Here is a 50,512-nt window from a genome sequence, read left to right as displayed (position 1 = left end):
ACAACAGAATGTTAACTACAACGATCAAAATAACTTTTAAACAAGTGCATTATAGCTCTGTTCTGTGACATGTATAGATGTGTTTTTATTTATTTCCATCCTGTTTTTTTTTTGTTTGTTTCAAGTGACTACTACAATAGGAAGCCTCATAAGAACTCAGCTAAGAAGTTTTTTTGGGTTTTATCAATGTTACAGCATAGTAAACAGTTATGTAACTGTAAGTAGAGAACATTAGTGGACATGCTCTGAGCTGCAGGGCCCTGTCAGCTTCAACTATGGTTACATAAAACACAAACCATCAGAAGTCTGGTAGACGCACACTGAGAAAACCAAGAGGCACGTAACAAGATTTGACAGCGGTTGAGGTGTCAAGATTATGGGTTTGTCCTATATTTGTCTGGAATTTGATATGAAGCTGACTGTTTGGAGAGCGTACAGGAGATCTCTGGAATATTCATATTTTCCAATGGGATTCTGTCTACTAAAATGAAGTCTAGGACCTTCAACCATGGAGCATTTGCACTTTTGTCCTTGTTCTGCATTCAGCTATGAGACATAATCACTTTGCTTAAATGTCAAATTTAAAAGGTGCCTGTGGTCGTTTTGCTCCTCTGGTTGTCTGCTGCTGTATTCCTTTTTTTTTTTACAAGCACTCATAAGAAAGAATTATTACTCAGTGCCTGTGTATGACAGTTTGTCAAAATATGATCCCACCTTTTGAATTTCATAGTGCTCCTTCTGGTCAAAATCTGTGAAATAGCTTCCTCTACAGTAGATTATTTTGGAAGAAGACATAAAGAACATCAATAAAGTTTTTCTGTGTTTTAAACCCTTCATTTTTAATAATGTTTGTTTGTTGTTCTATCATTTGCTTACCCCATCACTCTCAAATGCACCTGCAATAACACCACAAATATGTAGGAATCCTATCTCTGGAGAGTTAAAAAAAACAGCCTCTGTAAGAGAGCAGATGTGACAGAAATGTAGAGCACATTGCAGCATAGACAGCCTATAGTTACATCTCGGTCCACTGAGTCTGCCTTCAGGTAGGATTTGATTAATTTCAGATGAGGTCTCTGCAGGCCTGTTACATTGGAAACAGCTCCCTCCTAGCACTACAGGTGGGACCTCCCATAGGTGCTACAGTTTTAATTTGTCTTCTCCCAAGGCTATCTCCATAGCAGCCTTATGCCACTAGGCTTGAGGGCTTCTGATCTGCTGCACCTAATGAATATGGCAACCCCTTACAAAATGAACTGCAATGTTCTCATAGAAATTTGATTCTGCCAGCCAGCATTATAAAACCCATATCAGTCCCTTGGAGCTAAGGTTAACTTAGTGCTAAGCTAGCTAATAGTTGAAGGGTCTGACGCAATAGCACACTACAGTGGGGGTGTATATTTAATGGAGATAAGTCCTGTAGGCTGTTAGAGGATTGAAGTGTAGTGTAGGATTGTATCAGCTGCTCTGCAGCAGAGATAAGCTTCAGAGGCTTGCAGAGAAAAAATCAGAAAGTTCAACTTTTGGTCAAAGCAGAGACGTGTCAAAGTAGATCACACAGAATCCTGTCTTTTGTAGGAACACTTTCTTTCTGTTTTGGTACTAGGTTTGAAATTTGCAGCTTGGGGGAAAAACAGCTTTCTCATATATCCATGCTTCAAAATAGTGTTGCTAAATCAGGCTAATGCTAGTGGGCTAAAGCTACCTTTGAGTGCAGAAAGACTGAAAATATTTAAGGAAATGGTTGGGGTTTGGAGATTAATAATGCAAAGATACTTTTGATATGTTAGAGTTGTTATTCTTTAAAATTTTGATATTTTTTAAGATTTATTTTGTTTTTTTTTTTTGCCTGTATTGTAAATTAAGGACAGTGGATAGAGTTGAAACAGAAAGGAGAGTTGGGAATGAGGTGATGAAAGAACTTGAACCTGGGCAGCCTAGGAACTTGAGGCACAACCTAACCATGAGGTCGTCTGAGCCCCTTAAATTTGCTTAATTTAGAGGTATTGGTCAGCATAGCTTAGCATAAACGCTACTGGTAAACAAGATTACTTAGTGCCAAGATTTCCACCCATGCTAACAAATGACATCAAAAGATGGCCAACTTTAACAACACAACATAGACCCATTACTTTAAATAAAAGCTGACAAAATTTAAAAAAAGATAATATTATCATTCTGATTATTATTATTATGAGTGTCCAATATTGAATCAAACAACTAGCTTATCTTAGCTTAACATGACTATAACTGACAGCATTGACTTCCTTCTTTGTTTTTAGCCAAGTAATGACACAAGAGCTAGCAACACATTCACCCATCAACCTCAGTGCTAAGACTCCAAGAAGAATCTGTCTGGTCAAGAAATAGCCCTTAGGATACCAGTAAGGTAACACAACCTGTTTATTTTTTAAATTAAACAAACCAGCTACATATATTTTGATAAAATAGTGAGGTTTAGAGATGCAGTTATGCAGGATTTTTAATTTCCAACAAAGTTGGGCTTCGTTAGCTTCTTGTTCTTCCGTTTTGCTAAGCTAACGGGCTGCGTGTTGCAACATACCAGATAAATATGACAGTAATATTCATATTTTTAAATAACTTGCATTGAGAAAACGAAATGATATTCTAGAAGTTGTTATAAACTGAAGGGAATGCTAAAATGTTGTTCTGTCTCGGTTTTTGGCACCATCTCTCAGCAACAGTAGGCTAACAGTTGGAGGCTCTCAAGGCGTTTCATTACAGTTGATGGATGTGGGTTAAGTGGAGGCGAGGTCGGGCCTGCGACCCTGTCAGAGCCTCGCGCACATATTGGCAGTCCCTACTGAGTGTGTGCGTCATCTCCCCAGTCCTGCCATGGTTCAGGATGTACCAACCACGCCTCTGCAGCTGCCCTGATCAAGGAGAGCTGCTGCCCACCCTCTCCAGCCTGGAGACAGGAGGCTGGGCTAACAAGGTGTTCAAGTGCTCGCTGCAGTATTGATCTGAGGTCAGTCATTTCTGCCAGCAACACTTAATAAACCTGCTGGAAGGCCTGTGTGTTTAGAAATGACATAGCAGTCTTTTTTACGTTGGGCATCCAGCAAAAGTATACTCTTAGAAACTTAACTCAAGCAAACAATCACACCAGCATGTGTTAGTGTGAGTTAAATTATAAATCCAACATTGTTTCACACTGCAATAAATTACAAAGTAACATTGCAGCTAATGTAGAAATGTCTATTTATGTATTTTCAGCATGAATAATATATTATTGTTTTGTTCCTTTGGGTAACAATTATTAAAACAGTATGCAAGGGACCTGATTTTACCTTTTACAGTGAATCTTAATCAGTTGACGCTTGTTCAATGTGCAAGACATAATGTCACACCTCAGAGATGCACAGTAAATCTTAATACTTTTATACTCAATTGTAGATCTTTCTGACCTTTTGACCTTGAACCCGACCCACAGTGTTTTTGTGCCGTTTCAGAGCCTGGTGGAAAACTTGTGCCATGTTTTTCTCAGTGTAACACATCATTGTCTTACTCCATTTTCCATTCCTCACACATAGCTTGTTTTATCATGCATTGCCCTTTTCTTAATTGAAAAAGCCTTTCTTTTCTGCCTTTACTTTGCTCTCCTGTATTGCAACACGCCATGTTCCTATTTCCTAACTTTTGTGATGATGTCTTGCTAGAGCAAGGGGATTTTGACAGGCCTTTAATTGAAAGGTCTCTGTTTTGTTGCGTGTCATCTGGAAAACTTTTGAAAGGGAAAACTTTACAGCAACAATTTGCTTTATTAAAGCACTCAGTATAGTTTTTCTGTTTTAATTATTTATTATACCAAAATTTTCAACTTTAATATGATACTAGCTGAAATTGAATGATTTCAATACCTTTTTAGATTCCACGACAATATAAATAGATGACCTACGCACGCAATATTGGCTGATTTCCTTATCTTTATGTATCAAAAATTGCATGCAACCTCCTGTACACTGTCTAAATTTCATTAAAGCATATGCAGGTGGCATTGGTGTTATAACTTTGCCAATATTTTAGTGCAATTTAGAGAGCATGTAGGAGTTGGCTTGCAAATTTGGATGGATTCATTCGTCTCCTTCATAGCTGTCTCATTACATAGATGCAGTTTTAAAATCTGTCATCAGTCATTAAAATAACAGGGATTCAGTGGTGGATTTAGCAATTTTGAGGTACTAGGTGAACACATGCATGGGGCCCTCCACATCCATTGTTTTCCCCCCTTTTAAATTCATATTCATCAGAGAAGTCATATATGTAACTTGATTTTAATAACAAATGATAATTTACTCAGAAAAAATAAAGTGTTCAATTTTGGATTTTTTTTCTATTTTTGATCATATTTTTTTTAAGCTAAAACCTCTCAGAAAGTAGCCAAATATATATATCATTTACATATATATGTATAATATTTATGATAAAATGTTAGTTAAAATAACAGTTATACCATATTGCTTGTTGCAATCATTTTTCAAGTGAAAAGGTAAAAAATAATATGTCATCAAAATATTTTCAGCTCATTATTTAAAGCTTAAATGCCACTATAATGTGACTGAGTTGACCTTTTATTGAGTGCTTTTAATTAGCAGTCTAACACCTTAAAGTCCCTGTGAAGTGACAAAAAAACCTTTATTTTAGGTTTGTTGTATGACCAGCCACTGTGGTATTAACCACCAGGCAAAAATTCAGTCATGAAAAACGTCTCTAAGGGTATAAAATTAAGCTTCAAAATCATGAAAAATGTACTGTAAGATCTGCTCTGGATGGTGTGGGCATGTCTGTTGAATGAGCCGTAGCCACACCCACTCACAAGAACCCTCTCAAATAAAATATCAGAGCGCAGCTGCCTGGCTCTGTGCCAGAGCAGAGACAGAAGTTGCGGATTAAATTGACTGTTTTCTGGCACAAATCTCTCTGTTATGATACTTTTAACGACCCGTAGGTCACTGTGGCTGATAGATTTGGAAAGTTTACCTCACAATAAACAACAACATAGCATGTAGCTGACTGTTAACTTTCAATAAAGGCAGTGGCATCAGTTAACAACAGACTGTACTGAGACAAACTACTCTGTGATTTCATATCACTGTAGCGTTAGGGAGCCGGGATAATACCCCATCAAGACCGGTGATGTCATGGGCTCCTATGTTTGCCCTTGTTAAGATTTCACTTTACAGGGACTTTAATATTTAAACATCCAGAATACAGGCCAATGGAGGAGAAAGGTTTGAATGAGTTGTGTGTTTAGGGGGCCTCTTGTAGTCAAGGGCCATGTGCGGTTGCCTGAAAGTACCAGTAATTTGACAACCTTATTTCTGGGCTTCATTTATCAAAATTTTGTGCTGAGAAACTTCAACACCATAACTCTTTTCCTATCTTACTTTCATTGGGTGAAATATTTCCGGATCACTTTATATCAAGGACAGTTCAACATGACTTTGCAACATGCTTGTAGACTGTTAACAAGCTGATGCTTTTGAAAATCTCTACTTCAATTATGAGGTTTTTTTTACCTATTTAGATTACATTGTAGACATTTTAATTTTCCTCTCCATCTTCTCCAATTAGTAAACATTAGCAAATCTTCCTGCCTTTCTTTGTGTTGTGCATTTTCTGTGTGGATTTGTCTCCTAAATGATTAAGTGATTATTTGCTTCTTTTCTCAACATAGATCTGACACTAACTTGACCACAATTGCTGCAGTCTTCATGATTTAGGAGCTGTTGATTTATAACTGACACGGTAAGTAGCTGTGATGACCACATTTAGGCCTTCTTGGATTTGTTGCACATTATTCTTATTTCTTTTTGGTTTGGGCCACAAAATAATCAAATCCTACACGGGCTGACTTCACATGTGATAATGAAATCATTTGTCAGGGTGAATGGGTTCAAGAGTCAGAAGGTCAGATGCCGGGTGCTGCCGTTGTTTCCAGTAATAACTGTCAGTAGTGATGAACTCCTTCATCAATAGGTCGCTCATTACTCCATTCATATATCACAAGGAGCCATAAGAGGCAATGGAAACACATCTGTCAAGGCCGTGCTCCACACAGAGGCCACAGCAGCATCGACAGGCCTGTCACTGTCATGTACACACAGTGTTACATTTTTCCAGCACTCAAGGCTTATACGGCAAAGATGGCTTATGTTTGTAATGTTGAATGGACTTTCTGTTTAGCTCAGCATAAACACACCTTGGCTTTGCTTCTGAAAATCTGTCATATCAACACAACCCTGCGTGTCATCCCTGTTTACATCACAGTGCAATATTTCTGGCTGCTCAGCAGAAATCAAACTGTATTTATCCTCACAGCGATAGTGAATGGTGCTTGTCACAGGCAGCCCAGAAACCAAACCTTTCAAGCAAAAAAAAAAAAAAAAGCGAGTCCCTATCAGAGAGAGTGGGATCAAAAAATAGCACCAACGGCATTGTGTAATGTGTTCTGCTGTGTTTTGTACAGCGCAACAACAGAGCTCTCAAATCGATACGCCTCCCTCACATGCTGCTGAGAGAGCGCACGGGGTGCTTGGTCTTATTTCCACTTCATAGTTCACCACATGTGACTGTGTGGAGAGGTTTCAGCGAGAGCTGCAGCGGCTGAACTGTGGCAGACTGGGAGATGAATGTTTCTGTTCCCATGGGGGCCAGATGCACAGGACAGGCCACTCAGGTAATTAAAATGCCCCCTAACCCCCAGTCAATTTGATTTATGCCCAAATCACAAAAATAACCTTTACATAAATGCCCTATCATAAATTTAACTCAGATTAGCAGAAAATCATCCAACTTTCATTTTTAAAGCAAAATATTCAGATGTTAGGAAAAAACCTAACATTTATTTGAATATATATCATCCATTCTGGCTCTGAATAAATAAAATATCATGAACATACAGGATATTATCAGCGGCTAATTCATGATTTACATAGATCTATTATAAAACCATAAAAATGAATCATTTTCTAGGGATGTTTATTTGTACCTTGTGATATAGTTATACCTATATTATACATACCTTTAATAAAAATCATCTAATTACACTAAGAGTTCAACTATAGGCCCAAAAAGATGTATGTCTGCCCCTATATGTACATAACCAAATCACAGTACATTTACATGGTTATATGCACATACCTGAGCATAACTCAATAAAGCAGGTTCTTCTACTTGGAATCCAGGTTTGATCCATGACAGAAAAACACAGCCTATATGTTAAAAATGCAATAACGCAGAATTGATCTAGACCAGCCGATGAATGGCAGTGATGTGAAGCCCGTGAGTTATTTTTATATCCTGCAAGAACAAAAGCATCTCTGGAGCCTGTGTCCTTTAATTTTAACAAAATATCTATGCCAGTATCGTCCACAGGTACGGGCATTTTATTGGCCTCAGAAGCTGTCCGAGGTATAAAGTAGACACATATTGATTTAAGGCATACAGATGGCCTAAAAGAAAAAAAGAAAACGCATAGTTAGTATTGAACAGTGAAGAAGCGAGGTCTCCTCTCTTTTTTTAGTCATGATTTGTGTTCTTATGTGCAGTTCTGCATCCAGAAGAAGCTCTGCAAAATGTGGAGAGGAGCTGTGTGTTATCCGACCTGCGGCGTTGAGTCAGTAAAACACTCCATGTTGGGGCAGTGTGTATTAGGGTGTGTGTGATGTGCAAGAGGGCCCCTGATCAGTCTCCTCTCAGGCCCGGTGCGGAGGATGGAGGAGCGGTGGCAGCATCTGGGTCGCGTTGGTCATTCTCCCTGTCGCTCCGTCTGTGCGCCTCCATCTCCTCCTCCTCCTCCTCCTCCTCTCCTGGCTCCCTGTTTGAAGACTGGGCATAGTGGTTCAACCCTTGTGTCTGTCTCCCAGTCCCCGATCTCTCCGAGGTTGTGTGACCGTGGGAAGACGCGTACAGTCCGTCCTCTTCCTGCTCCTGCGTGTGCGCACTTTCAGCTCCGGCAGTGCGCGGAGACACGGCCACGCTCTCGGCTCTGTCGTCCCACTGAAACGGCTGACTGTGCGGGCTGCTTCCCTGCCTGCTCTGGTTCAAAGATAGCAGCCCCGTCTGTGTAGAGTTCCACTCTGAGACATTGCTGCTTGAGGAAATGTTAGTTGAGATGTTGGCGGTGGGGGTGACCTCCTCGGGCACTCCTGGCTTCCCCGCAGATGAGGATGCACTGGTCGGTTTCCAGATCAGGCTGTAGTAAATCGCCAAGATAATGGCTGCTAAGGATACGGACAATACATATGCAAAAACAGTGGCTAGTCTCACCCACTTCTTGTTCGTCTTAGCAGCCATCTTAGCCTTTTTGTCCCCCGTGTAAGTAGCAGGTTTGCCCCTCTCCATATTGGGCATGAAGTCCCGCTCTCTCATATTGCCCCTATTTTTTCCTCGATGCTCCACCACCCCCTCCGTCTTGAAGTCTTCTTGTTATCCACAATCCAGGAGAAGACAGGCGGCTGAGGAGGATGCTGGACCACCGTGAACCGTCCGCACCACTCGGAGGGTTTTGCAGCTAAATTGATTTCTTGTGATTCATTTGATGTGAGAAACGCAGCTCCTAATGCTCGGTACCCAGTGCAGCACTGCGTTTCATAATGGACATCAAGCATCCACAGGCTGACTGCGCGTTGCAGCATCCGACAGCGGCGGGACAGATGTCCAACCTGTGCGACATTTCCAGTGAACAGCTGCCTGTGGGCCCTTCGGCAAATCCGCAGTATACGATTTGATTTATCAAAACGATTAAGTGAGATCATACGGTACACAACTGTCTGTCTTATCCAGCAAATGAAGTGGCTGGCTCAGCTAAAAATACAGGAGAGGGGGCGGGCGGTGGCTCTTAAAGAAGCAGCAGCTGTGCAACAGCCCGAGAAGAAAGCAGAGGAGAAAAAAACGTCCACACATCAGGATGCTTGTGCTGCACATGGAGAGCAGGATGTTGTAAAGGAGGATGAGCAGTTGTCCAAGTGACGCTGCGATTTCGCAAGTGTTTACATTACACTCCGCTCAGCTCAGCCAAGTGGAAGGATGTTCCTAAGAGTGAGCAATGAGCCAGAAAAAGTGGTGATTGATAACATTTCACTCGGATTTATGGATTATGTAACGTTTACCCAATTCACAGATACACTTGCAGCACAACCCCCCTGTGTTTAAGTCAGGTATTTGCTCCGTTTTGCTAGCTTGCCAGTTTACGGCGCTAATTTCAGGACAATGGACAGCGCACGTGCTTAGTCATTGCGCATGCACGGTGGGAGGCAGTCGAGGTCAACATGTGGAGGTTAAAGGTCAGCTACATTTGACCTGTGGTGCAAGAAAATAAAAAAAAAAATTAAAACGTTTGTATTTAAGCAAAAACAAACAAAAAAGATCTGTAGTGAAACCATAAATCTGGCGTAAATCTACTAGCTTGTATCCACAATAAAATATGTTACCTTAAAATGCATGCCTTCCCATTTCTGCATCCCAGTAAACACTCTCAGATAATTAAGTTACATGTTTCAAGTGTCAAGAAATTACAGTCGCCCTGAGGTCAAAACACAACATTTCACAAAGCATTATGACATTTTTAAAACATGATGACATTTCAATAAACCACAATGACATTTAAAATCCATTATGACATTTACATTAAGAAAACACAAGTAAGTTTCACAAATGAGTGACATTTCACTCAAAAATCTCAGGAAAGATAACTGCATTTTAAAAGCAACATTATTTCATCAGACAGCTTAGTTTCACAGTCGTTTTACAAAATAGCATATTTGACAAAAAAAAAATGAGGCAGGTTGAAAAAACACTAATCCACTTTAGAAAAGCTACTGTAATTCTAACATGCAAACCTAATGGCAGTGTACAGAAAATCTCACTAAAAAAAGAAATGTACAAAACGTAGGGGCGCCACAAACACACCATCCTTACTGTGAAGCGCAGTGGTGATAGCATCATGCTGTGGGGATGCTTCTCAGCAGCCGGCTCTAGAAGTCTTGTAAAGTAGAGGGTAAAATAAATATAGAAAATCCTGAAGGATAATCTCATTCAGTTTGCAAGAAAACAGTGGCTTGGCCTTCTCTGTTTCCTGCCAGACAATGTTCTGAAGCATGCCATGAAAGCTACACAAAAATGGTTTAAAGACAACCAGGTGAATGTTCTGGAGTGGCCAAGTCAAAGCCCAGATTTTAATCCAATAGAGTTTGTGTCTGGACTTGAAAAGGGCTGCTCGTGAAGCCTGATTAAAACCTATCCACACAGACTCAGTGCTGTGATTGCAGCCATAGGCGAATCTGCTGAATGACATTACCTTGTAGAAGTCTGTTTTTACTCTGATATTAAAGAGGGTTTTTGTATTTTTTTTTGTTAAGAAAGGGAAAATTATATTGACCATGATTGATTTATAAAATGTATAAAAGGTTGAAACATCCAAGGTGGTGACATTTTGTTTACCTGCTGTCATAGGAGTAAACCACCTGCAGCTACAGGTGTATTTATCAGTGTTCAAGTGATTCCTTCATATGACAGGTTACACGTAGCCAACATACGCCTCCAGCCAAGTGTTTATTGAGAGATTACTGTTTACATCAGTGTGTTTTATGATGTTTAGATTTGAAAGAGGGTGCTGCTAAGTTGCAATGTGGGGTTTTCTACACCTTTAGAATGAGGTTGCATGTATTGCTGTTATATTTTCTTTGTAATACTTTGATATAAAACACCATCATCTTAAATAAATTGACACTGAGGTGGTTTGCCAAATGTCACTTGTCTGTTGCCCAGCTGGATGAGTGTTTGCATTAGATATTACAAGACCTTAAGGTTTATTTGAATGATATCCAAATGACAGGGAATCTTTTGTTGAAACAGCCCTCAGTGTAATAAATGACAACATTATGACTCCAGACAGGTGGCTGCAACACAGCTTGATCAAATAATGTGCCAAGGAGTACAATAACCCCAGGAGATTTACTGTTAATACTAAAACTGACTTCCATTTTTTATGTTTCCAGAAAATAACCAAATAAATTGACATTAAAATGATCAGCATGTTCTTATATCCTGTTTTTTCAACTTGTAGTCTGATTGTTTATTTTTTTTATTTTGCAACCAAAAAAATGATAGCTGTAGCAGTACACTGAAAGCAGTGAAAACCAGTCAATAAAGGGTTGGGCCTGCCAAAGTACAAGAAAAGCATTTTATCACCTGTCTGCAGCCAATCAAATACTTTAAAAGGTTTTAGCAAGATTTAATGTTTCCGCTTGTTTTGATTTTGATCCCTACCCCAATTCTGTGCTTGTAAAAGAAGTTTTCTGTCTAATCCTGAAAGCTTTATGTCTCTTCTTGTCCAGTTCCCAAGACTGTAAAGAATAGTGCCCCCCCCCCCACATGGCGCCTGTTTTGTTTCATTTCCTCTTCCCTGCCCTCCTCTGCTCTGTGAATCCAGTTGAGAACGCTTCAAGGAGACACAATTGCCAATGGGGCTGTTAATCATAATGTTGCATCCACTGTTTTTACATAAAATAACTAGATAAATCAAGACTAGTCCAAAAAATTAACATTTGGACAAAGACCACCATGGTTATAACTAAAGATCACGACAGACTCCAGGGAGTCTGAGTCCAGGAGTTCATAGAGCAGTACTTTATGTGTATTTTAACTTCATAGTTTGACCCATGGGCCATCTATTCTCATCAAGGAGGTGGGGTTATGACCTAAACTTTGCCTGGCCCATTTATGCATTTCGTGGTTGATTTCCACAAAGCAGACCATCTTAGTACAGTTCGGTATGGTAAACCCAGTCTACAGTTATTGTACTCAACCAGCTGTACAGACCATAAAGTACTTATTACAGAGCACTTTTTTACTTAATACAGTGTTGCATTTTATCCTTTCAGAGTTAGTTTCCACATTCTATAGAGCTGCTTCATCTAGAAATGTTTCCTACTCATCATACAACAAACTGTTATCCATAAAACTACCACAAAAATAAAGAAAATTAGAGTTTGGTAGATTATTCCTTTGTTGTAACAATGCGTCTTTGCAACAAATCTTATTCATCTTATATCTTATACCACCTTTCAAATGTGCCACATTTATAAGGAGTCTACTCGAGCTCAAGGCCTAGCTACGCCTTGGCGTTAGCAACAGCAAACCGCGTCACTCAACCAGCCTCTTTAATGTCAGAGCAATCGATGGATGCTGAGGGTCTGAGAGCGGACATTTCTGGTATCATCAGAGCTGAGCTGAAGCAAGCGTTTACTGGAGACTTCGATTCACTCAGGAACGAGTTGAAAGATGTTAAGTCTAAAATCGTCAACAATACAGCAGCTATCCATTCTGAAGTGGATAAAATGAAAGCCACCATCACCGACATGGAGACGGGGCTTTCAACATGGACAGATGAGGTCGCTATGTTAAAGGCAGAAGTCGCCAAACTCAAAACAGAGGTGGCTCAGGTAAAGATGAAGAATGAGGACTTGGAGGGCAGGCAGTGGAGAAATAATATCCACATACACCAGAGGATTTACTCTCACTTGATGCTGAGAAGGCTTTTGATCGGGTGGAGTTGGATTATCTATTCAATGCACTTAAAAAAGTTGGTTTTGGCCCAAAATTTCTATCTTGGGTAAAAATACTATGTTCTTTCCCAATGGCTTCAGTCCACACCAACAATAATCTTTCTACCTATTTCCACTTACGAAGAGGTACGAGACAAGGCTGTCCGATGTCCCCACTTCTTTTTGCCATAGCAATTGAACAACTGGCACCAGCCATACGACAAGATGTTGCTATTGAAAGAATTGACAAGAGAGGTCAAGAGTGTAAAGTTTCACTTTATGCAGATGATCTGCCATTATATCTGTCAGATCCTTTGTTAAGCCTCCCTAGACTATTAGACACAATAAAGAAATTTGGTAGAATATCTGGCTATAAGAATAACCTTCAAAAAAGTGAGTTAATTCCAATCAACGAGGCTGCCAAAAATATTTCCTATAATTCAACCCCTTTCAGTATTACTACAAGGAAGTTTAAGTATTTGGGAGTCTGGATAATGCAAAACTACAAGGACCTCTTCAAAGCTATCTTTTTTCCCTGAATAGGGCATTTGAAACAAGATACCAGTTGCCCCTCTCCCTAATGGGAAGGATCAATACAGTTAACATTAACGTTTTGCCTAGGTTCCTCTATTTATTTCAAAGTCTCCCTATATTTCTGACAAAATTTTTCTTTAGCTCTGTGAACAGACATATCAGATTTCTTATGGTATAAAAAAAAACCCACGCGTACAGAGATGTATACTGCAGAGACCTCGACTTCATGGTGGACTGGCACTTCCTAATCTCCTTTATTATAATTGGGTGGCAAACATAAGAACTTTGATGTACTGGGTGAGAGATTTAAACACCTTTAATTCACCTAAGTGGCTAATCATAGAGAATACATCCTGTAAGTGCACCTCTCTGCCAGCTTTATTATGTGCTGATCTGCCGTTGGTTAAGCCTCTCTCTAATTTTACTGCTAACCCCATTGTGACACAGTGAAAATATGGAGCCAGTTTCAGAGAGCATTTGTGCCTTACAATATATCTCTCTTTGCTCCAATAGTAAGGAATCATATGTTTACTCCTTCAATGTCAGACAGAGCCTTTGACATCTGGCTTGACAGAGGAATATCATCTCTACAGGATCTCTATACAAATAATACCATTGAATCTTTTGAGCAATTATAAGCAAATTTGATATTGAATTGAATTGCGGAGCTTTATCGTCCCGACCACTGACTGTGTTCCCATATATTCTCCAACACCCTTGTTAGACTCCATTTTCAAGATCAGGGCAGACTTAAATCAGATTATAGGTAGGATTTATAACCTACTTAACCAGCATAACTCAACAACTGTAATTTAACTTAAAGCCAAATGGGAAGAGGACCTGAATGAACAAATTTCAGATGAAACTTGTTTGAAATTATACAAAGAATTTACACATCATCTGTCTGTCAAAGACACATTGTTGTACAATACAAAATCGTTTACAGGCTTGACTGGTCGAAGGTTAGATTATCCAAAATTAGGCCAGACCTAGACCCTACTTGTGATAGGTGTAAACAAGCCACTGCAAGCTTATTACATATGTTTTGGGCTTTTTCTGGGTTGTACAACTTTTGGGAGTCCATTTTTAAAACTCTTTCCAAAATATTAGAGGTGTCGATATATCCGTCTCCCCTCACTGCCTTGTTTGGAGTAACGACACAGGCTGTGCATCTGAATAAGAACAGGTGTAACATGCTGGCTGTCTGCACCTTGTTGACCAGGCGCCTTATTTTGTTAAGATGGAAAGATCCTCTACCTCCTAAACATTCTCATTGGATTAAAGAGATTATGCAATACGTCAAGTTGGAGGAGATAAGATATCCTCTTCAAGGCTCCACCTTGAGATTTTATGAAACCTTAGTATTTGTTGAAAAATAGGAGTGGATGATATAATCTGATGATGTCTTTTTTCTGTGCTGATAGTGTGGAATGACTGACACTTATGTAGTATGTTGTCTAGTAGGTGGGTTTATGGGTGAGGGTTGTTCTGTATTCTGAAAATCTTTTTTTTTTTCCTATTTTATTTTTCTTCATTCTGAATCCTGTTAAACAATGTTTGACACCTTTTTATATTTTTGTATATTGCAAAAATCAACAATAAGACATCAATCATTGAATCCACCAAACAACACCAATCAAGAGTTAATAAAAGAATAAGCTGTGTGGCTTTGGCAAAGATTTGGCAAATTTTTCATGGGCGCAAACCCACATACTCAGCTCTGCTACTCATCCCACAAATACATGCTCCATACAAATGTGGCCCAATTTAAAAGGGAAATAAACAGGCTTTCCAACAGTATAGGATTTATTATCAAGAAGCATTGTTACAAAAAGAAATAATCTACCAAACACAAATTTCTTGACTATTTGTAAAAATTTATAAACAAAAAATAACATGTTTATGACAAAATAAGGGGAAATATCTGTTCAGCTAAGTACAAAACATGGTGTGCTTTGTTTATTTCTATTATTACTGCTGTCACAATGAAAGTGAATTGTGTGTAGCTCCCCCCTTTAGATACACTTGTTACCCTACCAGAAGGGTCAAGAAAGTAGGATGGTCAGTTTGGTACCTTTTCCAACTTTTGAGAGTGGAAACAAAAATAATCAGGTGCCAAACAGAGCTGAACTGATCCAAATGTGTGGCACAAATACAGCGTTATATGTCATATATATCTCAGGATAACAACACTGGTTTTCCACTGATAACAGAGTAAATTTGATTGGTTTTTTTGGAGTATTGAGAAATCAGTTTGTTGTCACAGTAAAACTACTATTTTGATCTCAAGATGATGCTAGAAATAAATCAAGATCTCAAGCAACAGCCAGAAATTGCTCATTATCGCAGAAGCTCTCATTTCTGAGCAGAAATATCCCACACAAAAGCAAAATTCTGTCAAATACTTGCTGTTTGTGGTTTTTGTCTTCAAAAATCAGCGTTTAACACATATCTTTGTAAAATTTGTCCAGAGTTCTGATCCAGGATGGCTTAAAGGCAGCACTTTCACCTTTAGTCAACTTACTCACTTTGTTTTTCTTCATCCTTATTTGCAATGCATATCAGTCGGGGTGTGTCTTTGGACAGTCAGAACATATGCACTAAAGAGCATCTTGGTCTACACCGAGGATCCAGTTTGAGAGTTAGGAGGTAGTTATGACGATGTTGCACCTGCAGAAAGGAGATATACTAGTGTTATAGCATCGAAGTGTAAGAAAAGTCACTATAAAAGGACAAGATGAATAAGAAACGACACTTTCTGGAGCCTCCAGAAGTCAAAGACTACCTGGTGAAAGGAGAAAGGTTTACTAAGTGGTCAGAGGTGAGTGAAAAATGTTAGGAAATTTGGAAAATGCACCTTAAAACACTGGTACATTGAGATCAAATCTGCACAGCTCAAACAGTGATAATTTTTCTAATTGTCTGCTAAGCAGCATGTAAGTTTCTTTTAATTGTAGCTTTAATTGCTGTTGATGACAGGCAGTCTTTGCTTTAAAGACTCAGTAAATGTTTCATTTATCTTCATCCAGGACTCCACAAAGACTCATCCTGTCACCATGAAGATGGATCCCAAAGGTTTTTATGTCTACTGGATCAACCAAAGCAAGGTAATCAATACTCCAAGTATCAATATGTCATAGATGTGGAGAGGTTTTGACTCCTCTTCAGAGGCTCATAGAAGTGAAACAGCCTTTTTTATGTGCATCAGACAAACACAAGCTGACAGCATATCAAACAGAGGTAGTTGTGTTTCAGTGACTCACATCCAGAGTGTGTGTAGAGTGCAGGAGCTGAGGCTCTGCCAAAGCTTGTGGGTTTGCTCAGAGCTTCATCGCACCTTCCGGTCCCAGCAGCTTGTGGAGATTATCGATTAGTGCTGATGTGGGCTCACAATCCTGCAGCAGCGTGCAGCTGAACTGTGATGCACTACACAGAGAAGACTATCGCTCTCATGCTTCAGCTCTTTTCATCTCGCTCATTGAGGCACCTTCTGGTTTCCACAACCTCACAAAACCAGTACATGAAATGTGTCATGGAATCAATCACAGTCGACCTCAAAGAGTTGGTTTGAGTTTTACATGAGAAGTCAGTTTCCTACATAGATGTTCAGAGATTGCATTCAAAGATTCCTCTCAAAAGCAGAGTAAATCCCGTAGTTTTTACACTTGGCCAAAGGATGACTTGTATCTGAATCCATATTTGGATGAGCGCCTACATGTTGAAATCAGCACTAGAGATGAATCTCTGCTTCTTGTTTCTAGGAGACAACGTTCCTGGATGTTGCTACTATCAGAGACACCAGAACAGGGAAATATGCAAAACTTCCAAAAGTGAGTAAAGAGTCATTGTTTATCATAATTACATTATTTCTGATCAGTTTAAGCCAAACTGGTTTGTTTTTTCACGAAACTTGGCATGCAAATCCCTCATTCAAGCCCTGAGTTTTCCCATTAGTATGACAGGCAGATTTGCAATGCAAAAAGAGGCAATGGACACATGCTCTCAGGCTGCTCCCAACTACAGAAACACACTTAGACAAACAAACAGACACACAATCACAGCACCACACACAGTCATGATTCAAGATTTCTGTGAGCGAGCTTATGTGTTTGTTTTCTTTGAGTCTGACCGATGCAGCTCCTTCCCGCTTCCTGGCCAGGCCTCCACAGAGAGTTGCAGTATGCAGCCGTCGTCATCCCTTGCTGAGGGGTTTAAAAGTCAAATCTGAAATCTGTTCCCCTTAGGGAAGGTACCGAGCTCTGCATCATCCCAGCTGGGGTGCCAATGGAGGCACGTCCCCCTATGGAGCCTCTGAGGAGTTTTAGAAAACCGACTGCTGGGCTGACATTTTGTCTGCACCCCTGAAAGAGGAGGAGAAGTGATTGATTGTAGAGTAGGCCATGCAGGAAGTGGGTACCAAGGGCAATGGTCTTCTGGCTACAGCGCTGTTTATCTGTGTGTGTGTGCATATGTTTGCATGTTTGGGTCGACCAATTTGCCTGCACCGATGAAGCTCACCGAGTACAAGATCTGCTCATTTAACTTTTTAATTTTCAAAGCAAGCAGATTCAGTTCAATTCAGAAAACTTTATTTCAGGGTAATTCAAAGCCCTTTAAGCAAGGACATTAGAAAAAGCAAAGGGCAGAAGTCTAAAAACAAAAATCACCATTGCAAATAAAAAATATCTAAATAAAAAAGACATTTTATACAACAGTAAATGTATGTCCGCATAAAGAACTGACAATATAAACTATTTAAAATATTTTTCTCAGGAATTGACAGTAACGGTATTTAAATATATGAATCATTCTGTACAATTACTGTAAAAAAGATAAAGGCCAAAACTGGTTGAAGTCCAAAGAGAAAGATTTTAACTGGAAATCAATGAATAAACAGGGTAATGAGAAATGGACCATTGCTGAGTAAACAAAGTGGTTGTAGTGCAACAAAATAGAATATAAATATATAAATGAAAATATAAACAGATGTATATGAAGTGGACTAGGTAGAAAAAGGTGTATAAGTGTAAAAGAAGACAACAGTAGTGACTATCGACTGGTCATCAGAGTGACATTGTTGACTTGTAGTATTGGGAGATTGGGTTCAAATTCTATTCAGAGCAAAAGTGTCCAGGGTGGGCCCTTGGGTGAGGTCCTTAACACCAGGAACACCTGTCCCAGATGTAAGTCACTTTGGATAAAAGCGTCTGCTCAACATTGTAAAATTAGAGTAATCCTGTGACTGTTGAGTGGTCTTTATCCTCATAAGACCCTGCGTCCACAAATGAGGACATTACATTTTGGCTTCTCTAAATTTTTGGTATTAGAATTGATGAGTTAATTGGACAAAATAATTTCCATTCAAGTTTAAGGTATTTGCTTGAAATTCTGGGACAATCTGCTGTTTGGATATTTTAGGGAGTTTGCTTGGAAGTTATCAGGTTTTTTTAATTATAGGTTTTGGAGAGTTCCCTTTTTTGCATTTTCAGGGGAAAATTGGGAAATTTATTACCAAATTTTGAATCCAAGAACTAGATTGGGAATTTGGGTTTTGGGATTGTCTTTTGAAATTTTTCATGGAAAATTTCAGGTTTTTTTTTTCTTTTGGATGCTTCAATCATTTTCATGGAATTTTGGAAAATGTTTTTTAACATTTCTGGAATTTGCCAAAAAAATTTAAAGGGGAATTTGCTTTTATATTTGAGGAATTTGTTTGAAATTTTTCATGAATTTGCATGGAATTTGGGGGGATATTTTCATTGAAATTTTAAGGAAGTGTCACTGAAAGATTTGATGACTAAAGAAATATTTTGGTATATTTTGATTGTATATGGGTTTATTTGATGGAATTTGTATTTGAAATTTCCAAGAAATTCCTTGTTCAATAATAAGGCTGATCAGCTAGTGCTTATCCCAAATAAGTAGGAGAAACTAAAAATGCTCTCTTATCAAAGGCCCAGGTCTCAGAAGGTTAGAGTAACTTTGTGGCTGTTGAGTGGTCATCAGAGGAACTCCTTTAAAAGCTTTGATATAAGCATGTTTTTTTTAAAATCCATGATAAAGACCAGAGCAGCAGGACAAGAGTTTAGTATCAGCATTGTTAAAGCACAAAACACACAAAGCCCTAACAATCCAGTGTACCTTTATCATCAGGTATGCACCCAACACAGTTCTAGGTCTTTTTTTTTATCTTAACTCAGGAATAAGTTGTAAGAAGTTTAAATGCTTTTTCCTGGTTTTGGTCTCATTCTTTTGAACAGTATCTGTAGAATATTGTGTCAAAGCAGATGATATTGATTTTCATTTCTTCACCTGTGTGTTTAAAGGAAAGGAAACTGATTTGTACAATGGGCAACCATTGCAAAAAATTCTGTAGGCATACAAAGACTGCAACTAAGTAGGTGCAATGAATAAACAGTATCATAAGAGATTTTCAAAATGAGTCATAAAGCGTCATACACAGTGGTACACAGTATTTGTTATTTATTTACTTATTAGTTGAGTTTAGTAAAGTGGTTCCCAAACTGTTTTGCTGGATCCCCCTTTGGAAGATGAAGATGTTTTAAAGCCTCTCAAACTCCTCACCATATATACATCAACATTTATCGATATATTGCTTAACACATAGCCAGGCATGCCCTTTACTACCAAATCCTTATATTTTTATAAGATAGCTCAAAATATTGTCTGCAGAAAAGTATAGAATACAAACTTCAGTTTGACAAGAAACTGGCAAATCTGACAAGCAGCTTTCGGATGAGCCAATTTAGATAATATTGCAACATGGAACTTCTATTTTTCAAGATAAAAAACTCCCAATAAATAATTATGAAAATCTTCTTTTAAGATTGATATGTCCAACAAAAAACCCACAATGACTGATTTGGGCTTGTTTTGTGCTACAAGTCTCCTCAACTCTGGAGTGCAGCTGCGAAACTGGCACTCTTAGTTCATTTTGTGCCGTTTCTTTTTTGTCTTGTTGAAGCGACTGCAGAGAAAACTCTCAGGTAGAACGTAGTGAAATGAAGCATTGTGGTTCTCTTCATTACCTACTGTTGTGCAGGTAAAGCTGAGGGCAAGATATGACTCATCATGTTTTCATGGATTGTTGGCAGGAGTTGTGACGTCCTGTGCAGATTCATTGTTCGCATTACGTGGAAACCCTCTAATAAAATTTATTATGCTTTGGTAGCAGTGGAAAACAATGTGGGTTTATTATTGTTTTTTTAACCTTCTGTCCTCCCCCATCATAATTTTGGGCCCCACAACTGTTACGTCAGAGTAAGCTAAATTTCCAGTTAGCATCTGAAGTACTAGGGGAGACCTAAAAAGACAATCATCATAGTGCAAACAATTAAAACAATACAAACTTCATTTTTAAATCACATAAAACTACGACTAATTCTCTCTAATATGGTACCATATTACAGAGGAATGAAGTAGTCATCACCAACTGGTTTGCCTTGAGCCTTGTTTAAAGTTTTGTTTTAAAGCTTGGTTAGTCTCTAATGGTTGGAATTGAGTGCCACTGCACTTGAAGTGTACACTTCATACGACACCAGCTTGTGCGTCGCAGCTGTGCCAAATTGGAGAGATGGAGAGGAACTTTTAATTCAGTCTTTGTTAGGTGGCCGTGAGAACAAACTTATACCCGCCCCTTACCTGATTGTGTTTCCATGGTTGATATCCACATAATACATGGGAAAATCCCAGTGTTTAAAGTGAGGTTTTTGGAGAGAGTGGAGGGGTTGGGTGGGGGTGAGCAGCAGTGCTGATCTGAATTATCAATCACCCATTTAAATGACTTGGACTGATGTGAAAATTTCACATAAAATACAACCTGTGTTCGAAAAAAATAATGACAGACAAAAATGTTTGTGTTAGTGTGCAAACATGATCAGAACAACATAAGCTGGATTTTCTTTTTAATTGTGTGAAAAATTTGGACGAAAAAAACGGACTCAGTGTGCAAAAGCCTTAATTATTATAAAGTGTACAATCCATCAGCCTGAGTGCTGTATTTGAAAAGTGCCTGAAAAAACCAACATGGCTTAAAGACAACTGTAAAAAATAAGGAGGGAAGACTTGTATAACTGAAAAAAAACTTAAACTCTGTAAAACCTGTCTTTGTCAAAAAAAAAAAAAACTGCAAAAATCCCACAGTTGGGGACAATTATGAGTCCATTTTTAGACTAGATTTTTGTGCCAGAAGCAGCAGTAACAACCCTGATCAAATTCTTTCTAAAAATCTTAATCATAAAAAGGTATTATTGTTAAATCCACAATAAAATCACCCAGTAAAAAGTTGTGAACCAAAGATGGGAGAACTATGCAACCAGCACTCCCAAAGGCAGCATGCATGTGAATTGTTGAAATGTGCATGCATGCTGAACACTAAAGTTAGTCTGATAAGATAAACATTTCTTAGCTAGCAAGGTTCATTTAAAGTGGTGGTGGTACAATTTTAAACACCAGACAGGTGTCTGAAAAAGAAGTGGAAGGTCAGTATATGATATTAGAAATAATGTTGCAAGTTACTCCTTGATTTTTATCAAGAATTTCAAAAATTTCTTCTAGATTGTGTAAAATGGTTTAATAGTGGAAAGTCCTGCCTTGCGACACAGTAAGATAAGTTGAGTACATGAAGAGTTTAGCAGCAGTTAAAGGTAAGTGATGCCTGATGTCTAAAATTCTTTAGACTAGTTCTGACATTTCTGGATGTGTTTTAGATATTTCTTGAAGATTTCTTCTGTTTTTTGAGATATTGCTTCAGTCTTTATAGATTATTGAAATGTAAAGGGGCGTGAATGATGTAAATAAACTGATGCCTCACTCTTAAAAGCACTTGTGACCAAAGCTAATTTTCAATTCCTGTCCCTAGATTGGCCTTTAAAATATATGTAACTGAACAGCAAGTACACAACCAATTTTCTTTGGGTACTAAAGGTGAAAAAGTCACTAAAATCAAATCTTTGACTGGCTGAGAAAAAATATAGAGTAGTAGCAATGTAAAGATTGTTTTCTGTAATATATCCCTCCATCTTTTGTAGCCCTATGACAGCTTCTTTTTCTTTTTGCAGCATCCAAAGGTTCGAAACGTGTTCAATCTCGACTTCCCAGACAGCAACCACCTTGCCAAAGTTCTAACCATCGTCTCGGGTCCAGACATGGTGAATCTCACCTACCACAACTTTTTTGCCTCTAAGGAGAAAGTGACACAGGTAATAAACCACTATGTGTTATCTGTTGTATTCCTCTAGCCATTTACAGCTTTCTCTCTCTCTGCCACTGATCCCCCTTTGATTGTTCAAACACAACCACAGGCCATTATAGCCATTATACAAAGAGCTGTCCCCCCAGTAAGGCGCCCTCTCTCTCTCTCTTAGTCCTTATTGGACTTTATGACTCCAATATCTGGATTTAATCAACTGTAATGAAATCACAACTGTGCTTTGTTCAAATGCAACATACACCACTCTCATTTCCTGAGGTGCTTTTATATTAACGCCCTCTAGTGGTGAGTTAGTGTCCATTTAAAATGTCTCATAAGGCCTTTAATGTCATTTCAAGCACAATTTGCATGTAAATGAAAGAAAAATCCCACTCTCTCTAATTCAATGCACTTCAGAATTGGGCAAATGACATTCTCTCAATTGCCTACAACGCTGCAAGAAACAACGCATGCAGACAAGTCTTCCTGGACAAAATGTAAGTGAGCATGTTTCTACAATTGTCTGTGAATGAATACAGCACATTTAACACAGCAATGGACTATCATAATGTAATCAGCCTTTGTGTTTGATCATAGATACGTGCGCATTTCTCTTCACACTAACAAGGACGGCAAGATCCCAGTGAAATAGTAGGTTACAGCTCGGCCATGTGAAGTTGTAGGATGGTTAGTTTGTGCAGCAGATTTTTCAGATTTGCTATTCAGTGTTTCTCTCTCTCTCTCTCTCTTTTTGGTTTTTTTCTCAGTATTTACAAGATGTTCCCTGCGGATAAGAAGAGGGTGGAAAGTGCCTTAGCAGCAGCACACCTCCCTAAAGGAAAGGTCAGAAAACAAAGACCTTTTTGTGGGTTGCTTGTCTACTCTAAGTCCATCTATCCTTCAAACTATTTACTGCAATATTGCAATATTTCTCCCTTCACTGTAGTGATTGTTGTCAGTCCCTGTTTTTATTTCTTTAAATTATTTGTCATCAATATTCTAGAATGGAAAATAATTTTCACACTGAAATTTCTACATTAATGGAAAAATGACAACTCTGATATAGCTGAGTACTTTATATCACATCAAATAATTCAAACAGTATTTTAAGCCTACTTTTCACAGATTTAAAGGTTTGTGTCTTGTTATGGTGGTTGCCATCACAGAGCTGCCACGACAGACACAACATTTTTACTGTTGCTGTGGAAACGCTGGATGTTACGTAAAAGACGGCTACATAAGAAAGTTTGAAACTGCTACTGGAAGCTTCCGTACTGTTGTTGTATCTCATTCCTGTTCTGTGCTTACATACTAGAATTTTTTATACCACCGGCTCTAGGTTACCTATAACTCCACTTTCCCAACCCCTGTGACCATGTGGCCCCACTAAACATTTTTAACTCAAGCAGAGACATGCCGCCCACCTCCATTTCTTACTTTTGGATTTTTTAAATTTCTGTCCAATAAAAACCACACAACATACGACATATTTACTGCTGCAAGCAATCCCAGAAAGCAAGGAGGCCACTTTTAACAGCTTTTCTCCTTTATTATGTTCAATCCATCCATTAAACTATTTGGTAGTTTCTTGTTATGTTTTTTTATTGTCTTGCTGGAAAATAAATCTCATCCCTATATATATATTTCTCTTGCAGATTGAATAAGATTGTCCTCAAAGGTTTTCCTATATTTTGTCACATTCATTTTACCCTCTACCTTTACAAGCCTTTCAGGCCCAGCTGCTGAGAAGCATTCCCACATGATGCTGCCACCACTGTGCTTCACAGTGGGGATAGTGTGTTTGTGGTGTCTGCCTATAGCATCCTTTCTGATGGCCAAAGAGCATCATTTTGGTCTTATCAGACCAAAGGACCTTCTTCCACTTGACCGTGGAGTATCCCACATGCCTTTGTGAGGACAGCCTGATCTAGGAAGATTCACACATGTGCCATATTAAGTGAACCCTGGAGGAATTTTTTTGGTATCCATCCCCTGACTTATACTTCTCAAAAACCATTTCTCTTCTTTTGTCTTCATGGTGTAATGGTAGCCAGGAATACTAATTAACCAGAGACTGGACTTTTCAGACTCAGGTGTTTTTACACTACAGTCACTTGAGGCACATTCACTGCATTCAGGTGATCCCCATTTCACTGATTGTGGGACTACTAGCACCAGTTGGCCGGACCTCTGTTGAATTAGGCCAGTTAATTTAAAGTGGATAAATATTTATGCAGTCACTTATTTTACCTCAGATATTTTTGTTAAATTGACAATACTTTGTAGAAATGTATTTTCACTTTGACATTAAAGTGGGTTTTTTTTTGTCAAAAAAAGCCAAGTTATCTTGACCATGACTGATTTATTTATTTCTTTATCAGAAACAATAAGAAATAAACATATAAATAAAGGCATTTCAGAAGCTTCACAGGATTTATTTTTAAAAAAAAATCTATGTTGCAACTTGCAAGGTTTCCATCAGAGAAATCCCATTTCTCTTTTTTAATCATCTGACAAATCTAAAGGAATAGAATATAATTCTTTAATCTAACAGCGCTGGCAAACTCAGTGACACAAAGTCCCTTTCTCATCAGTGTATTTTGCACATCTGAAACATTGATATATATTTAATTTACCACCTTGCAGGTGCCATGTCATATATTTATGATATAGAACCTTTGTGTAGCTTTCTTTGTTAAATTTCAAGTGTTTGTCTAAGACATTTTGGCTTGATCTGACAAAGCTTCAAACGCATAGTCTGTCATATTGCTCGTTATTTCTCCTAAAGACTTAATGTTGTTTAGTAAATGTCTAGTTTTTTTTTTTTTTTTTTTTTTTTTTTTACAGAGTCCTCAGGTTAGTGGCAGGTGTTGGAGGAACAGAGCGGCATGTCTTTTTTTTGTTATTGTTTTGACTGAGAGCCCCCTGGTGGCAGAATTTACACACTGTGCATTTAAATAAATCCTACTTTTTCAGCAGCAGATACTTTAAAATCTGTTAAAAAGAATAATACTCATGCTTTAACGTTTCAGTTTGACTCCATAAAGCCGGATGTCTTCACTGAAGCCGCCTTTAAAACCTTCATGACAAATCTCTGCCCTCGGCCAGAGATTTATGAGATCTTCACTTCATAGTGAGTTGGCTTTCTACTGCTTTAAAAATCATATACAGATAGGGCTGATAATCCTCTCTTTATCGGTTCATAGCGGAAGATTTTCATGGGAAAACACCCTCTCTAGCTCAAATCTTTATTTAAATTATATTCTGCATATACTTTCATGAGATAATTGCTCACGATTTAAAAAAAATATATAAAATTTCCTCATCATATGTTTTTTCTCTTGCTTTGATCAAGCATACACAATCTTAAAGGCTAGATTGGTTTTGTATAGAAGTTATGAAACCGTTAAGCATGCATTGGCCTTATGACCCTGGCTCAGGTGGCATGTATCAAGCCGTGAGAGGCAGCAGCAACATTACATGCAGCTCTGATATGATTTTCTGATGTCCTGCAGCTCCAACAAACCTACCATGACGAAGGACAACTTCACCAAGTTCCTCAACGAGAAGCAGAGGGACTCTCGGCTCAACGAAGAGCTGTTCCCACGTCTGAGACAGGACCAGATCAAGGCTCTGATTGACAAATATGAACCCCTCTCTGCTAACGCCAACAGAAGTGAGATTCTTCATAGCAGGTTTGTTACATGGCACTTTTAAAAAGGTGGTTAATCACTATAGACTTATTTTCTTTTACCTGCAGATCTGATTTCTCCAGAGGGTCTTTTGTTCTTCCTGATGGGGCCAGAAACGTCAGTCGTCATGCAGGACAGGCTGGCCAAGAGTCAGGACATGACCCAGCCCATACCCCACTACTTCATCAAGTCCTCTCACAACACATACCTGACAGGTCACAAACACCAACAGGATTTAACTCATTAGTTTTCATACACTAAATATCATTTCTTTATTTATTATGATCCTTTTTGTGTCCTCTGCAGCTGGTCAGTTTTCAGGCGTGTCCTCTCCAGAGATGTACCGTCAGTGTCTGCTGTCTGGCTGCCGCTGCCTGGAGCTGGACTGCTGGAAAGGCAAACCTCCAGATGAAGAGCCAATCATTACCCACGGGTTTACTATGACAACTGAGATCCTCTACAAGGTGGTTAGACATAGTGGTAAAAGTATTCAGCAGTTTGCATTATATTTTGATTTCTTGCTCTACATAAGCTCTCTGCATCCAGCACTAAAACAACAGAAATGTTAACAAACACAAATGCGTTACATAAGTCTTATCAGTCAGGGTGTCTAAACAGATTTCAGGATTACTCAGAAGATAAAAAAAATCACTTTCTGTTGCATTTGAGCCAGGTGTGCTGTTGAGGGGATTTTTTTATTTGCTTAACCCTGATACAGTTTACATTGTGGCTTCAGCCAAAAAGCTTATTGATACAAACAAATAACGCATGATCTAGGTAGACACTGAAATTTAGTTTTGTTGTAGGGCTGCATTTCAAGACAATGCAGGATATTTTACTTGGAATAGAACTTTGTTAAATGAGAGCTCTATTTTCTAATTTCATTTGAAAAGATTGTTGAGTGATCATCAGAGTGCCTGTGACTGTTGAGTGGTCATCAGAGGAACTCTGTGACTGTTGAGTGGTCACCAGAGGAACTCTGTGACTGTTTATTGGTCATCAGAGGAACTCTGTGACTGTTGAGTGGTCATCAGAGGAACTCTGTGACTGTTGAGTGGTCATCAGAGTAACTCTGTGACTGTTGAGTGGTCACCAGAGTACATCTGTGACTGTTGAGTGGTCATCAGAGTGACTCTGTGACTGTTGAGTGGTCATCAGAGGAACTCTTTGACTTTTGAGTGGTCATCAGAGTGACTCTGTGACTGTTGAATGGTCATCAGAGGAACTCTGTGACTGTAAGTCGTTCAGCAGAGTAACAGCCGAGGGGAAGAACAAGCTGATTTTTCCATGCTCAATCAATTAAACAATCATTCCATATTTGTATAGTATTAGTTTATAACAGAGTATAGTATTAGTTTATAACAGAGGTCATCTCAAAACACTTTACAATGAGAATAGGTCTAAACTGTTAACTTCTAATGTTAGCATTAGCAGCTAAGATGATGTAAGGATAACAGGAACCACTGCTTTAGGCTAACTTTTTCTCTGAGACAGAACCCAGGTGCAAATAATGTTGCATTGTTTGAATATAATGCAAATTTTGTATTTTGCAGACAGCTTTGAAAGTTAAGAAGAAAGTGGAAAGCCATTCACCCCACAATATAAAGCAGTATAGATCATTTATAATCATTTATAGTTTGAGCTCATCCCACTTCTGTTGAGTTTTTTTCTCTATTACAGACATAAATCTTCAGCCTTTTCTAGTGAAATACCAACCCTAGTTTTACTGTGAACATAGTTAGCATTGCTCCAATAAAACACCCCCAATGTTTACACTCATCTGAGGCTGTTCGTGCTGACCAAAGACTGCAGGCATCTGTCACGGGGGTGATGATACGATTGGAAAATTGTTCATTACCTTGTCTTCATGCATGATGTGCATATTAAAGAGCAAAAGCGTGTGAAGGTTTGAAGTACAAAGAAAAACACTAACACACTGGCTCACACAAACACACACAGTCCTCCTATCACACTCAGCACTTCCATTTAAGGGCAGCTGGAGCTCTGCAGTCCCCGGGGCCCGTGCCCAAGACCTCAGTTTAGTTTACTGTCAGCCTCTACATGTGACAGGTTCAGAGCTGACTGCAGGGCCTTTGCAGAGAGGCACAAGTTCTGCAATTTGTAATCTCGACTCCTTTTGTGTTTCAAAAGAAGGGCCTCAGTCAGCCTCTCTTATACTTTTGTGAAAATGTATTGTTTTTAGTGCTGTCAACTGATTAAAAAAATTAATCAAGTTAATCACATCACTATGCTGTGATTAATTATGATTAATCACAGCATTTCTTTAGTTTTAGTAATTTTTAGCTTTTTAAACGTTCTTACTATCAAGTGTTTGTTTTCATTATTTTGACTTTATGTACAGCACTTTAAAAGCAGTTGTTACTAAAAAAATGTATTATCATTATCATTATTATTATTATTATTATTATCTGTAAATTAACATACTACCATTTACTTGCATTTTTGTTTGAGACAGATAAGCATAAGTATGGTATTTAAATGAAGAAATATTAAACAAACTAGAGTTTTTAAACTTATTTGTGGTTTGTGAATCAGAGTGTCTTAATTCACTGAGTAATAATATTTATAAACTGCAAACGAGCCCAGAAGACAAACACATCAGGTACTAAATACTGTATGTTGTAAAGTGAATGATCAAGTGTGCTGCTACTCCGAGGTAGCTGAAGTTCCTGACTGATGTCCAGTGGTCTCTCATCAGTGTAATAAATGTAGCTCGGGCCAGCTGCTCCACTTTAGTTGCCTTTTTAGCTGTCAAACAGTTCACGGATTCTTGTGACAGTAGTTCTCATGAGTGCTCTGTGGTACGGGTCATCCGAGGCGACCTGGATGATGTCTTGAAGTCCCTTGTAGTCAACAATGTTGATGGTCTGCAGTCTCTGGCGACCCATTAGCGATCGCATTAATCAGCTTAGATGTTGTTGTTTTGGGGACAAATCCCGGTCTGCTGGACTGTGCTGGTGTAGCTTGGCGTGTTGTTGTTAGCGTCTTTGCTAACATTAGCAACATTAGCTATCATGGCTTGATCCCGTGTTGTTGTTAGCGTCTTTGCTAACATCAGCAAAGATGCGTTTTACCTGGAGGTGGTACTTCAGACTGGTTGTGCTTTGGTGTAAAGACAGTTCATCGCCGCAGTATGTACACACAACTTTTGTTTTATCCGGACTTCCATTAGGCAGCCTTTTAAATCAAAATTTTCCGTGAAGCACACCTGGGAATATAAACATCTGCGCAGGAGGACTATGGGAGGAAGTTGTGGTCAAACTTAGTCATATGATTAAATTGAGTTAATTTTTTTTTTTTTTTGAACGCGTTAAGCTTTCCAGATTAATCACGAGCGTTAACGCATTTATATTAACAAGCTTAATTATTTTATAAATTTGTACTCATATAATTTGGCAGTTTTCTGCTGTCTATTCACCTTAATAAAAGTTCCATAACTCCTCTGCAAGATGCAGCCTCTTAATTGAATTAAAGTCTATGAAATAAATAAAAACAGCCTGCATCTTTTTGTTGTGACAGGATGTGATCGAGGCCATTGCTGAGAGCGCCTTCAAGACGTCACAGTACCCCGTTATCCTCTCATTCGAGAACCACGTTGACTCGTAAGTTCTGACTTTTCCATCACCACATGTCGTGTCATATAAACACGTGATGCCATTAGCCCAAATGACTTGTAAATGGAGCATAAAGAAGATGTAATCTTTTGTTCTGCACTGTTAAAGGGTGAAACAGCAGGAGAAGATGGCAAACTACTGCAAAACCATATTTGGTGATGCCTTGCTAACAGAGCCGCTGGACAAATACCCTGTGAGTACACTGACAACAGCAGCTCACTGGCAAAATGATAGAGTTAGATCCAGTTTATGAAGTGGGAATGTATCCAACAGAACTCTGATAAATGAAGTAAATGATAACTTGTGTTACTGTGAGATTCTGCAGTCTGACTGCAGCTCTCTGCAGGAAATAAAGACTAAAAATGTAGTTTAATGTTTGTCCTCTTTCTAATCTCTGTTAGACATGACCCTCATAGGCTCCTGTACACGTGTCACTGGTTTGTATCAGCAGTGAATGTCTGTTTACCTTCTCTCAGCTGTGTGCTGTGAGAGTTGTGTACATGTGTTTGGGTTCCTGGGACAGAGAGGCCATTTTTAACTTTCAATTCAGGGCTGTAGCCAGGACTTTTGAAAGCAAAAGTTTTGACAGAAATATTCTAGTTCACTAAAAAGTGACCGAGGGAAGGTCTGTCTTTGGATCCTGGTATGACAAAGCCTCCTCCACACAACTATAATTATATTTCTGAGGTAAAAATAACAAATGTTTTGACACTTCTAGCGGTCTATTTTAGATCAGCCGTTATGCAATATGCTAAAGTTATTGGTTCTGCCTCTCCCTCAGTTAGATTCTTTGTTTTAAACAATTGATGAATCAAAGCTCATGTGGTTAATTTTTAGTTGATTGTGAAACTGACTGAAACTAATGCCAATAACTCCATAGGGCCAAAAATGAGGATTATGCCTTCAGCAACTACAATGAAAAATTCTATACACTCACTGACCACCGCTCCTAAATACAAAAACATAATAAGCCAATCACAGGGCAGCAACCAATGCATTTACATATGCATCTAAAAAATACAGTATCATGTAATTTTTTCCCAGTGATTTACCTAGAAAAGTTAAACTTTTATGAATTCTAGATTCATCTCATAGAAAAGTAAAATATTCCAAGACTTTTTTGTTTTAATCCTGATGATTACAGCTTATAGCTCACAAACAAAAAAAAAACAATCCATGATCTCAAAATACTGAATATCTTTCACTCTGGTTCAGTACACACAACTGCAATCATGAGGAAGACTGCTGACTTCACTGTTGTCCAGAGGGCAATCACTGACACCCTCCACAAGGAGGGTAAGCCATATAAGGTTACTGCTGAAGGGGCAGGCTGTTCAGAGAGGCTGTATCAAAGCATCTTCATGGAAAGTTGACTGGAGGGAAAAGTGTGGTAAGAAAAAGTGCACAAGCAACAGGGATGAGTTCAGCCTTCACAGGATCGTCAAACAAATCAGATTCAAGAACTTAGGGGAGCTTTACAAGGAGTGGACTGAGGCTGGAGTCAGTGGATCAAGAGCCACCACACAGACGGGGCCAGGAAATGGACTACAAGTGTTGTGTTCTTAGTGTCAAGCTGATCCTGAACCAAAGACAATGTCATATGCTTCTCATCTGGGCTAAGGGATAAAAGCACTAATCCAAAGTCCTGTTTTCAAATGAAAGTAAATTTTACATTTCAATTGGAAATTAAGGCGCCAGAGTCTGGAGGAAGATCAGAGAGGTACAGAATCCGAGGTTCTTGAAGTCCAGTGTAAAGTTTCCACAGTCAGTGATGGTTTTAGGTGCCACATCATCTGCTGCTGTTGGTCTTCTTTGCTTTATCAAGTCCAGAGTCAACGCTGTCAGCCAGGAGATTTCAGAGCCCTTTGTTCTTCCATCTGCTGTGAGGCTTTATGGAAAAACTGATTTCCTTTTCCAGCAGGACTACCAGAAACGTGTCTGCTGACCATGGTGTTACTTTGCTTGATTGGCCAGCTAACTGGCCTGACCCGAACCCCACAGAGAATCTCTGGGTATTGCTAAGAGGAGGATGAGAGACACCAGTTTCAACAATACAAGCTGAAGGCTGCTATCAGAGCAACCTGGCCTTAATAACACCCCAGCAGTGCCACAGACTGATTGGCTCCATGCCATGTCTTATAGATGCAGGATTTTGTGTAAAAGAAGCTCCAACCAAGTACTGAGTAAATGAGCATACTTTTCCAGGTGGCCACCATTTCGGTATTATAAATCCTTGTTTTGGACTGATGTTTTGTGATATTCTATCATTTTTAGATTGTAGATTTTTGCAGTCATACTCATTAAGATTAAAAAAAAAAAAAAGTCTAGAATTATTTCACTTTGCAATGATGAATCTCAAATATATGGAAGAGAAACTTTTTGAATTGAATCAAAGGAAAAAAAAATGAACTTTTTCATAATATTCTTTTTTGCAGATGCACCTCTAGTGCTTTGTCACTCCCCAATTATGATTATTTTGGTACAGTTAACCTTTAAGCTACTTTAAAATGTCTTATTATTTATGTGTAAAATACAGCTGAAGCCAGGCCAGCAGATCCCAAGTCCTTCTGAGCTCATGGGGAAGATCCTCATCAAGAACAAGAAGGGCAGCCACGGAAAGCCAAACCAGACTAAGAAAACCAGCACTGCAGCCACCGACCAGACCCCAGTCACCACCGCACCCACCCAGGACTCAAACACAACCTCCACAGACCCTGCCAACCCAGCACCCAGCAGCCAGGAGAACCAAGGTAGACAAGATATGCCAAATCAGATTAAGATTAACAGGCCTGTTTGGTTATTTTTAGCTGTCACTGACATTATGTTTACATGTTTCACCAGAGGGGGACGCAGCTGCAGAGGACATCGAGGAGACGGAGGAGACGGAGGAGCAGGATGAGGAAAAAATGAAGACGTCAGATGAGGTAAACAGCTTTGATCACAGTTTTATTGCCGTACATCATCCATGTCCAGCTGAAGCCATTCCAACATCCGTCATCTTCCTGTCAATCTCCCACAGGGCACAGCTGGACAAGAAGTTACAGCGTACGAGGCCATGTCATCTATTGTCAACTACATCCAGCCCAACAAATTCATCTCTTTTGACAATGCCAGAAGTATGCCTACATGAATTTCAGCCTAAAATAAAATTTTACACAATATACGCTTTTAGAAAAATCACAGGTAAACATATCAAAGTCAACATGACAACAATTCTTCCTCCCACTGTGTTCCTCCTTCACAGAGAAAAACAAGAGTTACGTCATCTCATCTTTTGTGGAGACCAAAGGGGAGGCGATGATTGCCAAGACTGCTGTTGAATTTGTTGAGTATCCTTTAACGGAGCTGCAGAAGGAGGCATTCTCTGAAATACAGACACAAGGCTATTTTTTAATGTTGTGATGAAAGCATTGTAAATCAAGTACAAATATACAAAGATGTGCTTCCTGAACTTTACTTTAAGATACAATAAGAGGCAGATGAGCAGGATTTACCCCAAAGGAACAAGAATGGACTCATCCAACTACAACCCTCAGCCATTTTGGAACGCAGGCTGCCAGATGGTGGCGCTAAACTACCAGACCATGGGTAGAAATGCACACGAATCACTGCTTTACATGAGGTTTTGCAGGATATGTGAATAACAGGACTTGCTATTTCATACTACTCACTCCTTCAGTTTGATCTGTTATATTTTCTAGTCCTCAGCTTCTCTTTTTCACCACTGCAGGTCAGTGTTGCGCCTCTTTGTGCTGCACAGGCCTCTGCTCTATGTGCACTGAAGACACTGGGTGTGAATGGGCTGTTTGTGTCTATTTTTTCAGATTTCCCCATGCAGCTGAACATGGCTCAGTTTGAATTTAACGGCAGAACAGGTTACCTCCTCAAGCATGATGTTCTGCGGCGCAGTGACAAGAAGTTTGACCCTTTCTGTGACAGAATCGACACAGTTGTGGCTAGCACACTGACCATAAAGGCAGGTTTATGGCCTCATTACTGTTACATTTCTCTCACCTTATCTGCTCTTTATGGTGTCAAGATGAATCTTTAAAGCTGTAGCTAAGCATTCAAGATGCAACATTTCATAGCTTTATATTAACTTTGCATTGTGGGTAAAAGACTACATTTTCAGTGCACTTTCACAGCTGCTTTTGCTCACTAATGAATAGGCCTCAATAACCTTGTATGTGCAGCCATGTTCTCTTGCTTTTTCAGCTAGTTTAGAGTCTAATAATTCAGGCTTCCTGCTGAGAATGATACATGGTTCCTGGTATTCAGTCGACTCAGCATGAGGAAAAACCTGAGCTCTAATTCTGCACAACAGGATGCATCCGCATACATACTTGAAACCACTTCATACATACACATCATTAAATCCTATTCACCTGTTTCTATAGATCTATTCAGGTCAGTTTCTCTCTGACAAAAGCGTGAAAACAGGAGTGGAGGTGGAGGTGATCGGGCTGCCAGGTGACCCAAAGAAGAAATATCGTACAAAGTGGTCAACTACGCCAAACGCCATTAACCCAGTTTGGAACGAAGAGCCTTTTGTTTTTGAAAAGGTGTCACAAACATGATCATTCTACACATGTGCAGTTTAGTCTATTGTTGCGTGCTCTTAATGTATTTGTTGTTGTTTTTTGCATTACAGATTCTGCTCCCAGAGATGGCCTCTCTAAGAATAGTTGTCCACGAAGAAAACGGTAAATTCTTGGGACACAGGATCATCCCCATTGATGCCATCCAATCAGGTCAGTGAAGCACAGAAAAAAACATCTGATCTACATAACTCAAACACGTCTGAGTCATCCAAGGCCTCTGAATATTAACTTGTTTGTGTCACTTTCTGAATCATGCCTCCTTTTTTTTTATTTTTTATTTTTTTAAAATATTCAACAGAGTTTGTTTTATTCCCCGCAGGTTTCCATCACATCTGCCTGCGCAGTGAGAGCAACATGCCACTCACTCTGCCTGCTCTCTTTGTCTACATTGAGGTCAAGGACTACATCCCTGCAGCCTTTGCAGGTGCCTGTTTTTTTTCAGCGCGTGTTTTTGGGAAAGAAAAATCTGCTGTTTGAATAATGCATAATGTTAGCATTTCAACCAGGAACAATCTGACTATGCTTGAAATTGTGTAGCTCATTTAATTTCTATTCATATGAGTTCTTTCTGCATTGTGTACTGATGCCTTTCATGTTACCCCAGATTTCACAGATGCCTTATTCAACCCAACAAAGGGCACAGAAAAGACCACAAAGACCCCAAAGGAGGTAATGAAAATCAGCCATGGATACAACCTATGCCTTGTTCTGCTAACACTGAAATATTAATACTGCCTCCAGCTTTCTCTTAAACCCTGAGCAGCACTAATGAATTTCCTGAAATATCCCTGCTCTTGATCAATTGTAACATTCCTGTCTTTCTTGTGCCCACGCAGTCATCCTCTGACTATATTTCTCCATATGAGTTGCCTCTTGTGGCCCAAATCCCTGCAGTCACAGCTCTGGAAAGTGAAGCCCCAGCTGCAGGTAATAAAGCTTGTAAAAGGGACACAGTTTAGAGTAAACTTTTTCTTATCTGAGAGCTACTTTGGAAAATGAAGGTGGATGAGAGCACCTTGCATACAGCGCTTTGTTTACTCACATAACAAATCAATGCAAATGAATGAAGTTAGCTCTTGCGTACACATGTGAAAAGTCAATACCCGAAGCAGACATAGTGCTTAGACTCTGCATAAAATATGTTAGCTTCAAACTACACATCAGCTAAAGCAGACATTATTTCAATCTTACTTGAGAGGTTAACATTGTCCTGGCCTCTGAGTGATTATTTGTAGAGCCCGGCAAATATGGGATTTTTGGGCCAAATGCCGATACCGATATTGGGGGCTAAAAAAAGCCGATATCTGCTATATCGGCCGATATCTGATATATTGGCCAATAACCGATATATGAAATAAGAACATTGATATACACAGGATATATACTGTACATGAACACAAATGTGGACATGTGAATTAACAGTTGCAATTATCTTTGTTTATTTCACAAAGATGCAACTTAGATGACATCAAAACGCTGTATAATAGTCTTTTATTGTGGCTGTGGACCATATCAGACAGGAAAATGATACATGGAGAGCCATAGTTACATTGTTGTGTCAAATATGCATATAGAATATGATTACAATGTGTTTCTTGATAACCCTGAGGAAGGCCACAAGCTTAAATGCCCCTATTTTATAAAGTTGTTCTCTAAAGATCTACTATTAGTGAAACTTTTTCTCTCCACACTGGTAGAATATGTCATAGAAAAGATAAACACCATATGAATGCTTTTCTGGTTTGTGCTTTTCAAAGTAAAAGCCTGGTTTAGCATTTCTATAGAGAAACTCCATTCACTTGTACAGAATGCTTTTATTTTGAATAGTTCCCGACAAACTTCCCCTGTACACTGAATCAAGTCCCTTTTAGTGGGGGTAAAACTTATGAAGGACAGGGCTTTTGTCATGCAAAAAACTTGTGCCCTGTGTGAAAGCTGCACCGACACAACCCGGAGCTGACACACACGCAGCACACGCAAGCAGCAAAACAAGCCGAGTGAGTCCGACTGCAGCAGGGACTGCTGCGCAAGGACTTGGCTGCCTGTGGGTGCTTGAGGATGGGGAGGGACCCACGGCAACAGCCGCTGCTCACTGAGAAGAGCAACAACAATACGTGCTTTCATGTCAGAGTCCAGAACTCTCTCATAACACCAGAAAAAGTCGCTAGATTTGTCGCTAGTCGCTTTTTTGAAAAAGAATCACTAGAGGGGTCTGAAAACTTGTTAGATATAGCGACAAAGTCGTTAAGTTGGCAACACGGAGTAGGGGAGAGCTCTAATTATTAGAGTAAGTCTGTGACAGTTTATTGGTCTTAAGAGTAACCCCGTGACTGTTTATTGGTCTTAAGAGTAACCCCATGACTGTTTATTGGTCATTAGAGTAACTCTGTGACTGGTTATTGGTCATTAGAGTAACTGTGTGACTGTTGAGTGGTCATCAGAGTAACTCTGTGACTGTTTATTGGTCATCAGAGTAACTCTGTGACTGTTTATTGGTCATCAGAGTAACTCCGTGACTGTTTATTGGTCATCAGAATAAACCTGTGACTGTTTATTGGTCATCAGATTAACTGTGTGACTGTTGAGTGGTCATCAGAGTAACTCTGTGACTGTTGAGTGGTCATCAGAGTAACTTTGTGACTGTTGAGTGGTCATTAGAGTAACTTTGTGACTGTTGAGTGGTCATCAGAGTAATTTTGCGACTGTTTATTGGTCATCAGAGCAACTGTTTGACTGTTGAGTGGTCATCAGAATAACTCATATAGGAGTTTCCTGGTGTGTGGTCTTTTTTCATCATTGGTTCTTATTGACCTAAAAGGAGATTCACCTTTTTATCAACCGCTGAGAGGTTTATCTCTTTTTTATTTCGAGGTTCAATTTTATTGAACTGAAGTAAGAAGAGTTTTTTGAAGCCCATGTATTGCTTTTGAATGTTTTTAATTCGTCTGTGAACTTCTGGCAAGCCACTGAAACCTTGGCCACAAGCTACTTGCAAGCAATACGGCAGAGTTCTTTTTTTTTTTTGAAAGATTTAGCTTCAATATGGCTCTTCTGCTGCATAATTATGAGGCTGTAATTAATCTCTCCCCAGAAAAAGCAGAGTCTGATTCTACACCACAAGCTAACAATGATGACCAATCATCTCCACCAGAAGAAAGTGCAGAAGAAGCTAAAGAAGAGTCTGAGAAAGAAGAGTCTGAGAACAAGTCAGACCCTGCAGTTGCTGAAGAACCTCCTCAGACTCCTGAGGAGGCCCCTGTTGAAAATCCAGACATGGATGCAACAAATACCACATCTGAAGCTGAAGCTGAAGCTACACCTGCACCTGTACCTGAAGAGCCAGGCCCTGTGGAAACCCCCCAAGAAGAAAACCCCCATGAGGAGGCAACAAGTGAGGAGGCAGCCCCTGAGAATGAGACAGATGAAGCTCCTGAAACTGAGAAGGAGCAGGCAGATGATTCTACAACGAACACAGAGCCTCTGTCAGATGATAAATCAGATACTGAAGAGCTTGCTGCTGTGGTCCTGCCTGTTTCAGAAAGTGCACTGTCTGAGTCTGCAGGATCAAATGATTTATCTCAGCAACCTACGTCTAGTGAAGGTAACACTGTAAATATGAACTCAGACAGGAAAACAATGTTGTTGTTGTAGAGATACGTTATTAATGTATATATATTTCCACTCCAGATTCTTAAGAAAAGCTGTGTGTATTTGTACTGCAGAGCCTTCAACTGTGACCACAGAGGAATTGACACAGCACAAGAACTACCTGAAGCTCATCAAACGCCAAGAGAGAGAGATGAAGGAGGCAGAAAAGAAATACCAGAAAAAAGGAGAGGATCTGATTCAGAAGCACTCTGATGCCTTCAAGACCATAAAGAAGAAGGCCTCATTGAAGAAAAAAGAGTAAGGGGAATCACTATTTTTCCCCTATTTGTTGTCCCAATGTTTCTTCCCAATCAGTTTCACAGTGAAATATTTTAAAGGGAATAAATGTTTGATTAAGACGGTCAGATAGTGTTGGCAGAGAAGGAGTGTCATGTAATATATTCAGAGTTGTGGTATCCATCTGTCTGAGTGTTTATGTTTAATCATTCACCAAAAACTGTGCCTGTGAATTCGGCAGGATATTAATTCTGACCCACTTATGAAGCTGTTATTGTTTTGGTCCGTCTCATTAATAAGTTTATTCAGAGGCACGGAGAATAGCCCTCAATTAATGTGTTTTTCCGGCCACAGCACAGTATTAGAGGATGAAGGCAACCACTGGATGATTAGATGCTGCAGTGCTTTGTGTGAACAGCCGTCTACAATAAGCTTGCAGGAGAAAACATGTTATTCAAGGACAACTGAGAGATGCTGTGCAAAACTTCCAGTAACCACTCGGCTGTACTACAATATACATGATTAGAGAGGTTGTCATTGCTGGTTGATTAACTCTATTTCCCTAGTATGTGATATATTGTGTTGCATGTTTCCTGCAGTGGAGAAAAAAGCACACCTGACTCCAGCATGAAGACCGATCGAGTGCAGGAGCAGAAGGAGAAAATGCAGGTGGAGCTGCAGGCTTTGTGGACGGAGCAGTGTGATCAGCTGAGGAAGAAGAAGGAGCAGTGTGCTACAGAGGTTTGCAAAACACAACTTTATGCTTAAAACTTGAAGTAAAGCTGACTCAGTAAGGTTTTATTTTTATCAGAGTAACTCTGTGACTGTTGGTTTTATTTTTATCTCTCATGGTCAAACATTATCTAAATCGTGAGCCATGTGGCTAAGAAGCATAAATATAAACAAATGGTAATTTATGATAATGAAATCATTTCTCAAGATCTCTGGAAAATTGGCAAAAATTTACACATAATGATGGGGAAAGAAGGTATAAAACTTGTCTTCTCTTTTTTATATAATATATTTTTGTCCAATCATGCTTCAAATTGCAACATATTCAGTTAACTATACATGCATTGTTGAACATTTTTTAGAAACTTGAGTTGCGATTTGTCATAAGGCAGACTGGTGGGTCCCGAAGCTGGACCAGTTGAGATCCAGTGCAATAAATCTACTGGTAATGCAATCCTACTTATCTGATTGATATATGCGATTAATTGCGATTAAGTAATCACAAAACCTGTCATTCATTAGATTATTTTTTAAAAACCTGACAGCACAAAAAATAAGCCAACAGAGCCTATGTCTGAAAACATGAAATTTGACAGCTGGCCTGTCATACTGGGAGTCATTATAATAATACCTGCCTCTCACCTGGTTTCTCCACCTATTGAAGCATGCAGCTTTAGGTGAGTCAGCACAACCTGAGGTAAATGGGGCAAGAAGCACTCAGAGAGACACCAAAACGGACTGTTGTGAGAGAGGCTGTTAAGTGCTGGTTTATATGGGGTCAAAAAAATCTCCTCTGGTGCTCGATCCATATTATATTTTAAACTAGAAAAGCACTCAGAGAGTGCAGACATCAGCCTTTAGCCCTCTCTTTCAGTAATACAGAATCCTTCAAAAAATTCCTGGATCAAGACGGTGATCCAGATCACTCCTAAAATCTAGTCAGTTCTTCCTTATGCCAATCCTGTCATTTCCTGAAAATGTCATCAAAATCCATCCATAACTTTTTGAGTTATGTTGCTAAATAACTAACAAACAAACCCTGCCGATCACATAACCTCCTTGGCAGAGGTAAAAAAGAAAAGCACAGACATTTCATACAAAATATAGGGGACTGTGTTTAAAAGGGAACAATAAAAGGGGTTGAAAAAGGGTATGATGTGTCACAATTGACTCATTAGCAGCCCACAGGTGAACTAAAGGCTATGTCTGTATAGTAAATAGTTCAGGAAATCTCTTACAAGTTCTTTGAAATTATATAATTAGAATAGACAGTAAAACAGTTTTTAACTTCTGATATTCACAGGCCAATTAAACACCTCACCAGGCTTTGCATCCTGTATAGGGTTTTAGAAAACAGAGTTCGTAATTCTGCCATCTATTGTATGTCTCTAAAATGCATCAATACTTTCCCCAGTATTTAGAATTCATCAGAGTAAGTGAAGACGATAATAGTCACCAAAAAGTTGCACATTGTCCTCCAGTAACCTGTCTCGTTTTCTCCAATATTCACCATTTGGCTGTCTTCATTACATCCAGTGAATTGATAGAGCCTATTTCCACAGCTCAGTCTGCATTCACATCCCGCATAGAGCGTCTGATTTCCCCTCTTTGTGCCTTGTGTTTGGCACCATTGGCGAGCGGCCAGCTTTAGAGTCCCTATTGATTAAACAGCGGAGCCAGGTGCTCCGGGGTACTCTTAGCATAAGCTCTGAATCTGCTTTAGATGGAGGGGTCAATCAGGTAATTATTCAAGGGTTGTCACCTCACTAGACAGAGTATAGGACATACTGTACAAGCACTGAGTGAGCATCCAGCATGCACATCCAGTGCCAAGTGCTGTCCTCAATCTTGAAGCCAAAGTTCATGCAAATTTGGTTTGGCTAAAAGAAGGTTGACTGTAATTACGCACATCATGGACTTTATTTAGAGTCACTTTAGTCTCATTTTCCAGCTTTATCATCACTGTGATTTTGTTACTTCCTTCTTCTATTGTAACAGAGGCTGGCCAAACTGTTGGAGATGGCCACAGAGAGACACACTAGTGAGCTGAAGGCCCTAGAGAGGTGAGAGCACACATACAACACTTACTGTGAGATCACTCAGGCTTTGCTGAGTCTGTGCAATCTGTGCTGGTGCAACCTATTTGAGTGTCACATGAGGGGAAATATTTGACATTTTAGAAACACAATACCTCAAATAATCACCCCAATGTGCAGGTCTTCTGGTGTCCTTGGCTGGCTTTTGGTGTTTTAGATGTGTTTGTGTTTCTGTGTAAGTCATGGGTGTGTTATCCCCAGTCCCCAGCTGGCAGATGGTAATCTCAGGACAGCCATTATCCAACAGGTGTTTAAACAGCAGTAGGGAAGCTTTGGTCATCTACCTGTCCACACAGACAGGCTAACATGGTTTGAAAGCCTTTTCTTTTCACTATAAATACAAAGTCACATGAAAGATGCACTGCCCTGCTACTCTTAGAAAAGAGAGGGGTTGTTTACCAGTCCTTACTTTCTTCTCCTTGCTTTGTTTTGCAGTGAATCCAAAGAAAACAAGAAGAAATCACTCTCAAAATGCTCAGAAAAAGCAAAGTGAGTTCACAGTGTGACCTTGCCTTCAGTTATATTATTTTTTTTCTGTTCATTGCCGTCCCCGTTGCTGAGCTCCAGCTTCACCTGTGTATGAATAAGAAAAATGTGCAGATGAATGACAAGGAGCTTGCTATCTTTCTACCCTTCAGTCACATGGAACTGCACGTTCACGTTGTCAAAGTGTGATGCATTTTTAACCGTTATGTACAGGAGATCTCACTGAAAATTCTACTTGTTTTCTCTTAGGCTGAAAAAGTCAATGAGTACGGAGATGCTGGATGAAACAAGTCAGTCTGATGCTTCTGTAAGTAATCGTTACAACTCACTTAAAACTGAAAATGTAGAGACACCCTGGGTATTTGTACAGCAAAATGATATTAATGTTGGGATATGAGTGTAAGATGATTCTATTTTGTCTGTAAAAATGCATACAGAGCTACAACAGCATTAATCACAGTTCATTCATGATTTATCAAACAGGGGCCAGTTAGGTTGGGATGGCTTTTTCCCTAAATAAATGAAATCATCATTTAAAAACTGCATTTCGTATTTACTTGGGTTATCTTTGACTAATATCAAAATTTGTTTGATGATCTGAAAAATTTAAGTATTCACCCCCCTGGATGTTTTACCCTTTCATTGATTTTATTAATCATTCATGGTCAATATAATTTGGCTTCTATAACCAAAAAAAAAACAAGTTAATGTCAAAAAACAGAAAAGATAGATTTCTACAAAGTAGTGTCAAATGAATAAAAATATGCAATGTACAATAATTGAATGCAAAAATATTCACCCCCTTCAAGTCAGTATTTAGTAGATGCACCTTTGGCTATAATCACAGCACTGAGTCTGTGTGGAGAGGTTTCAGTCTGGTTTGCATGTCTTAACACTGCAGTATTACTCCATTCTTCTTTGCAAAACTCCTCAAGCTCTGTCAGGTTGCACAGGGATCAGGCGTGATATTCAAGTCCAGCCACAAATTCTCAACTGGATTGAGGTCTGGGCTTTGACTCAGCCACTCCAGAACATTCACCTTGTTGTCCTTAACCATTTCTGCATGGCTTCCACTGTATGCTTCGGGTCATTGTCTTACTGGAAAATAAATCTTCACCCAAACTGTAGTTCTCTTGCAGACTGAATAAGAACTTCCTCCAGGTTTTTCTTATATTTTGCCACATTCTCTTTACCCTCTACCTTTACAAGTCTTCCAGGGCTGGCTGCAAATAAGCATCCCCGCAGCATGATGCTGCCACCACTGGGCTTCACATTGGGGATGGTGTGTTTGTGGTGATGTTCAGTGTTTGGTGTCCGCCAAACATAGCATCTTGTCTGATGGCCAAAGAGCACCATTTTGGTCTCATCAGACCAAAGTACTTTCTTCCACTTGATCATGGTGAACTCTAGTCGAGATTTAATATGAGTTTTCTTCAACAGTTTCTTTCTCTTTCCCAATTTCCCATTAAATTTTGACGGGTAAAATACCTGGGCAACAGTTGAGGTATGCAGAGTCTCTTCCATCTCAGCTGCTGAAGCTTGTAACTCTTTCAGAGCAGTCATCGGTGTCTTGGTACCATGTTCCTTCCATTTCTTGATGATGGATTTAATTGAACTCTGAGGGATGTACAGTGTCTTGGAATATTTTTTGTATCCATCCCCTGACTTGTACTTTTCAATAACCTTTTCTCTGAGTATCTTGGAGTGTTTTTTGTCTTCATGGTGTAATGGTTGCCAGGAATACTGATTAACCAGTGACTGGACCCTCCAGACACAGGTGTCTTCATGCTACAATCACCTGAGACACATCCACTGCACTCTGTTTAATTAGGTCAGTCACTTTAAAGAGGGTTAATATTTATGCAGTCACTTATTTTACGTTACGCAGTCACTCTCCCACTATGCTGATGAACAGAGACACCTGAATGAACCTCTGAACTACAGAGGTACTGCTGGTTCATACAAAACTCCAAAATCACAAACCTTGCCTCCAACAGTTTGGTGGAGCCTGGTTCCAGTTGGTTGGACATCTTTGAAAAGAAAACAGTCACTACAGAGGAACGGTGAGAAAATGATCACGTCAGGGGCGTTGTTGCCTTCTCTGAGTGAACTGCTTCACCTGTACAGAGAGGGACAGACTGCTGCTGAAATGGCGTGCTCTTTACTGTATGTAACAGTGCATTTTAGCCTTTCCATGTGGACAAAGATGTCTTTCAGAATGTAGCATGTGTGGATGGGATTCATACACACCTCTTTTATTCAGAAGTGTAACTATGGTTACCAAGAAGTGTCTTCAGATGACAGCAAAGAAAAATCTCCAACATGTCAAAGAATCCTTTCACACAACTGCACACATGTTCTCACACACTCCCACGTGCTGATACCAGACACACATGAACATGTGAGCACACTTACCCGTTCACCCTTCAACCACTTACAGAGACAAACGCACACGCTTTAGCACACACTGTTGCTCAGTGAGTGAAGAGCAGCGGGCATGAACCATAGATCCAGCCCCTCCATTACTCAGAAGCTGTTTACAGAGAGAAGGCTAATTCATGTGCTGTCAATGACTCACTGAGCTCTTCCCTCATTCCTCTCATCAACAGACCTGCTATATCATGTTAAAGATTGAACCTTCTTGGTCACCGTTTGCTCCTCAACCATTGACTCCGTCTGGATGTAAACAAACCCCCCTCATCTCTTTGTACATTATGGACGCATTGCAGCTAATTTTGCTCCCCTTAATCAGCTTCTCCCATTAATTACAACAGCTATTCATACCGCAGTCACCTTTTTAATCAGCACAGGCTCACTATTGAATCCTCAAGTGCTTTAGCGGCTGTGTAATCAGATTGGACAAGCTCAACCTGTTGTGACTTCAAATGTATTGATTCTCTTGCTCAGGTTGCATCCCACGAGTGCTCTCCTTTCCAGATATACACTCACAGAGTGGAACATGAGCAGATGAACTGCTTATAGACATGCAAACAGTCTTTATCCCTCACTTGATACCACATGTACTCACACAAACACACTCTGTAGGCTCAGCCGCTGATCAATGGTGCTTTCCAGCAGTGACGTGTTGTGTTTTGTTGTTACAGTCTTTAGATTACAGCCCTCAGCAGGAGGCTCTGATGAAGAAACAGGCCGCTACACTGGAGGAGATAAAGACCCTGACCAATCAGGTACAAACACTAACAACAGAGTACATTTTGTCCAGAGACTGTTCAGTGAATTTGCCTTTTTTTTACCAACCTGAAGAAGTAAGTTTTGATGGCGCAAATCTGATACCCCTCCAACTGTGTAATCTACAGAGCACCTTAAAGACAAGTATTTTTTGTCCAAATATGAAATAGATTAATATAAGTGAATCTTTTCTAGTTATTGGTTTGAAATTGGCCTAAAATCACAATTAATCTGCAAATCAATCACAGGAATATTACTGAAAAGGTTAGGGTCAGAGGTGAAGAGAAAAAAATAATGCTGTTCATTTTGAGAAGTAAGGCAAAATTTGAAGAATGAAGTTCAAAAACAGTTTCAAGATTAGTCAAAACGTCAAGAAAAAAGTCCAAATATAGAAAATAAAGTTAAAAATTTGAGAAAAAAATCAGAATGTCAAGAATAAAGTCAAATTATAATACAGAAATGTTGAGAATGAAGTTGAAATGTTGAGGATAAAGTTGAAATTTTGAGAAAAAGTTGAAATATCAAGAAAAAAGTTGAAAGGCCTAGAATAAAGTCATATTTCGAGAAGTCAGAGTACAAGAATAAGTACAAAACGCCTTGTATCGATAAATATATCATTGTAAATCATATTTTGGATGTAACAACAATGAGATTCTTTCTCTTTTAGCTCATAAACACAGAGTGGTTGTCTAAGATCCACTGTTTATCATGGTAATAAACTTCATTTTATTGACAAAATCTTGACTTCATTCTCAATATTTCAACTTTTTTCTCAGCATTTTCACTTTACCATAAAGTGCATAACATCATTTTTCCTTCACCTCTGGCTCTAATCCTCTTTGGTGGCTATTCTGCATTTTTATCCAGACTATTTAAACAGATACAAGTGGATGCTCCTAAACTCTGTTTGTGCTGCTTTCTGCAAGTTGAAGTTTTCTTTACAGGCTTTGTAGGTCACTTTGAGAAGCAACTCCACCTCATCACCCATCCACACAAATGTCCGCCTGTTAGCTAATTCTGTATGTTTACATCACATCATATGTGCATGTTGTTTCTTGCAATTGTAGTCGTTTTTGCAAACCTGTGTGCATCAAAACTGTTGTTTGAACTTTTTTGTCACCTAAAAATTTCCAAGTGATGACAAAGTACCCTAAAATATTGCCTATTTCCATTAGAAAATAGGCATTTTGTCCTTTTATTAAAACCCAAATAGACTGACTCACTTCCCTAAGACTGTCCCCGTAGTATGTGTGAGTAATACCAGAAGTGAATGTTCACAAATCTGCAATCCAAACTATAACAACAAATTCAACTCTCTTGGACTCGTTTTATCAGGGTCCATCTGTCTGTTAGTGCTTGTACGTAATACTGAAGAGTGACACATCCACTGAGAAACTACAGGCCACGCTCCCACCGCTGTAAATGATGTCAGAGCTCTTTCATGACAATGCTCTGCTTTCAATCGGAGAAATCTTGGCGGCTGATATTGAGAAAGAGAGGTGTTAGATGGATTAGACATTGACGCTTGAATGCCAGATGGATGGTGTGTTTTTATGTCTCATCGATAGTATTAGCTTACAAATTCAGCTTTTAAGAGATGCAGACAGAAGAATTCAAGTGAGTCTTAAAGAAATGAGGGACAAATGAGGATAACTTAAAACTTAAATATGCAAAATAGTCAATTGAGGGTATTTGCAGTAGTCCCTGCCACTTTGTTCAGAGTAGTTGATCTTTATTTGCACTGGTGCCAGAACTCTAAAGATTATGATAAGCACCTGGCTGAGGAGAGGAAACTATAAAAACTTCAATGTTAAGCCCATAACCTCAAACAAACCTTTGGCTTCTGTGTCCTCAGCTCAATCAGGAAGCCTTGCAGGAGCACGCTCAGAAGATGAGGTCCCTGCCAGCAGAGGTGAAGGAGGCCGTCAACGTCTGTGTCGGGGCTCACTTCCCTGAACTTGTTGATCAGTCTGGAGGCAAGAAAATGGAGGGAGTGGGTTTCTATGGGGACGTCTTCCTTGGTTAGACTCTTCAGAGTAACCTTGCCTGTTTTATATCTTCAGCTTGTTACATAATCGATAGTCTGAGTGTAACCATAGATTAGTAAAAAATTTAGTGAAGAAATTCTAAGTTAAAATTTCAGTTTAGAGCTGCTACTCATTGAGGTTTTTTCAGTGCTTTTCAGCCGTAATGATGTTTTCATGCATGTCCTTCAGACTGAAAGTTTCATGATTTATAAATGCATTTCCTGCTCTGTTTTACTCTTTCTGTCTCTGATACATGACTCACAGATATCTTCCACATGAAATCCCATCACTAAGAGATTCAGCTTGGTACTCACCAACTCCTTTTTGCCCTCCTAATGAGAGCAAAAATAAATGTAGCAAGAAAAATATAAGGGTTATCAGAGTCTGCAGGCTGAATCCAGACAATGAGTCCATCTGTTACACTGTTAGTGATACTCCACAGAGCCAAAACAAAGCACTCACTCTGAGATTTAGGTGTGTATTGGTTGTGAAAAATAGAAGGAAATTTACTCAGTTACAGTAATGAAAGTCCTGTGGTGCTGTGATGGAAGTGCAGATAGATGTAACAAGAAGTTTTGTTTTGTGATAGTTCTCAATAAACTGTTATTTGCACAGTATATTTGTATTCTCTTCCTTTTTATGCCTCCATGCCACTGATAGCCAAAGTCAGAGGGTTAAAGTTCTTGGGTTGTTCCAGGAATGGTCCAGACTGGCCCCAGTCCAGGCCATTCCTGTAAACATGATACCTCACAAACACTTGGACAGATTTTCTTCTAACTTTGAACGAGTGTTCACCCTAATTCAAGACTGAACTGAGTGGTTTATGGAGGTTAAAGGTCAAGTCCGCTGAGCCTCATGTTCATCCCTTTCTTGTTAGTTACACAGTATTTCTAGAATGCTTTGAAGGATTTTACTAAAGCTTTGTACAAATTTCCACTGTCTCGATCATGAACTCATTACATTTTTTAAGTCATAGATCAAGGTCACTGGGTCTCGTGGTCAGTCCTGCCTGTAACAGCTCTGCAAATCAAACTACCACAAGTTATGATGTCCATTTACAGTGCCAGTAAAAAGTATCCACACCCTGGGATGTGTTACATTTTCATTGATTTTATTAATCAATTGTGGTTGATATAATGTGGCTTTCTTGACAAATAAAATGACAAAAACAGATTTCTACAAAGTAAGGTGGATTAAAAATGAAATATGGGAATGGGCATGAACAGCCCTTTTAAAGTCAAGACACAAATTCTCTGTTGGATTGAGGTCTGGGCTTTGATTTGGCTACTCAACAACATTCATCTTGTTGTCTTTAAACCATTTCTGTGTAGCTTCCGCTGTATGCTTCAAGTTATTGTCTATCTGGAATTTTTTTTTTCCCAAGCCGTAGTTGTCTTGCAGACAACTTAACAAGCCCTCCAGGCCGGCTGCCGAAAAGCATCCCTACAGCATGATGCTGCCACCACTGTAATTCACAGTGGTTACCAGTTTGGTCTCATCAGTCTAAAGAACTTTCTTCCACTTGATCATATAGTCTTCCACAAGCCTTTTAGCGAACTCTAGTCGAGATTTAATAGAGTTGTCTTCAACAGTGGCTATCTTTTTGCTGCTCTCCCATAAAGCTTTGACCGTTGAATATTTATGCAGTCACATGTTTTACATTAAATCTTTTAAATTGACATTAAAACTATTTAATGTATCACTTATTATTACTTGATCCAAGTGCACAAGAATAAATGTATTCTGTATAGACTTCAAACACAATGCCACTCTGGAATTAGACTGTGGAGTCCAGTGGTTTAATCAGAGGTTAAAACGTGAGTGAAAAGTTCTGCTGTCTCTCTCCATCCATTACAGCCTGAATCATAATACATCATAATTGCAGTGTCTTTCCCTCCATCTAATACCAGATCAGGAATGGGTCAAGTGCTCTTTTCAAAACAGAGACACAATAACGGCACGTGGACTTGAGAGAATACTGGTAATTTGGATGACAAACTCAAAAATGTCCTCGTATCTCATTCATTTAATAACAGACTGGGGCAATCTGTGACATTAATCAGGGACCTTAGTTAACATACACGTGCAGACATTTGTTACTGAGCACAACTCTTCTCTGACTCATTTCTCAAAGCAATCTGCCCGTTTCTCTCTCTTTTTCCTTTTCTATAATTTGTTCATCTTCTGAATCAAATTGACATGAATGACATTTAAAAGCTGAGGTCTGTAACAAGCCAAGTTAGGGAGACACAGCTTGTGCCTGACAGTCCTGCCACCTCATGCACAGCACAGATGAACTGTGAGTTTCAGAGTGTGAATCCAGTCAGATTTGAATCACTGCGCTCATAATCTTATGTAAGATGAAGAGAACTCCGACAGATCGCTGTCATGCCAGCTGGAAGGGGATGGCCTGTGCAGGATCTTTAGCCAGAAGATGCCACGTGCAATGAATCGAAGCTAGAAAGAGAAAGAGTGTCAAACTGCACATACTCAAAAGAAATGAGAGAATAGGCACTGAGGTTACTGTTGCAGAGGGGGGAGAAAGGAGGGAAGGAAAGTTAGCAGCCAAAAAATAGCAACTGAAACATGCTGTTTATGAAAAAAAGATGCTGCAGGAATCTTTAAAATAAGACTAGAAACAAATAAAGACAAAACTGTGCAAGATTTGGGCCCTTGCTTTCATATTTATTTTTGCCATGTCTTGTCCTCTGCTCTCCTAATCTGACATAGAAATGCTGCAGAGAACCGTGTTTGTAAAAACGAGCTGTCAGTCATGATGATACATCTGCTCTCTCCCACATCGATAACTAATCAAAACAAATCTGCTCAAAAGAGAAATGAACACCGGGACATGTATCAGCATGAGAATAAATATCACAACAGAATGTGAGTTGTAGAAACATTCATTTGATGTGCATTTGTAGATCATAGTTTGACACATGTCCCATCTGTTAACATTGAGATGGCAGGGATAATAACCTATATTGTAGTCTGTCCACAGGGGGCTCTCATTATTTTGGCATTACTTCCAGGTGGTACCGGCTGTCTTATCTTTCATCTCTGCTGCATTGTACTTCCTGTTTCACTCGAACAATTTCTTTTGGGGCAACCCAAGTTAAAGAAATTTTTTCAAAAATCAAATGTATTTAGCATAGAATAGATTTTTTTAATGTTATTTGGAACAAAATGTGACTCAACAAAAGACAGGAAAAGAATATCATTATAGAAACCTGAAACTGACATGCGTGAATAAAAGTTATGCACAAGCTGAAGTCTGCCAGCACATGTGTTGTAACATGACTATAAATTTCCATGTACCTCAATTCTTTCAACCAGAGAAAGTCTGACCTTTGACCATCTCTATGCACCCCCTACTCCACATTACATGCTCCATTATAAGGAGTAAACTTTGTTTGTTTTCTAGAGCTTTACAGAAACTAAAAGCGAAACTACCAAAATGTTCTTATTATCATAGAAATAATAGTAAAACTTTATGCCACAGTTTATCCTAGCACACCTACATGACCCACTGAAAACAGCTCCACGACCCACTTTTGAGTCCCCACCCACCAGTTTAGATCTACGGCCACTGACAATTGGCTGATGAGAGACACCAGACCCAAAAACGCAGACCAGCTGAAGGCTGCTATCGAAGCAAACTGGGCTTCATAAAACCTCATCAGTGCCACAGGCTGATCGCCTCCATGCTACACCACATTGATGCAGTAATCCATGCAAAAGGAGCCCAAACCTTTTAATGAGTGCATAAAAATTTACATACTTTTCAGAGGGCAAACATTTCTGCATTCAAAATCCTTTTTAATTGGTCTTTTGTAATATTCCCATTTAGGAAAC

The 50,512-nt window shown here is 39.3% G+C and overlaps 3 protein-coding genes across 6 annotated transcripts in view; 2 read left to right on the top strand and 1 right to left on the bottom strand.

The window, feature by feature from the left end:
* Nucleotides 1-829, top strand: part of LOC121526326 (coiled-coil domain-containing protein 9B) — a 23,669-nt gene extending 22,840 nt beyond the window's left edge. For all 4 annotated transcript variants that reach the window (XM_041812866.1, XM_041812864.1, XM_041812863.1 and 1 more), the window contains exon 14: nucleotides 1-829. This exon is cut by the window's left edge and continues 1,158 nt beyond it. The gene's annotated coding sequence lies outside the window, so the exon portion shown is untranslated.
* Nucleotides 830-7,393: 6,564 nt separating this feature from the next.
* On the bottom strand, nucleotides 7,394-8,924 carry LOC121526664 (putative transmembrane protein INAFM2). The gene has a single exon (XM_041813340.1). The coding sequence runs from the start codon at nucleotides 8,392-8,394 to the stop codon at nucleotides 7,708-7,710; it is 687 nt and encodes a 228-aa protein (XP_041669274.1). The 5' UTR covers nucleotides 8,395-8,924; the 3' UTR covers nucleotides 7,394-7,707.
* Nucleotides 8,925-15,840: 6,916 nt separating this feature from the next.
* On the top strand, nucleotides 15,841-47,147 carry plcb2 (phospholipase C, beta 2). Its single transcript, XM_041813230.1, has 32 exons — nucleotides 15,841-15,924; nucleotides 16,133-16,210; nucleotides 16,865-16,933; nucleotides 22,184-22,324; nucleotides 22,732-22,811; nucleotides 22,912-22,965; nucleotides 23,082-23,157; nucleotides 25,347-25,447; nucleotides 25,830-25,990; nucleotides 26,075-26,221; nucleotides 26,313-26,470; nucleotides 29,547-29,629; nucleotides 29,750-29,834; nucleotides 32,178-32,391; nucleotides 32,483-32,565; nucleotides 32,661-32,757; nucleotides 32,886-32,970; nucleotides 33,105-33,229; nucleotides 33,466-33,617; nucleotides 34,039-34,203; nucleotides 34,293-34,392; nucleotides 34,562-34,666; nucleotides 34,847-34,911; nucleotides 35,079-35,169; nucleotides 37,334-37,843; nucleotides 37,965-38,148; nucleotides 38,727-38,868; nucleotides 40,858-40,922; nucleotides 41,391-41,444; nucleotides 41,691-41,748; nucleotides 44,546-44,629; nucleotides 46,486-47,147. The coding sequence occupies exons 1-32, from the start codon at nucleotides 15,841-15,843 to the stop codon at nucleotides 46,654-46,656; spliced, it is 3,867 nt and encodes a 1,288-aa protein (XP_041669164.1). The 3' UTR covers nucleotides 46,657-47,147.
* The last annotated feature ends 3,365 nt before the right edge of the window (nucleotides 47,148-50,512 follow it).

Source organism: Cheilinus undulatus, linkage group 18 (genome assembly GCF_018320785.1).
Source record: "Cheilinus undulatus linkage group 18, ASM1832078v1, whole genome shotgun sequence".
NCBI lineage: Eukaryota > Metazoa > Chordata > Actinopteri > Labriformes > Labridae > Cheilinus > Cheilinus undulatus.
This window is presented reverse-complemented; position numbering and strand designations above follow the sequence as displayed.

Bases quoted from the DNA above. Each gene is read 5' to 3' on its own strand.
- LOC121526664 (XM_041813340.1), bottom strand. From the start codon at position 8,394: ATGAGAGAGCGGGACTTCATGCCCAATATGGAGAGGGGCAAACCTGCT.
- plcb2 (XM_041813230.1), top strand. From the start codon at position 15,841: ATGAATAAGAAACGACACTTTCTGGAGCCTCCAGAAGTCAAAGACTAC. The intron at 22,325-22,731 runs GTAATAAACCAC...AATGCACTTCAG, and splicing joins CTAAGGAGAAAGTGACACAG to AATTGGGCAAATGACATTCT. The intron at 26,471-29,546 runs GTGGTTAGACAT...TTGTTGTGACAG, and splicing joins CAACTGAGATCCTCTACAAG to GATGTGATCGAGGCCATTGC.